This window comes from Triticum urartu, chromosome 6A (assembly GCF_056163025.1).
Source record: "Triticum urartu cultivar PI428250 chromosome 6A, HENAU_Tu73, whole genome shotgun sequence".
Lineage (NCBI taxonomy): Eukaryota > Viridiplantae > Streptophyta > Magnoliopsida > Poales > Poaceae > Triticum > Triticum urartu.
The window spans coordinates 75,912,057-75,983,674 of record NC_141878.1 but is presented as its reverse complement, the minus strand read 5'-3'; the positions used below and the strand labels follow the sequence as shown (position 1 = coordinate 75,983,674).

At 43.6% G+C, this 71,618-nt stretch overlaps 3 protein-coding genes and 1 pseudogene across 7 annotated transcripts; 2 read left to right on the top strand and 2 right to left on the bottom strand.

The window, feature by feature from the left end:
- Positions 1-7,881: 7,881 nt before the first annotated feature.
- LOC125516556 (BURP domain-containing protein 4-like) lies at positions 7,882-10,248 on the bottom strand. 3 transcript variants are annotated; one of them, XM_087528555.1, is made up of 9 exons: positions 9,708-10,248; positions 9,575-9,628; positions 9,436-9,498; positions 9,306-9,359; positions 9,175-9,223; positions 9,051-9,103; positions 8,911-8,973; positions 8,783-8,845; positions 8,485-8,624 (listed from the first exon to the last, which is right to left on the bottom strand). In XM_087528555.1, exons 2-8 carry the CDS (start codon positions 9,620-9,622, stop codon positions 8,798-8,800), a joined length of 378 nt encoding a protein of 125 aa, XP_087384681.1. In that variant the 5' UTR covers positions 9,623-9,628; positions 9,708-10,248; the 3' UTR covers positions 8,485-8,624; positions 8,783-8,797. The 3 variants fall into 3 exon arrangements, with proteins under 3 accessions (XP_087384680.1, XP_087384682.1, XP_087384681.1); XM_087528554.1 differs by lacking the exons at positions 9,436-9,498; positions 9,575-9,628; positions 9,708-10,248 and having other exon boundaries at positions 7,882-8,624; positions 8,783-8,973; positions 9,051-9,223; positions 9,306-9,332; XM_087528556.1 differs by lacking the exons at positions 9,051-9,103; positions 9,175-9,223; positions 9,306-9,359; ... (1 more) ...; positions 9,575-9,628; positions 9,708-10,248 and having other exon boundaries at positions 7,882-8,624; positions 8,911-8,926.
- Positions 10,249-29,625: 19,377 nt separating this feature from the next.
- Positions 29,626-34,797, top strand: LOC147964039 (uncharacterized). The gene is made up of 6 exons (XM_087529802.1): positions 29,626-31,289; positions 32,410-32,683; positions 32,875-32,964; positions 33,286-33,385; positions 33,860-33,968; positions 34,593-34,797. The coding sequence occupies exons 1-6, from the start codon at positions 29,626-29,628 to the stop codon at positions 34,795-34,797; spliced, it is 2,442 nt and encodes an 813-aa protein (XP_087385928.1).
- Positions 34,798-37,786: 2,989 nt separating this feature from the next.
- Positions 37,787-38,410, top strand: LOC125512921 (BURP domain-containing protein 4 pseudogene; annotated as a pseudogene).
- A 2,087-nt stretch (positions 38,411-40,497) lies between these two features.
- Positions 40,498-52,496, bottom strand: LOC125516555 (protein TPR1). Of its 3 annotated transcripts, XM_087526670.1 has the most exons (15): positions 52,133-52,259; positions 46,502-46,657; positions 46,242-46,351; positions 46,049-46,118; positions 45,868-45,941; positions 45,672-45,767; positions 45,497-45,589; positions 45,109-45,236; positions 44,780-45,026; positions 44,535-44,702; positions 44,360-44,455; positions 44,080-44,232; positions 43,617-43,976; positions 42,808-43,520; positions 40,498-40,965 (listed from the first exon to the last, which is right to left on the bottom strand). In XM_087526670.1, the coding sequence occupies exons 2-15, from the start codon at positions 46,641-46,643 to the stop codon at positions 40,956-40,958; spliced, it is 2,460 nt and encodes an 819-aa protein (XP_087382796.1). In that variant the 5' UTR covers positions 46,644-46,657; positions 52,133-52,259; the 3' UTR covers positions 40,498-40,955. The 3 variants fall into 3 exon arrangements, with proteins under 3 accessions (XP_087382796.1, XP_087382795.1, XP_087382797.1); XM_087526669.1 differs by having other exon boundaries at positions 42,808-43,976; XM_087526671.1 differs by lacking the exon at positions 40,498-40,965 and adding an exon at positions 52,339-52,496 and having other exon boundaries at positions 40,983-43,976; positions 52,133-52,265.
- Positions 52,497-71,618: the final 19,122 nt, after the last annotated feature.

Here is a 71,618-nt window from a genome sequence, read left to right as displayed (position 1 = left end):
ATGAAACTTTGTAGAGAGCTTGGTTTGTTTGGAACCATCCTCTCTTTTGGGAGTTCGATGTCTCTTCTTTGTGTATATCAATGGATATCTCATTCCTTGTTGTATCCATTATGGATACCCTCCAAGTGATGATTTATTCATTTGGTATCTTTTCTTTCCTTGGTATTTCTTTGTCTTTCGGTATTGGTTCTTGAAAGTCTTGAGCATGCATATTAACTTCATGTAGTATCTTTGGCAAGCTTTCTTTCTTTGACCCAATATATAGGGGAAACTCCACCAAGTCTCAAATTGGATGAGATGTGCATGAAATTCATTTTCGTATCTATGTGCACATATTTATGTGGAGTTTGTCCTATGTATTGTTGGTTCTCTAACTCTTTGGTCCCAATGAGTTTGGGTACCATTTTGTTTGTGTTGTTGTTCTAGGAACAAGTGGGGATGCATTGGATGCTCGGCTCACTCACAAGGAAGGTGTTGTCACCATGTGCTTATTGGAGTCAAGCTAGGATGATCAATGAACTACTTTGTACCTTCAATTGGTATCTAGTACATCCTTCCAATGTTATCTCGGTAACAAGTATCTTAATATACTTCATGCACACATTTCTTGCATCAACCTTGTGTAGGTTGCATCTTAGCATGATTTTCATTCCATCTTGTGATACTTGTTTCCTTTTTCAAAGCATCTCAATGATGATCTCATGTTGCTAGTTGTGATGTCTTTGATAGTTGTGTAGTAGGAATTCATTTGTATACAATAAGACTATATCTAGCCATGTGCTATGCTTTCAAGCAAATATCTTATTGGTATATTTATGATTTCCTTGTGGATATCCTGTTCCTCGTGTTGCAACTATTTCGGGTGTACATCCTTCTTTGTAGATATATATCATCATGATTTCGTCTACCTAGAATCTTATACACTTGAGAAAAGTTGCATATATAGTTGATATCCTTTCTTTCACAACCACCTTGTCTTTCATATGTCATTTCTTTGGTGGCTCCGTGAAAGCTTTTGCCTTGAGTGCGTGTCTTATCTCGTTGCATCTTGATGCACTCTTGGGTGGTGAAGATTATTTTCTTCATGCTTATCTTTACGAGGCTTTTGCCATCTTAATTGGTATCCCTCGTCTTGATGAGGCTTTCATCTTCTATCTTCACCGCGGGTTGTCACAAGCATAGGTTCTCTATGTTGGGGAACGTTGCAGAAAACAAAAATTTTCCTACGGTTTCACCAAGATCCATCTAGGAGTTCATCTAGCAACAAGTGATTAGATGCATCTACGTACCTTGTAGATCGCGAGCGGAAGCGTTCAAAGAACGGGGATGATGTAGTTGAACACGACGTGATTCAAATCACCGATGATCTTAGCACCGAACGGACGATGCCTCCGCGTTCAACACACGTACGGAACGGATGACGTCTCCTCCTTTCTTGATCCAGCAAGGGGGGAAGAGAGGTTGATGAAGATCCAGCAGCACGACGGCGTGGTGGTGGATGCAGGGCGTCACAGTAGCAGGGCTTCGCCTATACTACGCGAGAGAGAGACGTAACGGGGAGAGAGGAAGCACCAAAGGCTGAGGTATGAAATCCCTCCTCTCCCCCACTATATATAGGAGGGCCAAGGGGGGTGGTGCGCAGCCTAGGAGATCTGATCTCCTAGGTGCGGCGGCCAGGGGAGGGTTTCCCTCCCCCCCAAGGCACCTCGGGGTGCCTTCCACCACTTGGACTCCTCCTTGGTGGAAACCCTAGGCGCATGGGCCTAGTAGGGCTGGTGCCCTTGGCCCATGTAGGCCAAGGCGCACCCCCTACAGCCCATGTGGCCCCCCGGGACAGGTGGCCCCACCCGGTGGGCCCACGGGACCCCTCCGGTGGTCCCGGTACAATACCGATAACCCCGAAACTTGTCCCGATGCCCGAAACAGCACTTCCTATATATAATTCTTTACCTCCGGACCATTTCGGAACTCCTCGTGACGTCCGGGATCTCATCCGGGACTCCGAACAACATTCGGATTACTGCATATACATATCTTCATAACCCTAGCGTCACCGAACCTTAAGTGTGTAGACCCTACGGGTTCGGGAGACAAGCAGACATGACCGAGACGACTCTCCGGTCAATAACCAACAGCGGGATCTGGATACCCATGATGGCTCCCACATGCTCCACGATGATCTCATCGGGTGAACCACGATGTCGAGGATTAATCAACCCCGTATACAATTCCCTTTGTCAATCGGTATGTTACTTGCCCGAGACTCGATCGTCGGTATCCCAATACCTTGTTCAATCTCGTTACCGGCAAGTCACTTTACTCGTACCGTAATGCATGATCCCGTGATAAACCACTTGGTCACCTTGAGCTCATAATGATGATGCATTACCGAGTGGGCCCAGTGATACCTCTCCGTTATCCGGAGTGACAAATCCTAGTCTCGATCCGTGTCAACCCAACAGACACTTTCGGAGATACCTGTAATGCACCTTTATAGTCACCCAGTTACGTTGTGACGTTTGATACACCCAAAGCACTCCTACGGTATCCGGGAGTTACACGATCTCATGGTCAAAGGAAAAGATACTTGACATTGGAAAAGCTCTAGCAAACGAACTACACGATCTTTGTGCTATGTTTAGGATTGGGTCTTGTCCATCACATCATTCTCCTAATGATGTGATCCCGTTATCAATGACATCCAATGTCCATAGCCAGGAAATCATGACTATCTGTTGATCAACGAGCTAGTCAACTAGAGGCTTACTAGGGACATATTATGGTCTATGTATTCACACGTGTATTACGATTTCTGGATAATACAGTTATAGCATGAATAAAGACAATTATCATGAACAAAGAAATATAATAATAATGCTTTTATTATTGCCTCTAGGGCATATTTCCAACACTCTATATGCTTATTAGTAAGCTTGTGAACCCATTTACTTGTTGTGTGTGGGAATGATAGGCCTTGCACCGTGTTGCCTCATTTTTTCAAGACTTTATTGATGTTTAATGCTCATCCATACATTAGTCTTCTCAAGTGCATTGCCTTGACTCACACACATCTTTTTGGTTGAGCCCATTCTTAAGTTGCCTCTTTTACTTGTTGCTCAACCATGTGTTTGTTGCAAGTGCTAGGCTTAGTTTCCTTTTGCTCTCTTGCACTTGTTGTTAGTTTCTATTGATTTTGGGGGAGCTATGATCCTATTTTGTGCACTTTGTATCCAAATACAAACATTCTTATGTGTGCACAAATCATGGGGAGCTTCTCTAGTTTCTCTAGAAGATCACTCCTATGCTCATATCATAATATCTTTTATTCTTGTGACTCTTAGGATATATAGTCTAGTTGGTTCAATTGATATCCGTTGATTGCTTGCTTCAATCGGTATCTTTTGATTGCTTGATTGCTTGTGTCTCTCTTTGTTATGTCCTTGTGGCATATCATTCCTTTAGCAATCTTTGGGCCTCAATATCTCCAAGTATTTACCGTTGGATATGTGTATTGCATTCCTCTCTCTTGTTGAGAAATACACAACTTATGGAGGAACTCAATCTATATTGGCCTTCTAAGCTTTTCGCCCATTTTGGCAATCGATGCCAATGGGGGAGAAGTTTCAGAGAGTTTTGTGGAGAAGTCTTTAGAGTTTTCTCCTTGCTTTGGTTTGTTCCTAAGCTTTTGCATCTCATACATATGCATTATTGGTTGTTGCATTGCTTGGTGATGCATAATTCCTTGTATAAACTCTCGTGAAAGTGATTGTCATCAATTACCAAAATGGGGGAGATTGAAAGAACATGCGGTGCCCCCATGTTTGGTTTTGGTAATTGATGACAATCTCTATGGACTAATGCTTTCCTTGAGTTATATTTGAAGGTTTTGTCCATAGGCTTTTCTTAGAGTACATGTGTTGGTTTCAAGGAGAGTTTGTGTCGACCAAGGTGCTATTCAAGGAATTATCCAAAGATTGGTCATTTGAGAGTTGAGCTTATTGCAAGCATGTCTTGAAGAAGAAGATTGTGTGATCATTCATGTTTACCTTCAAGACATCATCCAAACGAAGAGAGTTGGAAAGATTCAAGGTTCATCAAGACTAAGTCAAGAGTGAATCAAGTTGATCAACTCACAAAGAGTAGAAGATGTACCGAGAGGGATCAAGTGATCCCATGGTATGGTAAGCATTGTTCATTGCACTTTGTGTACTAACCCATGGTCTATGTGAGCCTATGTGGGGTTAGGTACGTGTCCATGGGCTTGCGTCAAGAGGATGATATCATACAACCCATGGGAAGGATAACATCAAGTGGTGATCGTCATCAAGATTGCCGTGTGCAATTTCAAGTGGAGAATCACGAAGAGATCAAGTGCTTGAAGCTTGCCATCCATTGTGGTGTCAATGGACTTGTGAAGATGTGCCGAAGAGTGGCTCACCCATAGTGGAGTATGGGGGAGCAATCATCTAGTCTTCATCGACCCAACGCAATCAAGAAAGGTGGTCCATCTTGAGGAGGACAAGATCGTCATCATCTAACTCAAGTGGATCATGTGCAAGGCAAAGGTTTGCCCTTGATAGGTTTTCTATTTTACCGGTCTCATGGTGGTAGTTGGGAGACCGGGTTATAGGATCGATAGCCGTACTATCAAGGGGGGCTCTCAAGTGAGTAGCTTGATCGTATCGTTCGTCGAGAGCTCAAACCATTGCATCCTTGCATCATGTTTCTTGGTTCTTGTTTAGTTCTCTTTGTGAGTCTTAGAGCTTATGGTCATCTTGATGACAAACTTGGTTTCATCGAAAACGGAGTTCGCATGCGTCTTCTATGATGTTTTCGGTGTTGGAGGTTTTACCGGTCTTTTCCGAGTAAGGGTTCTCACCATTTTCTTATGGGCCTTTTCTCATTTGCTTCTTATTGATATTTCTTTGAAGATTGTGTTAGACCTTCTCGCTAGCTTTCCAACAAACTTGGTTTCATCGAATTCGGAGTCCGTTTGCAAAAGTTGTGGCAGTTTTGGTGTTCTGAAAAGGCTGCAGCGGTACTACCATGAATTGGAGCGGATGTAATTTTTTACTACCGCTCCAGAGAAGTACTACCGCGGCTCCTACAACGGTAGTACCGCTCCGGACCAAAAACTCGTCTCAAGTCTTGCGGTGGTAGGCCCGGATGTATTTTTTTAGTACCGCTCGCAAGCAGTAGTACCGCTACCATTTGCGGTAGTACCGTGAGGTCGAGCGGTAGTACCGTGAGGACGAGCGGTAGTACCGCTCCGGCGGTTCTTCTGGCCTTTTGCCTCCTCGCTGTTGTTTTTCAAAGGGGTACTTCCGCCCTAGCGGTAGTACCGCTCCTTGGAGCGGTAGTACCGCTCTGTGCGGGCTATGAGCATAACGGTTGGATTTTCCCCCTCCTATAAAAGGGGGTCTTCTTCCCCATTGAACCTTATATTTTGAGCTCGTGTTCTTCCCCCATTGTTGACCTTCTTCGAGCTTGCTAACTCTCAATCCCTCCATGGATTCTTGCTAGTTTTTGAGGGAAAAGAGAGAGGAGATCTAGATCCACAATTCCACCAATCACTTTCTCCTCTATGTGAGGGGAACCCCTTGGATCTAGATCTTGGAGTTCTTGGTGTTCTCTTTCTTGTTCTTCCTCTCATTTTCCTCCCTAACATTAGTTGCTTTGGTGGGATTTGGGAGAGAAGGACTTGGGCACTCCATGTGCCCTTGCCATTGCATTTGTGCATCGGTTTGAGTTCTCCACGTGATACGTGGAAGTTACAAGTTGAGAAGCTTATTACTCTTGGGTGCTTGGTACCCTTGAGCTTGTTCCTCTTGGGTGCTTGGGCGCCCTAGATGGTTGTTGGTGTTCGGAGCTCAATCATTGTGGTGCAAAGCTCCGGGCAAGCGTCGGGGTCTCCAATTAGGTTGTGGAGATCGCCCCGAGCAATTTGACGGGTACCGGTGACCGCCCCCAAGGGTTGCCAAAGTGTACGGGTTCGGTGACCGCCCCCAAGGGTTGCCATTTGTACGGGTTCGGTGACTGCCCTCAAGGGTCCCTTAGTGGAATCACGGCATCTTGCATTGTGCGAGGGCGTGAGGAGATTACGGTGGCCCTAGTGGCTTCTTGGGGAGCATTGTGCCTCCACACCGCTCCAAACGGAGATTAGCATCCGCAAGGGTGTGAACTTCGGGATACATCGTCGTCTCCGCGTGCCTCGGTTATCTCTTACCCGAGCCCTTTACTTATGCACTTTACTTTATGATAGCCATATTGTTCTTTGTCATATATCTTGCTATCACATAGTTTCTTATCTTGCTTAGCATAAGTTGTTGGTGCAGATAGGTGAGCCTAGTTGTTTTAGGTTTTATGCTTGGCAAATTAACCGCTAGGTTTATTCCGCATTTGTTCAAGCCTAAACCGTAATTATTTTAAAGCGCCTATTCACCCCCCCTCTAGGCGATATCCACGATCTTTCAGCCGTGCTCAAGAGATATAAGTGAAGCACATGAGTAATTGCCTTAACTTAAGAGATATAAGTGAAGGATAATGAGAATTCTATAAATTGTGATGAAGGTGTGTCTCGGTATGATCACGAAACAATGATTGTGGAAACAAGCATATAAAAAAACAAAAACACCCAAAGCTCCAAGGCAAACACATATCATGTGATGAATAAAAATATAGCTCCAAGTAATATTACCGATATATTGAAGATGAAAGAGATGATGCCTTCCGGGGCATCCCCAAACTTAGATGCTTGGATCTTCCTTGAATATTACCTTGGGGTGCCTTAGGCATCCCCAAGCTTACGCTCTAATCACTCCTTATTTTTCTTATATCGTCATCTCACCCAAAAGTTGAAAACTTCAGTCACATAAAACTCAACAAAACCTCATGAGATCCATTAGTATAATAAAATATATCCTTAACTTGGGTATTGTTAAAGCAAGATTAATAATTGTTCTTACATAATACCTATCGTATTCTATCATCTCCATGACTTATACCCCCCCCCCCTCCCGATACAATCCATAAAAATGTTAAAATAAGCACACTATGCAACAAAAAAACAATTTGTCTAAAACAGAACTATATGTAATGATGTAATGTGTAGTCATACTTATGTAATGCCAAAAATTATCTTTATATGTATAATTAATGCTTGTTAAAACTTATCGACCTTTCACTTGATTATTCATTGTGGTTTGCGCATCGCTTCTATGGGCAATGCACGTCAATCTGCGCTTCCCAATAGTATCTAAAGGTCTATTCGGTTGGTGAAATCACATGGAAAGTAACGGGACTGTTCTGCCCAGGCACCTGTTCTTGTGTTTGGTTGGGAAAGAGAATCTGAGGGCACCCATTCCGTAAAAGGGAATATAACCCTCAGATCGAGAACGCAGTTGTTCCTCCAAATCGGTAGAAAGACACATAATAGAAGCCCCTCACTCTCAGCCCCTTTCTACCCCGTCTCTCTCGACTACGCCTCTCCCTCTCTCTATTCTCCAACAGTGCCACACCATGGAGTATAGGTGGTTTCGAGGATGGTTAGGAGGACCGATCATGGGCTAGCACCTAGCAGTGACCCCTTCTCCTGAAGTCATTCCTGCAACAGCAACCGGGATGAAGCTGGTCCATCTCTCCTTTACCAGGGACGATCGACATGGCACAGATCTGCCTCTCATTGACCAGTGGTGGAGCGGCAGAAGCCAGGAATGGCTCGTCCGTGTGAACGCGGTGAAAAATAATGATGCTCAAGTGCAGCATCATAGGTAATGAAATTAGAGTTATTTGGGATGGAATAAAAGAAAATATTGGTCGGTAGAAATCGAAAGACTCTCAAAATTCGGTGGTGATTAAGTATTTTTTAACAAAAGTCTGGCCCATCGGCATGCTTTATTGATTAGATAACAAGATTACATAGTTTAGCAGCAACTTTAAATATATCTAATAGAACATGACATAATTGGTAGGCATGTAGTGGAAAATAGGTTCACCGCGCTCTCCGTCTAATAGCTCAAAGTACTGTGTGTCCCAATTAGATGTGTTCATGTGACACATGGCTATTGCTGTCACGCGCGGCATGTCATCTTTCAAACCCTTGAGTTGCACCCTCAAAGATTGCACGTCTTTGGGCCGATGGCAATAAAAAACCTCATACGGAAAATCCATAGGTTGGCATGGCACCACGTTACAGTTGAGTTGGGTGATCTGTTCCACAACGTACATGGAGCAGGAGGTCTCATGCCCATGAATCCTTGTAATGGCTGCTCGTGAACCGCTGACTCCCAATACTTTGGTGGCGAACCTTGCCATTGCTTCACGAGATGAGAAACACATGTGAGGTTCCTGCTTGTCAGCCGGTTTGCCACATGAACGAAGGGTGTCAGCTATTTGCTTTGCCTTCACCGATCCGTGAGGTATCTTGAAGTACGAAAGGATGGTTGTCAAGTACTTTGACTCCAACTGAGTAGAGGAAAAATGAACAGACTTTGGTGTACCATCTCGTGCAAACATTGTTCCTTTAGGCAGTGTAGTGCCGATGTATAGATTCTTCTTTAGGAATAACATGCTGGTTTGAACTTTTACATGCCTGTGTTTTTCTAGTGCTTCGGGAATGGAGGAAGCTGCATTGTTATTAATTAAAACAACAGTTTAACAAAAAATATTGGCATAGTGATGTTATTTATGGAAATTAAATGCATATATTTGTTCATGGATATAAAGAAACTAAGTCATCATATTAAAAACAATCTCAACTTGATATGGTAGCACAAGCACTTACGAGAGTGTGCATGATCTAGATCCCAATGTACTGCATCCGCACTTGTATCAAAATTGGTTTTTTCTACAGGAAATAGCAAACTATGAGTTGCTTTAGAACTAACAAATTCTCCACTTGATAGTACTTACCGAATGGTGCATGTTCTGGTTTCTAATCCACCTTATAAGGACTTGCCCCAAAACCTTATTCTTCTGCAGGAAATAAAAACTATGAGTTTATATTTAGAATTAACACATTCTCAACATGGTAAGGTAGCACAAGTACTTACTTGAAGGGGGTCCCAATGTGCTGCATACGCACTTTCATCAAAATTGTCTTTTTCTAGAGGAAATAACAACCTAGGAATTAATTCACAATTAACAAATTTGCCTAGTTATAGCACAAGTACTTACGAGAAGGAGGATCCCAATGCACCGCATAAGCACTTTCACCAAAACTGTCCTTTTGTAGAGGAAAAAACGATGTAGGAGTTAATTAACAATTAACAAATTTCTCTAGTTGGCAAGGTAGCACAAGTACTTACGAGAAGGAGGATCCCAATGCACCGCATAAGCACTTTCACCAAAATCGTTTTCTTCTACAGTAATTAAAAATTAGGCAATGACTCACAATTAACGAATTTGTCAACTTGGCAAGGTAGCACAAGTATTTACCAGAATGTGCATGATCTGGATCCCAATGAACGGCATAAGCACTCGCACCAAAAGCATTTTCTTCTGCAGGAAATAACAAACTATGAGTTTATTCAGAATTAATACATTCTTAACATGGTAAAATAACACAAGTACTTACTTGAAGGAGGATCCCAATGTACCGCATACGCACTTTAAAAAAAACCATCCTTTTCTAGAGGAAATAACAAACTATATGAGATGATTCAGACTTGACACACCCTCAAGTTGGTAAAGATGGCACTAGTACTTACGAGAAGATGAAGGTTCACCCTTGTCGCTGGACTCGGCAAAGGCCAGGAGGAGCAAGAAAAAGGTTATTGCTATAAGCTTGATCGCCATGTCTAGATCACTATGAACTAAATTTCATTGGGCGAGGAAGACGAAAGGGTCTAGGTCCTCTATTTATACCGCTCGACCATTCCTTAATAGTGGAACATAAAGCAGTGGTACGTTAGAAGCACCCAATTTCCTATTGCCATAATATCTGCCCAAAGATAATTCGTGAGGAAACATTGTACTCCTCCTATTCCTTAGTACTGATTAACGGCCATAATATCCAAAATACTGTCATAATATGTAGTACTAAAAAAGGCAGGCGTCGACTCGTTGGCTGGGTAGCTGAGGTTGCTGCCAGCCCACCCGAATTCGAGTCCCGGCTCGGACACGCGATGCTCGCGGAGTTTCTCCTATAAAAAAATGTCAACGAATGTTAGCCGTTGGGTTGGTCTCATTTTTAAGGACGGGCGTCGACTTGTTGGCTGGGCAGCTGAGCTTGCTGCCAGCCCACCCGAATTCGAGTTTCGGCTCCGACGTGCGATGCTCGTGGAGTTTCTTCTATAAAAAAAATACCAACAAGGGTTAGTTGGTCTCATTTTTTTCTATCTCTCCCTAAACCACCGGCATTAAGTAACTGCCATAATAAGCGGTGGTTTGTACCTAGCGCGCTAGCTTTGCATGCAACGTCCGGGAATTAATTTTCCTTGGACACTCGAACAGAATGGCAACTGAATGACGAGATGAATGGGCATTAAAACTTCTCTCTATCTCTATCTCTATCTCTACTACCACTATATATCTATATCTACTTCTATGTGTCTATCTCTATCTCTATCTCTATCTTCATCCTTACTTTTCAATCTCTCTATATCTATATCTATATTTATTTTAAAAAGGATGTTGTGTCTCCTCTCCCGTCTTACATTCATTTGACTCCAGCATTTTCATTCGTAGTCTGTTGAGCACTCATCCGCACTCCCCTCTTTGCCAAGCATATGGGCCAAGCCCAATCCCCCTTCGGCCTACAACACAACTATAGCTGACCAAATGGGCCATCCTTCATGGGCCAACAGAGAAGCATGTGTGGGCCGTGCCTGGGCAAGACCCGCATGCCGGGATGACACGGCCCCTTTATTTTTTCTCGTTTTTTAACAGCCCAAAAGGCCAAAATAGAGCCAAAACGAATCACAGCAACCAAAAAGGCCGAATAGCATGCTGCCCAAGATGACACACATTTATCCAATGTGTCGGGGAGCACCTATTTTGGCGATGTAAGCGCCGGCTCTCTAACCGTACCCGCGGGGGAAGTGTGGCGGGCCGACCCATTCCACTTTTTTCTGGTTTAAACCATAAAAATTGTTGCACAGGAGAGATTCGAGCACAAGACCTCCACCTTGATTTCAAGGTGCACTAACCAATTGGACAGACACCAAGTTGTGATATTGTTCTTTAATGTTTTTTGTATTTTATATACGTTCTCCACCCGGGTTAATTTCTTTTTTCGTTGTGTATTTTTTCTGCTGCAATTTTTTGTTTTAGTTTTCTCTCTCCTTTTCTATTTCTTTGATTTCATATTTTTTTCTTTTTATTTATATTTTATTTTTTCAAAATTATTTTTCCAAATTTGACGTTTTAATTGCTGAACTTTTTTCAAATTCGATGAACTTTTTATTTCAAATCGATGAACTTTTTCTGGATCCGATGATTGTTTCTAAATCGATGAATTTTTTTTCAAAATTTTGAATTCTTTTCAAATTTGGTGAACTATTTTTCAGTTTGATGACCATTTTTTTCAATATCGATGAAAAAAGTTCATCTTTTGAAAAAAATTATCGACTTTGAAAATTTTAACGAATCTTGAAAAGAAGTTTGGCCTAGTTTGGCAACACAGTTTTTCTAAAACTAGAGTAAATATCACAACATGTGTGGGCAACTTGTTGTGACAAAAAGTTTGGCCTAGTTGTGACAAAAAGTTTGACCCTAAGAGGGTGTTTGTTTCCAGGGACTTATTGGTTTAGGGACTTAAAAAAGTCCCTATAAGTCCCATCTAAACCAAACAGGCGGGACTTAAAGTTGACATTTGGGACTTATGAAATAAGACTCTCAAGGAGGGACTTATAGGGACTTATAGTTGTAATATGGTCTTATAGGGACCTATAAGTCCCAGGAACCAAACAGATAAGGACTTTTTAGGGACTTGAGACTTATAAGTTGAGACTAAAAAAAAGTCCTAAGACTTATGAACCAAACAGGGCCTGTATTTCAATGTGTGTGCAATGAATACTCTGGTTTTTAAAAACCACGGTTTTTCACAGTTTTAGCAAAACTACAAACGTGTTTGCCAAATGCAGTTTTTCTCAGTTTTCTGGTTTTGACTACTCATTGCATGGGTAATCCTAGCTGAACCGAACTGAGCTACACTCAAGTAGTTGTACAACGACATGGTCAGTTTGTGTTAATTAACAGCCGCCACTTGCATGTAGCCTTGTCATGCACGTGGACGTCCTCTCTCCTAGACACTAGGATCTGAAGTAGATCTATTTTTGCTTCTAGCCGCATGCATGGGCCGCATGGAATCGATCGGCTACCAAGCTTAGCCTCTGCTTCAAGTCTCAATTGATGTACTCCACGATCTAAACCTATGCGCATGCGGTTGTGCTCCCTGTCGATGCTAAATCATGGCATTCGTATGTGTACATGCGCCATCCAGTAGGATCTAACATCTAGCACGAGCTAATCTACAAGTTGCCTTTTGTTGCGCTAGCACAATAGTCAACGACTGAAGAGATCAACAGCCAGAAAGAAACAATTTGGAAAAAAGAGGCTGGGGCCTCTTTTTCAAATACAGCAAAAAGACTATGGTTTTAGATATTCTATGGTTTATAAAACTGTAGTATTTGTTGAAGCCAAACATAGCAAAGTATTTAAAACCGAGGTTTCTAGAAAAACCATGGTATTCTTCGAAAACTCCAAAAATACTGAGCAGCCAAACACAGTCTTATCGATTTTGAAAAAAAAGTTCATCAAAACCTGGAAGGTGGGAAGATTGAGATTGGACTTTCAGCACCCGGGTGTTTAGGCACCCCTTTATCATGACCGTCCATGCAGTACCCAGCTCCTTGGGATATATGTGAGTCTCTACAGTCTACACCACGGTTTGGATGACCAGGCTAGGTGAACAGTAAGCATGGTAGTCTGAAATTGTTTGAAACGCATCTGGTCCTAGATCGCTACTGTACTGTTCATCGTAGGTAGAATCCACCGCCTCTGTCGGGACGCGTCGATTCCAACCATGGCCATGCCTCTCCGACCGAAGTGGTAGAGGAACCTGCGGCTGTTCATGGTCTTGAAATTCTGGCATCAATCATCCCTGATCTGGAAACTGAAGCAAGCCCCTGGTTAGTGTACATATACTCCATTGATTCTAGCAGAGAAGCACCTCTATTCATACCACTCCTTGATCATATCCCGTGCACCCTCCCCCAACCACCTTTTTTTTAGGGCTAATGGCAGGTGCTCTGCCTTTTTTATTATAGATCAGGAATTTACAAGAGAGAAGTCTGAAGCCCTAGGGCAGACAAAAAGAGAAAAAAGAACAGAATTACATAGCTAGAGGCCTCGAAAAAACCATGTCCAGGTATGTTAAGTCAGACCTGACTAAGCAAGCCACCATATCAGCAGTTGAAGAAAGGTTTTGAAAGATTCTTCGGTTTCGCTCGTTCCAGATGTTCCAGGCGAAGTAAAGCACAGCTGCTGCCTTATTTTGCTGCCCGTAGGCAAAGCTTCTCCACCAGGATCCCAACCACCTTTTCAGATCTGAAGTGGGTTTTAAAAAAAAAGATCTGAAGTGGTAGGTGATGCCGTGTTCGATCTCTTCCCGCATGGCGTTCGAGTTGGTGATGCACGGAACGGCGGCCGTGGAGATGTGAACACCGGGTACTATCAGGCAACGGGAGGTTAGAAATGCAGGTGAGCATCTGTAACTCGTTCTTCAGATAAATCTTGTTTCATGTTTCTGAAAAAACAGCGCATGACAAATCTTGTTTCATGTCGCTGAAAAAATAGCTCACGATACTGAATATGATTCAAGCTGTCGCAGCGTAGACACTACATATTAGACACGCCCCCACTGGCGTCAACGATTTAGGGAGAATATTCCGACACAAACTCACTGTAGTTTTCTTGGTCCAGGAACCGGATTCATAATGGAGTTGTGGCTAGAGCAACCCCGAGCAAACTAAGCTCGATTGAAAGATGTCTCCTAATCTCTGAAGGGAAGCACGCATCTGACACTTTGGCTCCCATAGAAGGCATGTCGTTTGATTCATGCCAAGAAGCGTATGAACAATATAACCTATTCCCTTGGGAGAATGGTTTCGGAATTCGTCATGGAAAATCCAGACGGGGAGATGGGCGGCGTTACCAGCTGATGCACGAAATTGTTTGCAACTGCCGGGTCAGCTACATAGCGTTATGCTTGAAGGTTCAGTAGAATTACATACCTCTTGTTGCCCCATTTCGTGATGAGAAAATTCAGATGGTCCGAGTTAATATGAGCCATCAATTTTTCCCAATCCAATGGGTCTAATATGTATTACCTCTTGGGAGGTAAGAATCTATTATTTCCTTTATTACAAGGTCAATATAGACTTTGCATACACACATGTAAACCGGATAGCATATTTGTCAAATTACTAATAATCTTTACTGGGTTTCTCAACCTTTTTCAATGATCGTTTATTGAGCTGATACAAATAATATATTATAATGTAAACTGAAAATAATTTTCTGTATACGATGGTTCCAGAGAATGACAATTAACTAAACCTTTCAAGAAATAAGAGTTCTCCATGGAAGAGTATATTTTCTTCAAAAAAGAAAAAGACAAGTCTGCAGTATGTGATCAATAGTGAGAATTTATACAGATATGGGCGAAAGAATGATTGATCCATTCAAAAGATTTCCTTTTAGCAAGTAACTTGCCATAGTTGAGAAATTTTACAAGACCGTCACACGATGCAAGGAGGACAGCGAATGTACTAGTGGTGTTCAAGGCTTACAAATAACTTAAAATAATTAATTGTAGTTAGATGGGATTGTTCATTGTTTTGTATTCGGCTCTTTTTTTCTTCTTCACCAGCTTCTTAATAGCATTAGCGTACGCGACGTGGCGGAGTATGTCCATCTGCATGCGGCGCCATGCATAAGCCATCACATGCGTTCACCCCTCCACCCAGCTATAACAGACATATTTAGTCTGAATGCGTGGCATACACAGCGATATGATTATATGAACTTTACCTTATGCAATTTTTGGCACCTCGTGGCTTGACCGGACTTGGCTGTATCAAGAATCCTTAGTCTGGAATCTCTCCGCTGGAGTGACAAAGAAAACCATTTATCAGAGCTCTGCGGTGTCTCATATTGTTGTCGAGATGACCCATATAAGCCCGTGCAAGGATGCATGTTCTCGTGTATCTATATGTTGGAATCTATGTTATTTACTGTAATAAGGAGAAGGATGACTGTCATATGTACCTCGCTCAACATGCATCATGTATCTTTTTTTAGAGTCACGCACTTTCATGTGTGACACACATACCTGGCCCACATGTTCATGGCTCAGATATGTTGAGCATCATGTATCTTTTTTAGAATCACACATTTTCATGTGTGACACACGTACCCGGTCCACATGTTAATGGCTCAGATAAAGCGTGCTATCCGGCGAGCGCGGCCAAATGGACGTGGTACATGTTTCCTGACGGACGTGGTTCAGATGATATTCAATCATCTATGAATCTATATATTACGGTTGGGGCTTATAAGTCATGAATCACATAGACATTTGACCCGTACATGAATCTTTAATGTGCATGCTACATATAAAAACTGCCGCCGAACTGAAATGCCTAGGACCCGTGAAGCCGTGATGATCTAACCAGACTTAGAGCCACGTTCCCGTATATGATCTACTCCCTCCCTCTCGAATTACTTGTCGCATAGATGAATAAAAATGATGTATCTAAAACTAAATTACGTCTAAATACATCTATTTCTGCTACTGTCCTACCCGTGACCTACTAGCATGCCTACACTGACTGCCACAGCCTAGCACTGGCCCTATTTGCCTCTGCAAATTGTCCATGTTATTACCATGACACAGCAAGTGAACTACTGCTAACAATTCCACGTCACGAATCTTGGAATCATTGAATGCATTGGATAAGGGGGTGTCGGGGCACCTAGGTTCTATCCATGGTTTTGGGTACCGCCCGAGAAAACCGGTTACCGGGCGGTTACCGCGTTTCCCAGTACCCCACGAGAAATCAACTTGCGAGGCGAAAAATTCTGAAATTTACAATTTGAATGAATTTTGAATGGATTTTTGACGAATTTTGTTTGGATTAAAAAAATCAAAAAAAATTGTCCGAAATTTGCTCGGAATTTCTCGGTAACCATGGTAACCAAGTTTCTCGGTGACCCACGAGAAAAAAGTGCCCCTTGGTAGCCAATGTTAGAGTTATAATATAAGTCATGTACCCCTTTGTATTTATCCCGTTGTATAAGGGGTTTCCTGCATATGTTCCACACCTGTACATGTATATATATATATCGGCCTATGTGTAACACCCCGGATGTAACTTTCCCAATTTGTACTCCAACTCTTGCCGTTTCCGGCGTTAAGTTATATTTATTTCTCGGGTTCGGGTTTTTGTCTCCGTGTGTTGTTGTCGTTGTCATGCATCTCATATCATGTCATCATGTGCATTGCATTTGCATACGTGTTCGTCTCGTGCATTCGAGTTTTTTCCCCGTTGTCCGTTTTGCATTCCGGCGCTTCGTTCTCCTCCGATGGTCATTTCTAGCTTTCTTTCGTGTGTGGGGATTAAACATTTCCGGATTGGACCGAGACTTGCCATGCGGCCTTGGTTTACTACCGGTAGACCGCCTGTCAAGTTTCGTATCATTTGGACTTCGTTTGATACTCCAACGGTTAACCGAGGGACCGAAAAGGTCTCGTGTGTGTTGCAGCCCAACACCCCTCAAATTTGGCCCAAAACCCACCAAACTCTGCTCCATGTCCTAGAGCGTTCGATCACGATCGCGTGGCCGAAAAGCGCACCTCATTTGGACTCTCCTAGCTCCACTTATGCCTATATATACACCCCCCGTTTTTCGGATCTTCCCCTACCTCCGAACCCTAAAAAAATCATCCCCGCCAGATCCGCCGCCGACGGACGTGTCCGGCCGCACCGGACAACGTCCGACTTACCCCGCCGTCGCCACGTGTCCGCCTCCCGTTGGCCCGCACCTCAGGCCCACTTCGCCGCCACCGCCAGCCCGTGGAGCCCGGGGCGGGCCCTCCCGGCCCGCGTCATCGCCCCGCCGCCTCACGCCCGCAGCCGCCGCCGCCCGTCCCCGGCTGCTCGCCGCCGCCTGCGTCGCCGGCGCCCCGCCGCCGCACCAGCCACCGCCTCCCCGAGCGTCCCTCGCCGCGCCGCCTCGCGAGCCGAGCCGGAGCTCGCGCCGCCCGGGCCGGCCACCGCCGCCAACGCCGCCCCGTCCTCCTCCGGCCCCGGCGAGCCTCCACGCCGGCCGGCCCAGCCCGGCCTCTCCTCCATCTCCGGCCACCTCCCTCGACGCCGGCGTCCTCGACTTCCGTGCCCTGGCGTGAACAGTGTCGCGCCGATCCAGATCTGACCCGGGATGAACAGTAAACCCTAGGTGAAATTCTTCCAAGTCCCAGGATTTTTAGTCCAAGTTGCTATGTTCGAGGCCCCGTAACTTTGCATCCGTAGCTCCGTTTTGGGCATATAATATATCAAAATGTTCGCCTCGACGAGTACATCATTTCATTACATTGCATCATTTTCATTTGAGCTCATCTTGATGCCCTAAACACTGTTAGAAGGAGGCTTCATGAGTTAATTGTCAGATCTGCTAGTTCATCTTAGACTTTTGTCATTTTTGCCATGATTCTTGTGTGCATGCTATGCCTGTGAGTCCTCATATGTTTTGTTAAGCATTTTGTCTTCTTTCCAGAGGTGCAACCCATGCATTTTTAGGATGTGTGTGGTGACTTGTGCAAGCTTGCAAAGTGAGGCACCCGGGAAATCTGTTTTCAGGGACTTAGTTGTTTTCAGTAAGTCTGGGATATTTTAGTTCATGATGCCATATGTTCAGCTTGTTTCCTAGTGATTCGTGCCTATTTTGAGGATGATCAGTAAGGGACTTTTGTTATTCATGTTATGATCTATCCATCCATGTCTTTGTTTGCAATTATGGAGTACCATAGCTTGAGTCAATCGAGCTCTACTTTTGCTTCAGGGTGAATCTGGGCAGATCATCAACTCGTTTGCGATTTTGCCGGCGTTGTTGTAGTTGATCCGTGCATGCTATGCCATTGTTATTGCCATGTCTAGCTTGTATTTTGTGCCTTCTTAATGGATGTATGCTTGCCTTGCTGTGACTTGCACCATGGTGAGTGCATCAAGCTCGTTTACATGCCTTCGTGAGTTATATTTCAGCATGTCTCAGTTTTCACTAAGTCTGAAAACTGATTGTGTTTTAGCTATGTTCGTGTGCCCGTTAATATATTTTGTGATCCCTTATGGCCCCAGGTCACTTTGGGACTTTTGTTAAGCTTGTTGAGTAGCTCCATACCATGTTCTTACTTGTCATGTTCAGGTAATTTATCATGTTGTTTTGCTGCTCCGAAGAGGGCTTCGTGATCTGAAATTTCAGACTAGTGTTAATTTCACTAAGTCTGGAATCTGTTTTGCATTTGCGTTTTTGCCATGCTTGTTTGAACCTCTTAATGGATGAATTGGCCGTGGCTCAGTGCTAGTCTTTTGATAAGCATCTTGTGTGCATCCCTGCCATGTATTTTGTTGTCATGTTTGGTGGCTGTAGCATGTTCATTTCGTTGCGTTTAGATGCCTACTTGCTGTAAATCGCAGACCGGTGTCATATCTTAAAACGCTTGCCATTTCCAAACCGTAACTCCGATTCCAGTGATCTTTATATCGTTTTCAAGCAATTTCATCCCCTCCATCCAGTGGCACACTTGGAATTCCAAGATGAGGCCAGGTTCATGCTTTTCCTGTTATATCTTGCATTTTGCATCCCGCATCGCATCCCGCATAGCATATCATCATTTCATCATATTGCTTGGTCTTGCACGTGGTTGATTGTATCCTTGTTGCTTGTTTGTCTTGTTTGGTAGAGCCGGGAGACGAGTTCGCTACCGAGGAGCCCGTTGAGTTTTCTTGTGAGGATCCAGTCAACTCTGACAACTGTGCAGGCAAGATGATCATACCCTCGAAATCACTACTATCTTTGCTATGCTAGTTTGCTCGCTCTTGCTATGCCAATGCTACGATGCCTACCATTTGCTTGTCAGCCTCCCAATTGCCATGTCAACCTCTAACCCACCATGTCCTAGCAAACCGTTGATTGGCTATGTTACCGCTTTGCTCAGCCCTTCTTATACGTTGCTAGTTGCAGGTGAAGTTTGGAGGCCGTTCCTTGTTGGAACGTCATTTATTTTTCTTGTTGGGGATATCATTATATTGCTATGTTATCTTAATGCATCTATACACTTGGTGAAGGGTGGAAGGCTCGGCCTCTCGCCTAGTATTTTGTTCCACTCTTGCCGCCCTAGTTTCCGTCATATCGGTGTCATGTTCCCGGATTTTGTGTTCCTTACGCGGTTGGGTTATAATGGGAACCCCTTGATAGTTCGCCTTGATTAAAGCTTTTCCAGCAATGCCCAACCTTGGTTTTACCATTTGCCACCTAGCCTTTTCTTTCTCTTGGGTTCTGCAGACTCAAGGGTCATCTTATTTTAACCCCCCCGGGCCAGTGCTCCTCTGAGTGTTGGTCCAAACTGTCAGCCGCCGGTGGCTACCAGGGGCAACTCTGGGCTGGCCTACCGGAAGTTTAGACAATCTGAGTGTGCCCTGAGAAAGAGATATGTGCAGCTCCTATCGGGATTTGTCGGCACATTCGGGCGGTGTTGCTGGTCTTGTTTTAACCTGTCGAAGTGTCTTGAGTTACCGAGATACCGAGTCTGATCGGAACGTCTTGGGAGGAGGTCTATGTTGGGGAACGTAGCAGAAAACAAAAAATTTCCTACGGTTACACCAAGATCCATCTAGGAGTTCATCTAGCAACGAGTGATTAGATGCATCTACGTACCTTGTAGATGGCGAGCGGAAGCGTTCAAAGAACGGGGATGATGTAGTCGAACACGACGTGATTCAAATCACCGATGATCTTAGCACCGAACGGACGGTGCCTCCGCGTTCAACACACGTACGGAACGGATGACGTCTCCTCCTTTCTTGATCCAGCAAGGGGGGAAGAGAGGTTGATGAAGATCCAGTAGCACGACGGCGTGGTGGTGGATGCAGGGCGTCACAGTAGCAGGGCTTCGCCTATACTACGAGAGAGAGACGTAACGGGGAGAGAGGGAAGCACCAAAGGCTGAGGTATGAAGTCCTCCCTCTCCCCCACTATATATAGGAGGGCCAAGGGGGGGTGGTGCGCAGCCTAGGAGATCTGATCTCCTAGGTGCGGCGGCCAGGGGAGGGTTTCCCTCCCCCCCAAGGCACCTCGGGGTGCCTTCCACCACTTGGACTCCTCCTTGGTGGAAACCCTAGGCGCATGGGCCTAGTAGGGCTGGTGCCCTTGGCCCATGTAGGCCAAGGCGCACCCCCTACAGCCCATGTGGCCCCCCGGGACAGGTGGCCCCACCCGGTGGGCCCACGGGACCCCTCCGGTGGTCCCGGTACAATACCGATAACCCCGAAACTTGTCCCGATGGCCGAAACAGCACTTCCTATATATAATTCTTTACCTCCGGACCATTCCGGAACTCCTCGTGACGTCCGGGATCTCATCCGGGACTCCGAACAACATTCGGGTTACTGCATACACATATCTTCATAACCCTAGCGTCACCGAACCTTAAGTGTGTAGACCCTACGGGTTCGGGAGACAAGCAGACATGACCGAGACGACTCTCCGGTCAATAACCAACAGCGGGATCTGGATACCCATGATGGCTCCCACATGCTCCACGATGATCTCATCGGATGAACCACGATGTTGAGGATTAATCAACCCCGTAAACAATTCCCTTTGTCAATCGGTATGTTACTTGCCCGAGACTCGATCGTTGGTATCCCAATACCTTGTTCAATCTCGTTACCGGCAAGTCACTTTACTCGTACCGCAATACATGATCCCGTGATCAACCACTTGGTCACCTTGAGCTCATAATGATGATGTATTACCGAGTGGGCCCAGTGATACCTCTCCGTTATCCGGAGTGACAAATCCCAGTCTCGATCCGTGTCAACCCAACAGACACTTTCGGAGATACCTGTAATGCACCTTTATAGTCACCCAGTTACGTTGTGACGTTTGATAAACCCAAAGCACTCCTACGGTATCCGGGAGTTACACGATCTCATGGTCAAAGGAAAAGATACTTGACATTGGAAAAGCTCTAGCAAACGAACTACACGATCTTTGTACTATGCTTAGGATTGGGTCTTGTCCATCACATCATTCTCCTAATGATGTGATCCCGTTATCAATGACATCCAATGTCCATAGCCAGGAAATCATGACTATCTGTTGATCAACGAGCTAGTCAACTAGAGGCTTACTAGGGACATATTATGGTCTATGTATTCACACGTGTATTACGATTTCCGGATAATACAGTTATAGCATGAATAAAGACAATTATCATGAACAAAGAAATATAATAATAATACTTTTATTATTTCCTCTAGGGCATATTTCCAACAGTCTCCCACTTGCACTAGAGTCAATAATCTAGTTACATTGTGATGAATCGAACACCCATGGAATTCTGGTGTTGATCATGTTTTGCCCTAGGGAGAGGTTTAGTCAACGGATCTGCTATATTCAGGTCCGTATGTACTTTACAAATCTCTATGTCTCCATTTTGAACATTTTCACGAATGGAGTTGAAGCGACGCTTGATGTGCCTTGTCTTCTTGTGAAACCTGGGCTCCTTGGCAAGTGCAATAGCCCCAGTGTTGTCACAAAAGAGTTTGATTGGCCCCGACGCATTGGGTATGACTCCTAGGTCGGTGATGAACTCCTTCACCCATATTGCTTCATGTGCTGCCTCCGAGGCTGCCATGTACTCCGCTTCGCATGTAGATCCCGCCACGACGCTCTGCTTGCAGCTGCACCAGCTCACTGCTCCACCATTCAACATATACACGTATCCGGTTTGTGACTTAGAGTCATCCAGATCTGTGTCGAAGCTAGCGTCGACGTAACCCTTTACGACGAGCTCTTCGTCACCTCCATAAACGAGAAACATTTCCTTAGTCCTTTTCAGGTACTTCAGGATATTCTTGACCGCTGTCCAGTGTTCCTTGCCGGGATTACTTTGGTACCTTCCTACCAAACTTACGGCAAGGTTTACATCAGGTCTGGTACACAGCATGGCATACATAATAGAACCTATGGCTGAGGCATAGGGGATGACACTCATCTCTTCTATCTCTTCTGCCGTGGTCGGACATTGAGCTGAGCTCAATTTCATACCTTGCAAAACAGGCAAGAACCCTTTCTTGGACTGATCCATTTTGAACTTCTTCAAAATCTTATCAAGGTATGTGCTTTGTGAAAGACCTATGAGGCATCTTGATCTATCTCTGTAGATCTTGATGCCTAATATATAAGCAGCTTCTCCAAGGTCCTTCATTGAAAAACTTTTATTCAAGTAGGCCTTGATGCTGTCCAAGAGTTCTATATCATTTCCCATCAAAAGTATGTCATCTACATATAGTATGAGAAATGCTACAGAGCTCCCACTCACTTTCTTGTAAACGCAGGCTTCTCCATAAGTCTGCGTAAACCCAAACGCTTTGATCATCTCATCAAAGCGAATGTTCCAACTCCGAGATGCTTGCACTAGCCCATAAATTGAGCGTTGGAGCTTGCACACCTTGTCAGCATTCTTAGGATCGACAAAACCTTCCGGCTGCATCATATACAATTCTTCCTTAAGGAAACCATTAAGGAATGCCGTTTTGACGTCCATTTGCCATATTTCATAATCGTAGAATGCGGCAACTGCTAACATGATTCGGACGGACTTCAGCTTCGCTACCGGTGAGAAAGTCTCATCGTAGTCAACCCCTTGAACTTGTCGATAACCCTTAGCGACAAGTCGAGCTTTATAGATGGTCACATTACCATCCGCGTCTATCTTCTTCTTAAAGATCCATTTATTTTCTATGGCTCGCCGTTCAATGGGCAAGTCAGTCAAAGTCCATACTTCGTTTTCATACATGGATCCTATCTCGGATTTCATGGCTTCTAGCCATTTGTCGGAATCCGGGCCCGCCATCGCTTCTTCATAGTTCGAAGGTTCACTGTTGTCTAACAACATGATTTCCAAGACAGGGTTGCCGTACCACTCTGGTGCGGAACGTGTCCTTGTGGACCTTCGAATTTCAGTAGGAGCTTGATCAGAAGTATCTTGATCATCATTAATAACTTCCTCTCTAGTCGGTGCAGGTGCCTCAGGAACATTTTTTTTGAGTTGCGCCATTTATCGGTTCAAGAGGCAATACTTCATCAAGTTCTACTTTCCTCCCACTTACTTCTTTCGAGAGAAACTCTTTCTCTAGAAAGGATCCATTCCTGGCAACAAAGATCTTGCCTTCGGATCTGAGGTAGAAGGTATACCCATAAGTTTCTTTAGGGTATCCTATGAAGACGCATTTTTCCGACTTGGGTTCGAGCTTTTCAGGTTGAAGTTTCTTGACATAAGCATCGCATCCCCAAACTTTTAGAAACGACAGCTTAGGTTACTTCCCAAACCATAATTCATACGGTGTCGTCTCAACGGATTTCGATGGTGCCCTATTTAAAGTGAATGCGGCAGTCTCTAAAGCATAGCCCCAAAAAGATAGCGGTAAATCGGCAAGAGACATCATAGATCACACTATATCTAATAAAGTGTGATTACGACGTTCGGACACACCATTACGCTGAGGTGTTCCAGGCGGCGTGAGTTGTGAAACTATTCCACATTTTCTTAAGTGTGTGCCAAATTCGTGACTCAAGTATTCTCCTCCACGATCTGATCGTAGAAACTTGATTTTCCTGTCACGTTAATTCTCAACGTCACTCTGAAATTCCTTGAACTTTTCAAAGGTTTCAGACTTGTGTTTCATTAAGTAGACATACCCATATCTACTTAAGTCATCAGTGAGGGTGAGAACATAACGATAGCCACCGCGAGCCTCAACACTCATTGGACCGCACACATCAGTATGTATGATTTCCAACAAGTTGGTTGCTCGCTCCATTGTTCCTGAGAACGGAGTCTTGGTCATTTTACCCATGAGGCATGGTTCTCACGTGTCAAATGATTCATAATCAAGAGACTCTAAAAGTCCATCTGCATGGAGCTTCTTCATGCGTTTGACACCTATGTGACCAAGGCGGCAGTGCCACAAGTATGTGGGACTATCATTATCAACTTTACATCTTTTGGTATTCACACTATGAATATGTGTAGTAATACGCTCGAGATTCATTAAGAATAAACCATTGACTATCGGAGCATGACCATAAAACATATCTCTCATATAAATAGAACAACCATTATTCTCGGATTTAAATGAGTAGCCATCTCGTATTAAACGAGATCCTGATACAATGTTCATGCTCAAACATGGCACTAAATAACAATTATTGAGGTTTATCACTAATCCCGTAGGTAAATGTAGAGGTAGCGTGCCGACGGCGATCACATCGACCTTGGAACCATTCCCGACGCGCATCGTCACCTCGTCCTTCTCCAGTTTTCGTTTATTCCGCAGCTCCTGCGGTGAGTTACAAATATGAGCAACAGCACCGGTATCAAATACCCAGGAGTTACTACGAGTACTGGTAAGGTACACATCAATCACATGTATATCAAATATACCTTTGGTGTTGCCGGCCTTCTTATCCGCTAAGTATTTGGGGCAGTTCCGCTTCCAGTGACCCTTCCCTTTGCAATAAAAGCACTCTGTCTCAGGCTTGGGTCCATTCTTTGACTTCTTCCCGACAGCTTGCTTGCCGGGGGCAGCAACTTCCTTGCCGTCCTTCTTGAAGTTCTTTTTACCCTTGCCCTTTTTGAACTTAGTGGTTTTATTCATCATCAACACTTGATGTTCCTTCTTGACTTCTACCTCTGCTGATTTCAGCATTGCAAATACTTCAGGAATGGTCTTTACCATCCCCTGCATATTGAAGTTCATCACAAAGCTCTTGTAGCTTGGTGGAAGCGACTGGAGGATTCTGTCAATGACCGCGTCATCCGGGAGATTAACTCCCAGCTGAGTCAAGCAGTTATGTAACCCAGACATAGTGAGTATGTGCTCACTGACATAACTATTTTCCTCCATCTTACAGCTAAAGAACTTATCGGAGACTTCATATCTCTCGATCCGGGCATGAGCTTGAAAAACCATTTTTAGCTCTTCGAACATCTCATATGCTCCATGTCTCTCAAAACGCTTTTGGAGCCCCGGTTCTAAGCTGTAAAGCATGCCGCACTGAACGAGGGAGTAGTCATCAGTACGTGTCTGCCAAGCGTTCATAGCGTTTTGGTTTTGTGGGACGGGTGGATCACCTAGCGGTGCTTGTAGGACATAATGTTTCTTGGCAGCTATGAGGATGATCCTCAGGTTCCGGACCCAGTCCGTATAGTTGCTGCCATCGTCTTTCAGCTTGGTTTTCTCTAGGAACGCGTTGAAATTGAATAGAACGTTGGCCATTTGATCTACAAGACATATTGTAAAGGTTTTAGACTAAGTTCATGATAATTAAGTTCATCTAATCAAATTATTAATGAACTCCCACTCAGATTAGACATCCCTCTAGTCATCTAAGTGTTACACGATCCGAGTCGACTAGGCCATGTCCGATTAACACGTGAGACGGACTAGTCATCGCCGGTGAACATCTTCATGTTGATCGTATCTTCCATACGACTCGTGTTCGACCTTTCGGTCTCTGTGTTCCGAGGCCATGTCTTCACATGCTAGGCTCGTCAAGTTAACCCTAAGTGTTTTTGCATGTGTAAAACTTCTTACACCCGTTGTATGTGAACGTAAGGATCTATCACACCCGATTAACACGTGATGCTTCGAAACGACGAACTGTAGCAACGGTGCACAGTTAGGGGAGAACACTTCTTGAAATTGTTGTAAGGGATCATCTTATTTACTACCGTCGTACTAAGTAAACAAGATGCAAAACATGATAAACATCACATGCAATCAAATAATAATAGTGACATGATATGGCCAATATCACATAGCTCCTTTGATCTCCATCTTGGGGCTCTATGATCATCCTGTCACCGTCATACTCATCGACATGTAAGTTGTGATTCCTATTACAACAGTATGAACATCTCATACATCACATATGGATCATTCATCATTCATCACAACTTTGGCCATATCACATCACATAGCATACCCTGCAAAAACAAGTTAGACGTCCTCTAATTGTTGTTTGCATGTTTTACGTGGCTGCTATGGGTTTCTAGCAAGAACGTTTCTTACCTACGCAAAGACCACAACGTGATATGCCAATTGCTATTTACCCTTCATAAGGACCCTTTTCATCGAATCCGATCCGACTAAAGTAGGAGAGACAGACACCCGCTGGCCACCTTATGCAACTAGTGCATGTCAGTCGGTGGAACCTGTCTCACGTAAGAGTACGTGTAAGGTCGGTCCGGGCTGCTTCATCCCACGATGCCGCCGAATCAAGATAAGACTAGTAACGGCAAGCATATTGAACAAAATCAACGCCCACAACTACTTTGTGTTCTACTCGCGCAAGAGAACTACGCATAGACCTAGCTCATGATGCCACTGTAGGGGAACGTAGCAGAAAACAAAAATTTTCCTACGGTTACACCAAGATCCATCTAGGAGTTCATCTAGCAACGAGTGATTAGATGCATCTACGTACCTTGTAGATGGCGAGAGGAAGCGTTCAAAGAACGGGGATGATGTAGTCGAACACGACGTGATTCAAATCACCGATGATCTTAGCACCGAACGGACGGTGCCTCCGCGTTCAACACACGTACGGAACGGATGACGTCTCCTCCTTTCTTGATCCAGCAAGGGGGGAAGAGAGGTTGATGAAGATCCAGCAGCACGACGGCGTGGTGGTGGATGCAGGGCGTCACAGTAGCAGGGCTTCGCCTATACTACGAGAGAGAGACGTAACGGGGAGAGAGGGAAGCACCAAAGGCTGAGGTATGAAGTCCTCCCTCTCCCCCACTATATATAGGAGGGCCAAGGGGGGGTGGTGCGCAGCCTAGGAGATCTGATCTCCTAGGTGCGGCGGCCAGGGGAGGGTTTCCCTCCCCCCCAAGGCACCTCGGGGTGCCTTCCACCACTTGGACTCCTCCTTGGTGGAAACCCTAGGCGCATGGGCCTAGTAGGGCTGGTGCCCTTGGCCCATGTAGGCCAAGGCGCACCCCCTACAGCCCATGTGGCCCCCCGGGACAGGTGGCCCCACCCGGTGGGCCCACGGGACCCCTCCGGTGGTCCCGGTACAATACCGATAACCCCGAAACTTGTCCCGATGGCCGAAACAGCACTTCCTATATATAATTCTTTACCTCCGGACCATTCCGGAACTCCTCGTGACGTCCGGGATCTCATCCGGGACTCCTAACAACATTCGGGTTACTGCATACACATATCTTCATAACCCTAGCGTCACCGAACCTTAAGTGTGTAGACCCTACGGGTTCGGGAGACAAGCAGACATGACCGAGACGACTCTCCGGTCAATAACCAACAGCGGGATCTGGATACCCATGATGGCTCCCACATGCTCCACGATGATCTCATCGGATGAACCACGATGTTGAGGATTAATCAACCCCGTAAACAATTCCCTTTGTCAATCGGTATGTTACTTGCCCGAGACTCGATCGTTGGTATCCCAATACCTTGTTCAATCTCGTTACCGGCAAGTCACTTTACTCGTACCGCAATACATGATCCCGTGATCAACCACTTGGTCACCTTGAGCTCATAATGATGATGCATTACCGAGTGGGCCCAGTGATACCTCTCCGTTATCCGGAGTGACAAATCCCAGTCTCGATCCGTGTCAACCCAACAGACACTTTCGGAGATACCTGTAATGCACCTTTATAGTCACCCAGTTACGTTGTGACGTTTGATACACCCAAAGCACTCCTACGGTATCCGGGAGTTACACGATCTCATGGTCAAAGGAAAATATACTTGACATTGGAAAAGCTCTAGCAAACGAACTACACGATCTTTGTACTATGCTTAGGATTGGGTCTTGTCCATCACATCATTCTCCTAATGATGTGATCCCGTTATCAATGACATCCAATGTCCATAGCCAGGAAATCATGACTATCTGTTGATCAACGAGCTAGTCAACTAGAGGCTTACTAGGGACATATTATGGTATATGTATTCACACGTGTATTACGATTTCCGGATAATACAGTTATAGCATGAATAAAGACAATTATCATGAACAAAGAAATATAATAATAATACTTTTATTATTGCCTCTAGGGCATATTTCCAACAGTCTATTCCTTCATTGACCGTGAGAGCTTGTCATGGGCTAAGTTGGGACCCCCCTGCAGGGATTGAACTTTCGAAAGCCGTGCCCGCGGTTATGGGCAGATGGGAATTTGTTAATGTCCGGTTGTAGATAACTTAAACCTTAATTGTTTTAAAATGAATCAACCGTGTGTGTTGCCGTGATGGTCTCTTCTCGGCGGAGTCCGGGAAGTGGACACGGTGTTGGAGTTATGTTTGCGCAGGTTGTTCCTTCTAGCTTCTCGCTCTCCTTTGCGAATAAGTTAGCCACCATATATGCTAGTCGCTTGCTGCAGCTCCACATATATTTGCCTTATCCATTCCTATAAGCTTAAATAGTCTTGATCGCGAGGGTGTGAGATTGCTGAGTCCCTGTGGCTCACAGATACTATAATTCCAGATGCAGGTCCAGGTGATGTCGCTCCAGGTGACGAGTACGAGCTCAAGTGGGAGTTCGACGAGGACTCTCAGCGTTATTATGTTTCCTTTCCCGATGATCAGTAGTGGTGCCTAGTTGGGGTTTGATTCAGGGCCTTGTCGCATGTTGGGTTCTTTTCCATTTTGGCGCCGTAGTCGGGCCTTGAGTGTTTGTCTGATGGATGTTATTTATGTACTTTGATGTGACGTGGCGAGTGTAAGCCAACTATGTTCTTCCCCCTTTTATTATATATTACATGGGTTGTTGTAATGATTGCCTGACTTGCGACATTGCTTTCAATGCGGTTATGTCTCTAAGTCATGCCTCGACACGTGGGAGCTATAGCCGCATCGAGGGTGTTACACTATGGCCTCATGGGAATACAAGTTGCCTATTCCTAACATGGTATTAGAGCTAGGTTAATTTTTCGCACGCTGCAACTCGTGCGTTCGATCCCTCCTCTCCAGATCGATCTTCTCTCTCGATCTCTCACCTCTCCCGATCGGCGATCGAAGCAGCAGGCCGCAGGGGGCGATCTCTCTCCTCTCCCGATCGGTGATCAAGCTGCTGCTCCCGCTCGATCTCTGAATCACATCGCAGGACTCCATCGATCGCTCGAAGGCCGCCTCAGCATCGCTCGATCTCAGCATCGCTCGAAGGCCGCCTCTGCGTGATCGCTCCGCAGGCCCAGCAGGGGTTCGTCCCGCAGGAAGGATTCCCTCTCGCACTGCCACCTCCGCCTGATCGCTCGATCTCATCTCTCGCTCGCAGGCCCAACTTCGGATTCCTAAAAAAATGTCTGCTGCATCGGGCTATGTTGCTGTCCCTCGCTGTCCGGTGATCTTTGATGGTACTAACTACACCGAGTTTACTGGCTTCATGCGCATTCACATGCGTGGCATCCGTCTTTGGGGTGTTCTTTCTGGCGAGGTCTGCTGTCCGCCACGTCCAGTTCCTCCGGTGGCCCCTACTCCGCCAACTCCATCGGTTCTTCCTACGGATGCTAATCAGGCCGCTAAGGATGCGGCTAAGGTTGCTAATGAGGCTGCTGATCGTGCTTATGATGAGAGGGTTTTGGCTTATGAGGAGGCTCTTCAGACGTATCATGGTGCTCTGTCTGTTTACACCCAGTGGCTTGATGATGATGCTCGTGCTGCAGCTGTTCTCACTGCTAGTGTTCTGCCTCAGTTTGCTTCTGAATTTCTGGGTCTTTCTATTGTCTTTGAGATGTGGACCCGTCTTCGTGAGCGCTATCAGCCCTCTGGTGATGCCTTATACCTCTCTGTGATCCGTCAGGAGCATGCTCTTCAGCAGGGTGACTCTACTATTGATGACTTCTATGCACAGAGTTCTGCTATCTGGCGCCAGCTTGATTCTCTCCGTAGTGCTGGGTGTCGTACCTGCCCCTGTTGCCAGACTGTCCAGGCCAATTTGGAGTTTCATCGCGTCTATGAGTTCCTGTCTCGGCTCCGTAAGGAGTTTGAGCCCCGGCGTGCTCAGTTGTTTGCTCGTGGCCGTATTTCTCTCATGGAGGCGCTTTCTGAGATTCGTGCTGAGGAGACTCGCTTACGTGGTGCTGGTTTGCTGGAGGTTCCCTCTGTGCTCGCTACTCGTGCTCCTACGCCACCTGCTCCACCGACCCCTTCTCGCTCGAGTGCTCCGCCGCTCTTGCCCACTCCTTCTGGAGGCTCAGGTCGCCCCCGTCCACATTGCGCCTATTGCAACAATGATGGTCATCTTGAGTCTCAGTGCTACACGAAGAAGAAACACCTGCGCAAGGCTCGATCATCATCTTCAGGGACTTCGTCATCTACCTCGACAGCTTCAGCCATTGCTTTGACTGAGCAGGATATTCTGAGACTTAAGTGTCTGCTCGCGGCTTCAGGTTCTTCCTCGACGGGTACTGCCGGTTCTGTGACTGATGCTTCCCGCACTGAGCAATCACCCTCTACACAGTCAGGTACATCCCCATGGGTTCTGGACTTTGGAGCTTCTTTTCATATCTCTTCTCATTCTTCCACTTTGTCCTCTCTTCGATCACTGGATTCTCCTATTCATGTCTTCACTGCTGATGGTACTCCACTTTCTGTTGCTAGTAGAGGCAATCTTACTACTCCTTCTTATTCTGTTCCTGATGTTGCTCATGTTCCTCGACTTATCATGAATTTGTTTTCTGCTGGTCAACTTACGGATTCTGGTTGTCGCGTCATCCTTGACGTTGACTCTTGTTCTATCCAGGACCGTCACACGCACACTCTGGTTGGGGCTGGCCCTCGCCGCCGTGATTCTCAGGGTCTTTGGGAGTTGGACTGGGTTCATGTTCCTTCTGCTGCCACCACCATCGCCAGTTCTTCCGCTTCTGTCGCCTCCGTCACTGGTTCCTTCCAGCTGCGGCATCATCGACTTGGTCATCTGTGTGGTTCTCGGTTGTCTTATTTAGTTCGTCGAGGTCTTCTGGGGTCTGTCTCAGGAGATGTCTCTTTAGAGTGTCAGGGTTGTCGTCTTGGCAAGCAGATTCAGTTACCATATTCACATAGTGAGTCAGTGTCTAAGCGTCCTTTCGATTTAGTCCATTCTGATGTATGGGGTCCGGCCCCTTTCGCTTCGAAAGGTGGTCATAAATACTATATTATTTTCATAGATGATTTCTCTCGTTACACATGGCTTTATTTCATGACTTCTCGTTCTGAGGTGTTGTCTATTTATAAGCGTTTTGCTGCCATGGTTCATACTTAGTTCTCTTCACCCATTCATGTTTTTTGTGCTAACTCCGCTGGCGAGTATATCTCTAAGATGTTGCGTGGTGTTCTTGCTGAGCACAGGACTCTCTCTCAATTCTCTTGTCCTGGTGCTCATGCTCAGAATGGTGTGGCTGAGCGAAAGCATCGACATCTTCTTGAGACGGCTCGTGCATTGATGATTGCTGCCTCTCTCCCGCCTCATTTTTGGGCTGAGGCCATCTCCACATCCACCTATCTTATCAATATACAGCCTTCCGCTGCTCTACAGGGTGGTGTTCCTTTCGAGCGACTTTTTGATCGTTCTCCCGATTATTCGATGCTTCGCTCGTTTGGTTGTGTTTGCTATGTTCTTCTTGCCTCTCGCGAACGCACCAAACTGACCGCTCAGTCTGTTGAGTGTGTCTTCTTAGACTACAGTGATGAGCATAAGGGCTATCGTTGTTGGGATCCTATTGGTCGTCGGATGCGTGTCTCTCGAGATGTGACTTTTGAAGAGTCTCGTCCCTTCTACCCACGCCCATCTTCCTCGACTTTTTCAGTGCAGGATATCTCTTTCCTCACTTTTCCTCACTCACCTATCACCCCCGCCGAGACTGTACCTCCCCGTTCCACTTCCTCTCCTTCTCCACATCTAGTTGATTTGCAGCCACCATCCTCCCCGGTCTCCTCGCCTAGCATGTCACCGGGTTCTCCACCTTCATCTCCGATGACTTCCTCCCCGGTCTCCTCTCCCAGCCTGTCACCGGATTCTACACCTTCATCTCCGGTGACTTCTTCGTCGCCACCCCTTGATTCTACCTTGCCGATTCCTCCTTCTATTATTCCATCTTTTCCTCAGCATTACACTCGTCGTCCACGACCAGTCGATGCCTCTGTGGATGGGTCGTCATCTTCCTCTCAGCCTACTTATGGCTTGCGTTCTCGTCCTCGTCCGCCTGTTGATCGCTTTGGATTTCCCACCGCTGGTGCTGCTGTTCTTGAGCCGACTTCTTACCGTCGGGCTGTTGTTCATCCTGAATGGCAGTTTGCGATGGCAGAGGAGATTGTTGCTCTTGAACGCACTGGTACCTGGGATCTTGTTTCTCTTCCTCCCGGAGTCCGTCCGATCACTTGTAAGTGGGTCTACAAGGTTAAGACTCGCTCCGATGGTTCTCTTGAGCATCACAAAGCTCGTCTTGTGGCTCGTGGTTTTCAGCAGGAGCATGGTCGTGATTATGACGAGACTTTTGCTCCTGTGGCTCATATGACCACTGTTCGTACACTTCTTGCCGTTGCCTCTGCACGCCACTGGTCTATATCTCAGCTTGATGTTAAGAATGCCTTTCTTAATGGTGAGCTGCGTGAGGAGGTGTACATGCAGCCACCACCTGGGTATTCTGTTCCTGATGGCATGGTATGTCGTCTTCGTCGCTCTCTCTATGGCCTTAAGCAAGCCCCCCGCGCCTGGTTTGAGCGCTTTGCCTCTATGATCACTGCTGCTGGTCTTTTAGCAAGTGCTCATGATCCAGCATTGTTTATTCACCTTTCTCCTCGTGGTCGGACTCTTCTTCTTCTTTATGTTGATGACATGGTCATCACGGGGGATGACCCCGAGTATATTGCCTTTGTAAAGGCCCGTCTTAGTGAGCAGTTTCTTATGTCTGATCTTGGACCTCTTCGCTACTTTCTTGGGATTGAAGTCTCTTCTACCTCTGATGGCTTTTTTATATCCCAGGAAAAGTATATCCAGGATCTTCTTGCTCGTGCTGCTCTTACTGACGAGCGCGTTGTTGAGACTCCTATGGAGCTCAATGTTCACCTCCGTGCTACTGATGGTGATCCTCTCCCTGACCCGACGCGTTATCGTCATCTTGTTGGCAGTCTTGTCTATCTAGCTGTCACTCGTCCGAACATCTCTTATCCGGTTCATATTCTGAGTCAGTTTGTCTCTGCCCCCACCTCGGTTCACTATAGTCATCTCATTCGTGTTCTTCGATATCTTCGAGGCACGATCTCTCACCGTCTATTCTTTCCTCGCTCCAGTTCTTCACAGCTCCAGGCCTATTCAGATGCTACGTGGGCTAGTGATCCTTCCGATCGCCGTTCACTTTCTGCTTACTGTGTTTTTCTTGGTGGTTCTCTCATTGCCTGGAAGACGAAGAAACAGCTTGCAGTTTCCCATTCGAGTGCCGAGGCTGAGTTGCGAGCAATGGCTCTTTTGACGGCAGAGGTGACTTGGTTATGGTGGTTACTTCAGGATTTTGGTGTTTCTGTCACTACACCGACTCTGCTTTTATCTGATAGTACAGGTGCTATCAGCATTGCACGCGATCCTGTGAAGCATGAGCTCACCAAGCATATTGGTGTTGATGCTTTCTATGTGCGCGCTGGTGTGCAGGATCAGGTCATTGCTCTTCAGTATGTGCCTTCCGAGTTACAGTTCGCGGATTTCCTGACGAAGGCTCAGACTAGAGCACAACATGGCTTTTATCTCTCCAAACTCAGTGTTGTTCATCCACCATGAGTTTGAGGGGGGGTGTTAGAGTTATAATATGAGTCATGTACCCCTTTGTATTTATCCTGTTGTATAAGGGGTTTCCTGCATATGTTCCACACCTGTACATGTATATATATATCGGCCTATGGCCTCATGGGAATACAAGTTGCCTATTCCTAACAGCCAAAACCTTGGTTCTATCACACCTTTACTGGAAAATGGCTTTCGCCCCGCTTTATAAATAAAGCAAACCATCACTGCCAAAGGATACATCAAGGTTCACACCCACACACACACAGAGAGTATCAACACGACAAAAAGTACGGATTTCTGCTGAGGGCATAGCTCAACAAGACGACAACGCGGACAAGCTGCGGCAAGACGAGATCTAATCCGGCTCAGGTGGTGGCGAAGGAAGCGGCGGCGCCAAGCGAAGAGCCATCGCACGCAGATCAACAATGATGTTGTTGATGGCGTCATGACCTGGGGGCGGCTAAGCGGCCGCCAAAGCTGCAAGTAACCACACATTTTAAATATTGTGTTAGTCGCACGCCGAAGGAGGGCACATTGGATCACAAGCTTATTGCGGACCATCCACAACGTCCAGGTAAGGACCCCAATCGCCAGCCACCTAATGTGGCGGCTAGAAGGGGGCGATGCCTAAATCTCGGCGGAGAGGTCCGGGAAGTTGGTGTTACACCAACGACTGCCGACCGCCTCGCGGAGGCAGCTCCAGAGGAACTGGGCTAGGACGCAGGAGAAGAAGATATGGTTGGAGTCCTCGACCGTCCCACGGAGAGGGCACATCCCGTCTTCGGGGCCATTTCGTTTTAACACTTCCACGCCAGACGACATTCGTCCATGGATCCATTGCCACAAGAAGATCCTGACCTTCAGAGGAAGTCTGACCGCCCAGACCGCCACAAGTGGCTCAGGGGCTGGAGTGGGGGCGATGGCCCGGTATAGGGATTTGGTGGAGAAGATGTCCGAAGGCTCTAAGCTCCAGGAAAGGAGATTGTGGGGGGCGCGCAAGGTGTGGCTCGTGAAGAGCAACGATGTCCAAGAGTTCATGTCACGCAATCGTTTCGGGGGGGGGGGGGGGGGGCAAACGGTCGTCTGAACGCGAGGCGCCCTAAGTCAATAAGGGCCGTCTCCACGGACCTGAGGGTCTAAAGCAATGGCGAACAATTGCGGGAAGTGAGACGCAAAGGGAGATTCACCCGCCCATCTATCGAACCAAAATAATGTGGTTGATCCCGTTCCCACAGTGATGGAGAAGTCCCAATCCGGAGGACCGGGAGCAGCTGGATGATGAACTGCCAGAACTGGGAGCCTCCCGCCCTCTGACAAAAGGCTAGAGGTTGTCCGCGCAGGTATTTGTTCCAAATGATCTGTAGCCAAAGACCGCCCTCGCCATTGGCAATCCGCCATAGCCAACGCATCAGGAGGGCAATTAATGTTCATGCGTTTGGAGGACATAATACCGAGGCCGCCTTGGTTGCGAGGTTTGCAGATCTCAGGCCAGCGGACCATGTGATATTTCTGCTTGTCCCCCTCGCCTGCCCAGAAGAAGTGTGCCTGGATCGAACCAATCTCATGGTGCAGAGTCTCAGGCAGGATGTAGAAGCTCATGATGAACAGGAGGAGGCTGGATAGGGAGGAGTTGATGAGGATTGTCCGAGCCGCCTTAGAGAGCCATCTACCCTGCCAGGGCTCAATGCGATGCTGGAGCTTAAGCACCGAGGGTCGCAAATCCGCAACGGACAACCGAGAGTCACTGATGGGATCCCCAGACCCCAGGTAGGTAGTGGGAAATGAGCCTTTTTCGTTTCGTGAAGCAAATGAAGTGCCTCATGAATTATCACAAAATTCTTTTAGTCAAAAAACCTCCATGTTCTGGGAATCTACTATCCTTGGCTTTATTTCTCATGCTACTGTAAACTAGTAAATGTGCACGTGCAACGCACGTCTCAACTAAAATACATATAAAATATAATAACTCTATCACTATCACTATTTAACCATGGTACATAGATGTTCGTCTTGTATCAAAGACATCACTATCATTATTTGTTCTATATCACAGACATCACTATCATTTTCTTCTACAGAAGACAAGGGTTTTGGTGAAAGTGCTTATGCAGTACATTGGGATCCAGATCATGCACCTTCTAGTAAGTACTTATGCAATCTTTACCAGTTCAAGATGATGTCAATTGTGAATCCACTCATGGTTTATTATTTTCTGTAGAAGAAAATGGTTTTGGTGCAAGTGCGTATGCGGTACATTGGGATCCAGATCACACACCTTGAAGTAAGTACCTATGCTATCTGAACCAAGTCGCAAATTTGTTAATTGTGAATCAATTCATAGTTTGTTATTTTCTGCAGAAGAAAATGGTTTTGGTGCAAGTGCTTATGCGGTACATTGGGATCCAGATCACTCACCTTCAAGTAAGTACTAATCTAATGCAATCTTTACCAATTCAAGATGGTGTCAACTGTGAATCAACACATGGTTTATTATTTTTCTGTAGAAGAAAATGGTTTTGGTGCAAGTGCTTATGCGGTACACTGGGATCCAGATCACTCACCTTCAAGTAAGTACATATGCTATCTGAACCTAGTCGCAAAAGTGTTAGTTGTGAATGAACTCATAGATGGTTATTTTCTGCAGAAGAAAATGGTTTTGATGCAAGTTCTTATGCGGTACATTGGGATCCAGATCATGCTCCTTCTCGTAAGTACTATTGCTAGCTTAACCAAGTTGAGATTGGGTGAAGTCTGAATCACCTCATGTAGCTTGTTATTGCTTGCAGAACAAAACGGTTTTGGTGAGGGTGCTTATGCAGTGCACTGGGATCCAGATCATTCACCTTCAAGTAAATGAATCAACACATAGTTTGTTATTTGGGAATCAACACATAGTTTGTTATTTCCTGCAGAAGGAAATGGGTTTGGTGAAAGTGCTTATGCGGTTCATTGGGATCCAGATCGTGCCCCTTCAAGTAAGTACTTGTGCTACCTTATCAAATTTTGCGTATGGCAAGTCTGAATCATATATAACATATGTGTTATTTCCTATAGAAGACAAGGCTTTTGGTGAAAGTGCTTATGCAGTACATTGGGGTCCAGATCATGCCCCTTCAAGTAAGTACTTATGCAATCTTTACCATTTCAAGATTGTGTCAATTGTGAATCAACTCATCGTTTATTATTTTCTGTAGAAGAAAATGGTTTTGGTGCAAGTGCTTATGCGGTACATTGGGATCCAGATCACTCACCTTCAAGTAAGTGCATATGCTATCTGAAACAAGCCGCAAAAATGTTAGTTGTGAATCACCTCATAGTTTGTTATTTTCTGAAGAAGAAAATGGTTTTGATGCAAGTGCTTATGCGGTACATTGGGATCCAGATCACTCACCTTCAAGTAAGCACATGTGTTACCCTTACCAAACTTAATTAATGTGTTCGAACTGAATCATCACACAGTGTTTTATTTCCTAGAAAATGGTTTTGGTGATAGTACTTATGCGGTACATTGGGATCCAGACCATGAACATTCAAGTAAGTACTTGCGCTACCTAACCAATTTTGGCAAGGGTTCAGGCCGGATAAAAGCTCTTAATTTGTTGATATTTTTGCATGTTTTTGAGTATTATTTTTTAATTATAACTATGCAGCTTCTGCTGTTCCTGAAGCACAAGCCAAACGCCACCAGATAAAAGTTCAAACTGGCATGTTGTTCTTGAAGAAGAATCTGCGCGTTGGCACTGTACTGCCGCAAGGGACCATGTTTGCACGAGGTGGTTCACCAAAGTCTGTCAATTCTGTCAATACTCCATTGGAGTCAAAGTACTTGGCAACCATCCTTTCACATTACAAGATACCTCACAGCTAGATAAAGGCCAAGCAGGTTGCTGACACCCTTCATTCATGCGGCAAACCGGCTGACAAGGAGGAGCCTCACATGTGCTTCTCATCTCGCGAAGCAATGGCCAGATTCGCTACCAAATCTTTGGGAGTCAGCGGCGCACGAGCAGCCATTACAAGAATTCATGGGCATGAAACCCCCAACACCATGTATGTTGTGGCACAGATTGCCCAATTCAGCAATAATTCGGTCCCATGCCACCCTATGGATTTCCCCTATGAGGTTTTTTATTGCCATAGGCCAAGAGAGGTGCAGTCTTTGACGGTGCAACTCAAGGGCTTGAAAGATGGAACACCAGGTGTGACGGCAACAGCCATGTGCCACATGAACACATCTGATTGGGACCAGCAGTACTTTGAGCTGTTAGGCGGAGAGCGTGGTGAACCTATTTGCCACTACATGCCTACCAATTACATCATGTTCTATTAGATATATGTAAAGTTCCGGCTAAACGATATAATCATGTTATCTGATCAATAAAGTGTTCTGAGTGGCCGGCTTTTTGTTAAAAATTCCAAATTCTGGGTTAATTACGGGTGATGATGCACTAGAGCATTATTATTTTTGCATGTTCAATAGTTGTGCTGTATTACTTCTTGATGATGAAACTATCCTACTCTCAAAAGGGAAAAAATGTAACATGTTTGGAGAAAATTATTACCACGACAGTCGCAAACTATCTTGTTGTCAAGCAGCCTAGAATTTCTCTCTCTCTCCATATTGGCCCAAATTACCAGGATGCAAATGCAGTCGACGTGTTTTTAATCCTTGCCCTGATAGGCACTTCTGTGACTTCTGGCTCAGAATTGCAAATGGTCCACACCTCAACAAGCTCAGGGGTGATCATGTCCAGCCACCAACAAAGTAACCACCATCAGTCTAGAAGTGTCTTCCGTTACAAATCTGAACCCTGGCGGCAAGTGTTTCTTCCGTTATCAACCTGAACCCTAAGTTCTGATGGCTGTCTTAGTGACAGAATATTCCTTCGTGGTCCACTGGACAGAGTTATCTATGAACCGAGCATCCTCGATTAACACAATATCTTATTTCTCATACCGAGTAAGTTGTTCATATGTATGTACTCTACCTCACCGAGACTTCTGCAATATTATTCCTGTTTGTAAAATTCTCCTTTTCTGAAGGTATAATGGACGACGACGATCTGTATTGTATACGACTGAAATGGGTTAGATGTGCAAACACGAAAACAGAGATTCATGTTATCACAGGTCATTATATCAAGAATAATATTGTATTTTTATCACAGGTAATAACACTGTATTTTTATCACAGGTAATAATACTGTATCCAAGAAAAAACAGAGAAAAAAATATTACTGTATTCAAGAATCACAGGTTGCTCTATTTGATGACAATCCATCCTTCCTCGGTTTTTATCACATATAGCAAATAGGTATTTTTATCTCATAATATTTGTGAGTATCACAGAGAACTTCAAGTATTTATAGCAAAACAAGAGATGATATATGGGCAAAAACTGGACCAAATGAGATGTCCTTCGGTGAGATCTACTTTCAAACCTGTGATGTACAGAGACCATATGTCGCTAGACAACAAATTAAGTCAAAAAGCTCCCCGTATATATGTATATATGTGTTAATTACCTATCACTCGCGAAGAAAATCAAGTTGTAATCTGCTTTCAGAACCATTTCTTTTATTCAGAACTACATAAACATTCCACTTATAGAAAATGGTTACTGGAACAAGATACATGTAAAAAATGATTAGTGACATTCAGAAGTGCTCATTGGGCAGGATCATAAGTGGAAATCGAGGAAATTGCATAAACATGCCCGCAAAAAAAGTACAGCAACTTTGATACGTAAGCAATAAACATCTTCGTAAACATAAAAATTGCATAAACATGTGCTCTGAACTGGAAGCAATGCTTCACTTGGGCTTAGAATAAATTCATATATTGGCTATACATGAAACCCATTGGCTATTCATTGGCATGTTTACAGTTCGATTCTTGTCAATTTAATTGCTAGGTATGCATTTCCCAGAAAATGCACAGACTGGCAAGTCGCTTTCTTGTGAAGCGTCTCTTGCTCTCTTAGAATCGGAAGATTTGGCTGTGCGATCTCAGCCCACACTCAAAAGAGGTTGTAAAGGGCGCAGATGATGTACCATTGCCTGTGACCGCAATTGTCGGCCACAAGTTCCAGTTTGAGCGGCTTGGTAATCTCTGAATTAACCTCTCTCTGTAACATGTTGGCTGTATATGTTGATGCAGCTCGCTGTGCTTGAATGTAATGTAATTTCAGGCTACTTTCCTGTGGGCACGGCCTTGACGCCCGAGAAGCTCGTGTTCAGGCTGGACTGTTGCTCTGAGTGACTCTTATGGGAAGGCTGGACCCAAGTGACTGCTAAGTGCAGTTTTGATTTACTTTGCTTGGTGATTAACATGGTATTGTATTGTGATGTAATACTATGTTTCAATCCATCTAATTTTGGCAGAATTGTTATTCATAAAACATGGACTGCAAGTACATATCTAAAACACCATTCATTGATATGAAAAAAAAAGCATATTCGGACAGAGTTGTTATTCACAAAGCAATGATCTAAAATTCAACATCCACTTTTCACATAATCACTTGTTGATTCCTTACTAGTCACAACTTAACATAAATGCAAGTTAAGACAGCAGCCAAGGTAATGCCAACACTGCCGGAGGGATGCCACTGAAAATCTGATCATCTTATCTCCGCGACTTTGAGCTCTTGTTGCGCATCATCCTTCTTATCATGTTCTTCAACCTCCCCTTCCAGCTCTTCTATCCTCCCATCCCTAAATGCTAGCTTGGCCTCCAGTTGAATCTTATTCTTACATGACTACTGTGCAATCTTCTCCTCTTCGTACACTTGCACTTGCAATTCATCTATCAAATGGTGCTGACTGGCTCCCCTCCAACTCTTCTAACTTGAGCTTTGCCCCCTCCATGAAAATTTATTTGGAGCTGAAGAAGATTGCAGAGGTCATCATATATGAATTTATTTGGGACTGTGTATTAAACATGTGTGATGACTTAGAAGACTAAGGATCAAGGTGACCTTCTAATGATACGAGGAAGTTAGTAGAACATGGCAAAAGTGCATCACTGAAGTTTGTATTGAATATGAATAAACATTGCAAGTCGACATGAACAAAAAATTCCTTGACCGATAAACGATAATTGCTCCATCCCTAAACTACACTAGGTTTTTCTTTACTACTGCTAACTGGGAAAGCAATACAAAAACATTAAGATTTCAGTCAAGAGCCATACTAAATGCAGAACAAATGGAAAACTATCAGAATATGAATGGATTTGCACACACAGGTACATAGACCAGATGCTGGAATAAGTTTACTTTTGATTTCAGAAACTATTTCACTGATCTTGCTCTCATCGACACAGACAATAACTAACAAATTGCTACGGTAGGATAAAAGGGTTTAAAAACAAAGGGAGTATTTATACCATCAAAATGCATGGTTTTATAAATATATAAATGAGCTGACAGGTTGTTTCAGAACGAATCACCGCAAAAGAACAACATATTTAACATGACAGCCACAAACTACTACTTCCAGTGATTCATGTAGTGGTAAATAAAAGGCAGATATCTGGTTACGAGAATATGTACAGCTAAGTGACGGAACTGAATAAAAACAACATCCGGGACTGAAACTAACTACTAACAAAACTGAAACTGAAGCAGAGTAAATGGGGATCATGTTGTACATATCATTCTATAAAGATGTGGAGTTGTTTCAACTGAAACTTTTGCAACCCTTTTGTGTATACTGAATGTAGCAGCTACCTCATAATCAAGTCACTATCAGCCGGCAACATGCACCTGATTAGCAACTATGCCATGATAATTGGAGTGCCTAAACCCACATAATCAAGTCCCCTTTTTTTAGACGATATGGAGTTAGCAGCTAATTATACTTTGTGAGTATGTATGTTCGTGATTAGGTGTTAAGAGCTGTAGACAAAAGCATCGGGATAGAGTAGAGTTAATTCAGCATCACAATAGCATTTTTATTATCATTCATTTTATTTTTCAAAAACTCCAACCTGTAAGCTTAAATGCCCTCATATTCCAGTCTGACATGTTTCCATTTCATAGTTGCATTCCACGGTTCATGCATAAACTACCCAAAGATCCAAAGAGAAAGATGTGATTCACACACAAGCACAAACTACCCAAAGTATAAAACGAACTTTCACGGTTCATGCATAAGATGAATCATACCTGACCATGTAAAATCAACAACCACTTGTGTCAAGAAAAAATAAAATCCACTAAGTGACATTCTTAAAAAAAATAAGTATTAACAATCTCATGCATAAGTTTCAGAATAAAACAATCGCATACATAAGTTCAGCGAAAATGTCTCATAAGCTTGAGGTTCACAGCACAAAGGTAGGCAGTGAAAAATTACACCAAAATTTAAGAAATGGGAAGCTAAAATTTCAGGTTTGCGATAATATTTCAGGACAATGAAGTGGTCAACATGATAACAAGGCTATGCACTTTCAACTCTTATATACACGTTTTGTACTTTTGACATAGTACACCATGTAATATTACACCACTAACACCATCTTAATGCACAAGTGACAAGACATCTTAATGCAAGCATTATCTATGTCGCTAAACTAGTATACTGTAAAAATGGCCTAAAGAATCAATCATATACTAACACCATCCCGCAGCTATACCAAACAGTCAATGAGTAGTGCACCTTGCAAAACTATGTAACCCGAACAAAAGCAATATACAAATCATCCGAAGGCCAAAAGGCAAACCTTGCAGGATTATCCTTGAGCGCAGGGAACATGGGCGGCCAAATCATCTTAAGAGGATGGATATCACCCAATTGCACTTCTTCTTCTGCCATGATATACACTTTACGCAACTGCATGCACTTGACATCTAATTGAAGTGCGCATCGACCCATCTCCAAGAACATAAACTCAGCATAGTCCCCCACATGCTTTATCCGGAGAGGAGCGTAGGACTCATCCTCAACCCTGTAACCTGGAATCCACATATTAGCAACCATCTCACGCAAACAAATGGTGTCCACCAGCAGCCAGTTGTCCCCCTTGTGGAGCCAAATGTGAAGCTGAAGCTTCTTTGCATGGATGAGATACACACCAGAAGCATCCTGAGCCCGTGCCAACATGGTATCTCTATCTCCATACTCCACCCCTTGTGGGAGCTGAAACATAGATATGCTCGAGGCAGTCAAATCAAAGACAACAATGTCGCTCTGGGCGCTTGCTATGTAGATTTTATTGTTGGCGAGCACAGCTTTTGGTTCCCGTCGCGGATCAAGGAGCTGGTCTGTGTCCAAGGTAAGATACGTGCGCCACACACCATCACCATGTCGCCACATATGTACGTGCACCGTAGATTTTGTTCTCTGCATGTTAGACACCACCGACACATGCAACAAGGACAAGTCATTGACTTCTTCTACCGAGAAGAGATCATTCATCGTGCCGGAATAGCCATCCTGGATTTCAATGTGTGGGAATGGTGGGACAACAGTCAGGCCTCTCTCAGGACATAATGGACTGTGCGCCCCAACTGTAAATTTGCTACAGTTGACCTGGTCGTACAAGCTGATGAAGACTCTGCCATTCCGGGAGCAGAGAAAGTTGGCCGGCGCGCCGCGGTAGGCGTCCCAACTGTAGCCCAGCAGAGAGCGGACGACGGCAGCAAGCTCTTGGGGCTTATTTAGCAAACTGAAGAAGCGAATAGAAGCCATTTTATGATCTTCCCTGTCCTCGACGTAGAAGCCGAGGAGGCAGGGCGGGTGGCGCTTGCAGAAACGGCGGAGGAAGGCGGGTTCAGAGGCATGATGGTACCAGCGCTTGCAGACAAGGGCAGCACGGACAAGGGTGGTGGGGAAGCCGACGCGGATAATGATCTCCCTGAGGAGGTCATCGTCGTCGAGCACCTTTGATACCTTTCCAGCACATGCAGACATCACATAAGAATTATTCTTGGAGATCAACAAAGGTCTGTGATAAGAAGTACAAACAAACAATCAAGAATAAGATGGGCCGAACCTTGCTGGCTTGGTCAGTTTCTAGCATTGTATCAAGACGAAATTTCTGGGGATTTAGAACTTCCTTCAGATCCCAAGGTTTCCCTTTATCAGACTTTTCTTCTGAAATTCTTCGCTTTTTATCTATGCTTCCAGATGCTGGATCACCGCCATTCTATCATTATCATGATTAAGTTAGATGATGCTTAGATTGTTGTTTATAAGATTTACATAGAGGCATTAACACATATGAAACTAGTCAAAGTCTTTTTTTACTTCTAGATCGGCATGGATCAGCATACCAGTACAGGAGATGGCTTTGCACGATAGTTTCTGTCTAAGTGATCAGTTCGGCCAATGTTAGGAGAGATGCCCGAGACAACAGGAGCACCTGAGACCTATTAATTTAATAGAAAATTGCTGAAACTATACCCGCAACCTGTCCTGACAATAGAAGGCCGGAAAATATGTGCTTACCTTCACCGTAGAAGCTTCATATGGCGATCTGAACACTTCGGAAGGCAGGTTACCAAAAGACAGTAAAGATTTGAGCCCATCATTATTTGCAATTATCTTAAAGCCACTGTCTACTGTAGTAACAGCAAGAAGATTGCCTTCTTTATTGAATCTTAATCTTGGAAAGCTCTATTAAAATGTACAGAGGTTAGATTGCTACAAATGCAGAAAAAAGGTTGATAATATAATAGGGAACAGACACTAACTGGCAAGGCTCCGCCAGCTTCAATGCAGGCCAGCATGTTGGTGTTATCAACATCCCAAAACTTAATTTGATTATCTTCGCCAGCAGCTAAAATGTGATTCCGAGCTATATCAAACTGCACGACACCCTGTACTACACCAGATGTTTTTTTACGAAATCCAGAATATGACCTCTTGACAGATCCTTCACTTTGGTTCCACTCGACCAAATGTGAGTCTCCCTGTTTGCTTGTTCCGCATGAGAACAACCTTCAAATCGACATCAAGTAAATATTACATCGACAATACATTGAAACGCTTCTAGTGAGCAAAATACCACATCTATGTTTACCTAGTTCCATCGGCACTATAGAGCATTGTAGTACACCATTTTCCTGGAACATCAAAGTCCACCCTAGATCCCACATTGTCATAAAACCATGCCTTCATTTTCCCGTCAAGGGAAAATGAGAAAATAAACTGCAAGGAACACAATAAAACCATGTATCAAATCATGTATCAGTACACCAGATAAAGGCTGATGTGCTTGAAAAAACTATGCACTCATAAATTTCTCCCGGAACACAAAATACAGTCATCGCCCTCATGATGGCTCATACTGCCTCAATTCAAATTATAGTTGAGTAGACTTTTGAAGCATACAGACCAAGGAGCAACCGTCGATATTCATTGCATTCTGAGATGTTAATGCCTAAATACTGTATTCAGACAACACATACCTGAATATCGTCTATGTGATGAGGGCAAATAGAATACACAGGTGCCTCATGCCCTTCAAACGAATATATTTTCTGTCCATGCATATCCCAAACCTACAAAATAGAAAGTAAGTTACAGAGGACCATGCTAGGGGAAAATGAAATAGATGATAACCATTTAAGATGTGTTAGGTACCCTAATAAGCTTGTCATCTCCGCAAGTGACAACACATAGTTGCTTATTTGGCTGGGAGAAAGCTATGTCATTAACTTCTCCAGAATGAGCCTCAATCTGGCATGAAGAATAAATGGGTTAGTAACAAAAGTCAATTCATATAATGAAATATAACATCTATACACTTGAAGTTCGATGAACAATTAGAAGATCATACCTCTACCACTTCACGTGTTTTATTTCGATGCTCGTATACATACAGATGGATCAAATGTTTTGTAAATGCAACTCCTATAAAAGCAAAAGAAAGGAAGCTTAGCAACAATGGAGCACAATACGAAGAATTTACCAAGTGCAATACAGAGTTACCGGCTAAAGATTGAAATATTGACACTAACCAATCATGTATCCATCAGGGCTCCATGTAACTTGACTAACGGCCATGGAGGGATCTTTAGCCACGACACGCTTTTCTCATAGAAAATAATTAGTGAGCCACATATATAATATCAAACCATGTAGGTGCTTGCAAACAAGGTACAAGACTACAAGTAAAAGCAACAGGAGCAAATTACATATATAATTTGTTACCTGAAATTGTGCTGAACATGCTTGCATGTTCCAAATTTGGAAGGGCTCTGAGACCAGCCTCTCACGCGTACCGATCTCCCAGATTGTAAATTCACCATTAGCAGATCCAACTATGTGAGCAGTAAACATGACAAGAAAATCAATAAGGGTGTTAAAATCCAAACATTCACCCAAATTACATGAAACACATTTTGTACTTGCAAATTTATGACTGCATCTATATATATTTTTAGATATTAAATTAGCAACCTTGATCATACCTAGTAATAGTGTATGACAAGGATGAAAGTCCATGCTAGTTACATTAGATCCCTGTGATAGCGTGCAAGCTACTTTCGTAGGAATGATATCCAATGACCATGAGGGTTGAGGAACAGGTCCACTGGGACTCAGTTGCTCCATCAAATGCTCAGATTCTGCAATTTGATAGTGTGTTATAGCTGGGTGTTCCCGTCATGGAAACAGATAGAGAAATAATGCAATATAAGTACAGAACTGAGGTCATAAATCACATTGACACATATTAGGCTCCCTTTGGTTCATCGGATAGGAAAAATGCAGGAATAGAAAAAACACGGGAATAGAAAAGGAATCAAGGTCAAAAACAGAGGAATGAAAAACACAGGATTTTTTCCACGTTGGTCATTTGGTTTGCAGAAAAGGAAAAAAAATAAAGGAATCTAACTAAAATTAATAAATTGGCTTAACAACTTTTTTCCATAAACAAACTTGCCTAACAACATAATAAGAACATGTCGTATTTGCTTAATAAATTGACCCATCTAATTCATGTCAACCATATACGGAAGTGGATTGAACCAAAAGCACCAACAACTCACAGGTCCTTTGATATAAAATGGGAAAAAAATAACTTAGGCACCCACACAAACGGTCAAATACCCCCTAAAAAACGATCAAACACAAATCAGTATCCAACCATGCCACTTCTCTCGTATCCCACGCCGTGAACAGCCCAGTCGCAACGATGAGCGGCTGTGGTTGGCTGGGGTGATGAGTTTGTTTGTCTAATTAATTTGATGAAGCTCGATTTGCCTCGGGCATCCGCAAATTTTAAGAAAAAAAGAGATGCTAGTAGATGTTTGGAACGCTGTACGATTCTTGTGAAAGCAAAGGAATTTCTTCCCTATCATCCAAAATTCCTACAACGATTCCTATGAACCAAACTGCAGGAAAGGAAATATTCATGTGTGTGTAGTATTCCTGCACTTCTCCTTTGGTTACAGGAAAATCAAAGTTGTCTAAATGAGCCTCCTGTAAATTGCGGTGCAGAGAAGCCTTTGTATTTGTAACCAACTGTTTGTGTTTAGAATGACTTCTAGCAATTGAGGTTTTGTAGTTGGTAGATGGTGTATATAAATTCCAAAAAACACCCATGACATCAACAAAGCGAAGGCATAAAATTATTCTTGCATATATCCATACAATGATAATCAACAAAGAGTTGAGCAAAATTCATTCTGGCACTGCAGTGTAAAGCAAATTTTGTAACCATAGCTCTTGCTTACGACTCAACCTGGGATTGGGGTGGGTTCGTGTAGGGTCCAAATGGTTGGTTTTCGTGTAGTTCTCAAATGGCGCGGGTTCAAACGGGTTCAGCAAGAAGCGGATAACCGATCTGGTGCGGTGCGAGCCATGCGGCCTGATTTCAAATCACAGCGGCTCATAATGGTTCTGGTCCATGGGCCGAACCCACTAGTTCCTGACAAACAGAAGCGCTCCAACCCTTGGCTCCACTCCCCCGTTCCCCCACCCGAGTCTCTCTCCTCTAGGGTTCCTATGGCCACCACCCTGCGCCGCCGCCGCTGCCACCACCACGCGATGCCGCCACCATTCTCCACCGCCAACGCTGCTTCTCCTCTCCTCTTCTCTCATACTATCCACCCCCTACCTCCTCTTTGCTGCCGGCGACGGCATCTTCTTGGTCGCCATCGTCGTCTTGGTCGTCGGCTTTTTCTCCCACTCCGCTGGCCGCCGGCGCTGATGAGCCCACCGGCGACCTCCACCACCGTATTACAACGTTGCCCGTTACCCTACGATGTTGCTCCTCCATGAGACCACGATCGGTAAATCCCCTTCCCCTCCTCCTTTCTTCGCCGGATATGGAATGTTTAGACAAAGTCTCTACTGAATTGTAGCATATGGAATATTCAGACATAATGCATATGGAAATGTACGATATCTGAACTAAAGATGGTAACAGCACAAAAGATAAAAGAAATTGTAAGATTGTCCATTTGATAAATAAACCAATCTGGCTGTGTTGTACAGTTGCTACTCGTCTGACTGTGTTGTCGCTAGTTGGAAAAAGAAAGCTTGCAAACACTCACTAGCAATTAGTATGAAGAGAATGCAGGTGTTACTATTATTTGTCCTTTAATTTAATCTTCTTCTTTGGTACTGATGGGGACAATAATACCTTAGATCTCACCTGCTACCTATCTCTGACTTTTTTCACACCCCTGCCTGTATGTACTTCACAAGTTTCCGTGTGCTATAAATCTATATATAGCCTTGGGTTGATCCCTGCGCTCCATGATTCAGTTTCTACTAGATTAGGTAATCAGTTTAGTGTTATGTGTCTTTGTTCAGTGCTCCATGGTTGGTTGCACTCGGCGGTAGCAATGTAGTAGGCTCCAGGTCAATCAGTTCAGTACTTTAATTGTCTGTTCTTTAGCAAAGTTATGTATCTTTGAGTGGGTAGTAACCAGCACCAGATTTACACATTTAGTTTTATCCAGGACAAGGCAGGCAAGAATTGGATCGTCCAATTGTCTGCTGGTGAGCAATTGGTAAAATGTTTATGTGCTTTTCTGTGGAGATGTGTAGATATTCGAGTTCCATTTGAGGTCATCTTGTATCCTGCTGGTACTATGATGAAATGACTAGTATGATGTTGCTACCATTCTGAAATGCAATTCTTTGACTTTGTATGGTGACGCTATCTTGTATGGGTAGCTTGTGCTTCTGTTGTCCCTAGGAAAATAATGAAATTGCTACTGGCACTAAATTCTGATGCACTTGATCGATCATGTGCTATTAGTTTCATGAGTTTCTAACCATCTTTAGAGACTTCCTTCCTTACTGGAACATGTGGAATGCTCGTATGTGTAGAAATAAAATATAATTTTGTTTGCTATGTCAAGAAAATAATTGTTCTTCTATGCCGAACATATCTCTTCAGCAGATTTGTTGATTGTCAACAGATCTATGCTTACCAACATGTAGTACTACTGACTGTGTACATTGGTAATTTTAAGGTGCCTTTCATTGTGTCCATCGATCTCTGTTTTTGATTATTATTATTTTTGAAAGAGCAACTGTTAAATAAGGAAAAGGGAGATTGGTTCGGATCCTGGCGTGGTGGAGGAGAGACCCGTGACCTTGTTCAGCGATCAGCGCGGGGGCAGGAGCATACATTCTCTTGCAAAGGCTGTTTCAGTCTTTCTATTGTTATTTGCTTGTGAAGATGTCTTTGGAGGTCATTTATTCTTTTCAATATCTAAGTTGCTCCTAGCTGGAAATAGATTGAAGCAGCTCCAAGGGAAGCATACGAAGTCAGGCAACTCCTTAAACTATTATGAGGAGGAGGAGGCCAGGCGACACCGCGGCACATGCAGGAGAGGTGGAGGGTGTGGCATCGGTGCATGTGAAAGGGGAGGAGGAGACTCCAACGCAATGATGCAAGCCCATGTCCTGTCGTGTCCCAATCCATGGATGGCGTAGCTGTCTCAGATCCGATGTTAGTGCAGATGGAACCCCCGTCTCTTCTCGGTGCAAAGAAGCTAACTTACCAAGTCTTGGCAGTGTGTTGGACACTTCCTTTCCCCATGCCTCCCATGCCTACAAGGCTCAGAATTGTTCCCCTTCCGGAGAAACAAGCATAGAACACCATGATCTGGACATATAGCTTAGTCTAGTCACAGTTGACACCATCACAAGAGCAGCTACGTCCATCATCAAGGGCTCATCCTTTGAGGTAGAGATCCGTGCTCCCCAACTTCTTTTGGTTATATTCCTTCATGAACGGCTCGCTCAATTTCTGGTGGAGGGTGTCCAATGCACTCATGCCAGCTCCATGTCCATGACCTCCCACTCTCCCTGCTTGCTTGTTTGCTCGCTTTTTCCCCTCCCACCTATCACGCCGCAAGGAGATGCCTATCACAGTCTGAGGAGGGGTCTAGATCCCTCACATGCACTGCATCAATGCAAACACGAGTATGCATATATGCTCAGTTCTCGCACATGCACATAGTGCAACTCCACGCAGCTCGATCCCATCTATCATCCTCAGCCAACATTAATCAATCCTGCTATGCAACCGGCTCTTCTGTTATGTTTGCTTAGCCCGAACGATACCATGCTCTCCATTACTTTGTTAATGGTTCTTCAACCATCGCACTATTTGGTTGAAATTTGGGTAGGCATATGATAGGTTCTGTGGGCCATTTTATTTTCTCAAGAACCTCAAAGGTGTAGGAGCATTCAATTCCATTAGAAGAAGAGTGTGTGCTTGTTTCTCAAATCGTTGGGACATCCTACAAGTTATTAGTTGAGCATAATTTGAGATGCTTTCTGCCAGATGATTTGTGAACACTACAATTTGTTATGTGGCTTTGACCTTTTCTGTTTCGGAATGTAGAAGAAAAAATAAGTCAGTTTGGGATATAAAGCATTTGATCCACATCGCTCGAATGTACTAATATAAATTTAGAGTGCGCTCTACATTTGCCTGCCATTGTACACCTACATGTCTTGCCAATCCGCTTTATTCATTTATATTTATATTTATTTACCTTGCTTCCATCTTATCCTTGTTATGATTTTCCTTTTTACTTGGAACAGAGATGCCATGTGAAGAATAAGCATATCAAGTTTGTTGGGTCGTATCCATGTCAGTGATAACCTAGGGTGCCATCATATAGTTAAGTTGAGTTGTAGTGAGCTATACTTCGTTCACATCTGGTAGCGGAAACTACCTTATGTGGGAGCCCATCACAACAAGCCTTTACTTGTGTGTCTATTAGTTCAAGTTATGCACCTGGAGCAGGTTCTTCTATGTTATTGTTGATATTTGCGATAATTCTTGATGTTTATTTTCTACTCAGAGTAGTTTTTCTTTCTTTCTAATTGTTGAGTTACTGCTGGCCTTTTTATTTCACTACTAGACTACTGACTAGAAATTGAAATATGCCCAGTCAGGTACACGAGGGCGTCTATTTCTTAGAATTAATGAAGGGATATTAAGGTATCTAAGCTATATAGCTGTAACGGGTGTATTGCTTTATCTGAATATTCACTCTGTCTTTCGAGTGGAGCACAAACTAGTTATACTCTGCACTGGACTAAGATATGCTCCTGGTATCAGTGGAACATCATTGTTTCATTGTTGTTTGCCATCTGTATAAGTTGAGTAATGTACTTCTGTTGCAGGCCTAATTGCGGTTCCACTTGCTCTGCAGATGGATGCTTGTTATGGCATTTGCAGAACTGGAATATCCAGTTCATCATTGCTAATTCAGTTTCAATGAACCGAAACCCCGTGCAATTGCCGGAAAATTTTAGCACAGAAATGATGCATTTGTTGGATGGAAGGTTTGTAGTGCAAGAAAGATTTTGGCCCTTCTATTTCCATTGAGGAAACCAACATGAGTGCTTACAGAAAAGTAAAGAAACACAGAACGAACAGAACCTGTCTAGCCCAACTCTGTCCCCTAAGGTGAGATAAAAAAATGCTCAGTAAAACTGCAAGCATCCCACGGAGAGGCAAACTGTTGAATCAACATCAGGTAGGGATGCAGGGGGACGCGTCCGCACCTGTCTGCGCAGCCAAAATTGAACAGGGGCGGGGGCGGGAGGAGGGCGACTCTTACCTGGCCGATGACCCGACGCGGAGGGATCGGCGATGGGGTCGAGAGATGGCCACCTCCTCGCACGATTTTGGCGGCAGGATGGAGACGCGCGCGCGGCGTCCCCGCCTTCCGACCGGACACGGGCGCCGACGAGCTAGGGGAGAAGAGAGAAGAAAAAAAATCAGTAGGATATGGAGAAGGAGAGGAAGGCAAGGTGGTGGACTGACCTCGATTCGTGGGTGTCTGCCGGGGACGGGGCCGATTGAGGTCGCCGGCGGCGCCGCTCCGCTCCGGCAGCCGCCGCTGTCTTTTTTTGATCTGCTGTGGGGAGACTGCGGACTGAACGAGTGAAGAATTGCCTTTTTGGAGAGAGACAGAGAGAGAGAAAAGTGCACGGGTCCCTATGTAGTAGCGGCCTACCAGCATGTAATATTGGCCCATGCAAGTCCAGCCCATTTGTCAATTGGAGAAAAAAACACTGGCTTTCTATTCTTTTCTCTCTCTTTTCTGCGAGGAAAACTTTCTAATTCATTTGATATGGCTTTTCTATTTAAAAAGAGCCAACCTTTATAAATCCGGAATACGAAAGAATTCAAGTCTTACATGATGTCCTGGTGGTTGCCGAACGACCTCTCGAATTTTTTCAGCAGCATGTACTAGTGTGTAGTCATGTACATATTGTGGAACTTTAGATTGTCCATGCGCCACCTGACTTGAGCATATTTTTGCGGACACTCCCAACATAAAAGAGAAAAGAAAGCCATTAATTATAGTGGTAGCCTATCAATGTAGTACTCCGTCAGTCCAAAAAAGGTTGTCCCAAACTTGTTCCTCAAATGGATGTATCTAGCACTAACTTGGTGCTAGATACATCAATTTGAGGGACAAGTTTTTCCGGACAGAGGGAGTGTATCGTAATACTAGTATTAGAGGCATCAATTCACGGCAACAAATGTATAAGAGGGCTCAAGGGCTACATCTCGAAGCCTCATTCATCACTGGGACCCGCACCCTCTCTTCTTGTGTCACGACTCTTTAAATTCTCTAGTTAATATGATAATATCTACCTCTAAACTACGTGAGAAACACGGTGCCACAATGTTCTCTTCTTGTTTCTCTCTAATGGGAAACCGGTACAAGCTGCATAATTGGGAAACCATTAAGTATATGTTGGAACAATCCTTCACTAGCATTTACTGACCGGTAAAACGGTTCATCTTAATGACGGACTTTACCTCTATGAGGGCATTGTGAATAGAACTTCCTTATATGCACAATGTTCCAACTCCTGGGTAATGACTCTCCTCTTGTCTATGTAATGTTGTAGCACCGAAGAAAAATTTGACGAGCACCTCATATGGTCCTTCATACATCGGAGAGGACTTGTTGCTATCGCTAGCTTCAGTCTTTGTATGAGTTGAAGGATCAGATTGACTTTCCAAAAAAAATTCTTTGGGCAACCCATTTCTCATGATGCCCTTGTAGCAATAGCTAGTACCTTGTGGATCGGATGAGAACATGGTCCCTCCATTCTTTGAGGGAATTTAGGTTATCTTTTCACCTTTCAATCACTTTTTCCTCGTCGTACGAGTCTATACGAGATGAGCCAACTCTTGTTTAGCAAGGCAGCATGGCTCTAGCAGCATATACCACAAACAAGGAGTGTCCCCAAGGGATGTGTCTATAGTTTTCTCCTTCCCACGGGATTGTTGGTAGCTTTGTGAGATGCATTTTCTCCTTAGCATAAAAGCGCCTCTTCAAACCAGATAGCATGTGTCCATTATCCTAGTTAACTTGCATATTGCTCTCAGGGCGCACAATGGAGGCAAATCACATCTAGGTCCCCAATTTGTTGCAGATGTCGTGAAAAGCTCTAATGAAAATTTGGGTATCATTGGCAGTGGTGGTCCTTTTAGGAACACCAAAACGAGTCATCGCATTCTTGTGGGTGAAGCACACTATGGCCGTAGTCATCAAGTTGATGTTGGGTTCAGCGTAAATCCATTTAGTGAATGTATTCACCACCGTTAGAAGAAAATTATGCCCTCGGGTGGTGTCGAAAAGGCTACCAGATGATCAAGCCCCTAGGCCATGAAGGTCCGTCATAAGGGTATCTCTAGTGCTTTGGCGAGTTAGTATTTTCGGCTGTGATATTGGCACGCATTACATTTTCACAACTTCTCTCTCGTCAAGGAGGAATGTAGACCAACAGAACACTTAGTTAAAGGTCTTTTCGACCAGATTTAGAAGTAAGATTGTGCCCTTCATACGCCTACATGTAACTATTTGAGTAGATCTCAACCCTGGACTTGGGGGGTGCACCGCATAAGCACTCCTCAACCCCTTACGATAGAGGGTGTCATCCGTTAGGAATTTTTTGGCACATCGAGAAGTATATTTGGAAAGCATAGAGCCCTAGGACGGAACTCGATTATGAGTCCCAGTGACACCTTTGGCGTGTTAATCCTTAGTGACAACCCATGTCATTTATAGATCTCAATGGCCCCAACATCTTCATCTACATCACTAACTTGTTGTATTGATGGCTTTAGGGGCTTCTCAACAAAGACCACAAAACTCATGGAGATCAAGAGGAAGCTAGTTAGGCGAGTTCATCGTCCCGTGATTTTCCACGTGCATGCATTTTTCTTTTTTGAAGAAAATATGCATCAAACTTTTGCTTGACAGTGAAAATGGTCAAAGTATTTGTAGAAAATGCTAAACGAAATATACCCTAGAGGCAATAATAAAGTTGTTATTTATATTTCCTTATATCATGATAAATGTTTATTATTCATGCTAGAATTGTATTAACCAGAAACTTAGTACATGTGTGAATACATAGACAAACAGAGTGTCACTAGTATGCCTCTACTTGACTAGCTTGTTAATCAAAGATGGTTAAGTTTCCTAGCCATAGACATGAGTTGTCATTTGATAAACGGGATCACATCATTAGAGAATGATGTGATTGACTCGACCCATCCGTTAGCTTAGCACGATGATCGTTTAGTTTGTTGCTATTGCTTTCTTCATAACTTATACATGTTCCTATGACTATGAGATTATGCAACTCCCGAATATCGGAGGAACACTTAGTGTGCTATCAAATGTCACAACGTAATTGGTTGACTATAAAGATGCTCTACAGGTGTCCCCGATGGTGTTTGTTGAGTTGGCATAGATCGAGATTAGGATTTGTCACTCCGTGTATCGGAGAGGTATCTCTGGGGCCTCTCGGTAATGCACATCACTATAAGCCTTGCAAGCAATGTGACTAATGAGTTAATTATGGGATGTTGCATTACAGAATGAGTAAAGAGACTTGCCGGTAACGAGATTGAACTAGGTATTGAGATACATCGAATCTCGGGTCAGTAACATACCGATAACAAAGGGAACAACGTATGTTGTTATGCGGTTTGACCGATAAAGATCTTCATAGAATATGTAGGAAACCAATATGAGCATCCAGGTTCCTCTATTGATTATTGACCGAAAGTGAGTCTCGGTCATTTCTATATAGTTCTCGAACCGTAGGGTCTGCACGGTTAACGTTCGGTGACGATCGGTATTATGAGTTTATGTGTTTTCATGTACCGAAGGTAGTTCGGAGTCCCGGATATGATCACGGACATGACGAGGAGTCTTGAAATGGTTGAGACATAAGATTGATATATTGGAAGGCTATGTTTGGACATCGGAATGGTTCCGGGTGAGTTCGGGCATTTACCGGAGTACCGGGGAGTTACCGGAACCCCCCGGGGAGTCAACGGACCTTATTGGGCCTTAGTCGGAGAGAGGAGGAGGCGGCCAAGGTGGAGGGTGCGCCCCCCCAAGCCCAATCCGAATTGGGTGGGGGGGCCCCTCTTTCCTTCCCTCTCTCTCCCCCTTCCTTCCTCTCCTACTCCAACTAGGGAAGGGGAAATCCTACTCCCACCGGGAGTAGGACTCCCCCATTGGGCACGCCATGAGAGGGCCGGCCCTCCCTCCTCCACTCCTTTATATACGGGGGAGGGGCACCCCATAGACACACAAGTTGATTGTTTAGCCATGTGCGGTGCCCCCCTCCACAGATTTCCACCTCGGTCATATCGTTGTAGTTCTTAGGCGAAGCCCTGCATCGGTAACTTCATCATCACCGTCATCACGCTGTCATGCTAATGAAACTCTCCCTCGACCTCAGATGGATCTAGAGTTCGTGGGACGTCACCGAGCTGAACATGTGCAGATCGCGGAGGTGCCGTACTTTCGGTGCTAGGATCGGTCGGATCGTGAAGACGTACGACTACATCAACCGCATTGTCATAACGCTTCCGCTTACGGTCTACGAGGGTACGTGGACAACACTCTCCCCTCTCGTTGTTATGCATCACCTAGATGGATCTTGCGTGTGCGTAGGATTTTTTTTGAAATTACTGTGTTCCCCAACAGTGGTATCAGAACTAGGTCTATGCGTAGATGTTATATGCAGGAGTAGAACACAAAGGAGTTATGGGCGTGGGTATATACACATTGCTTGCCATCACGAGTTGATTCTTGATTCAGCGGTATTTTTGGATGATTCGGCTCAGACCGATATTACGCGTACGCTTACGCAAGACTGGATCTACCGGCGTGCTTCTCACACAGGTGGCTAGTGGGTGTCTGTTTCTCCAACTTTGGTTGAATCGGTTTCAATGAACATGGTTCTTTCTGAAGATGAAAAATCAATCACTATACTACGTTGTGGTTTGATGCGTAGGTAAGAATGGTTCTTGCTAGAAGCCCGTAGCAGCCACGTAAAACTTGCAACAACAAAGTAGAGGACGTCTAACTTGTTTTTGCAGGGCATGTTGTGATGTGATATGGTCAAGACATGATTATATAAATTGTTGTATGAGATGATCATGTTTTGTAACAGTGTTATCGGCAACTGACAGGAGCCATATGGTTGTTGCATATTGTATGAAATGCAATCGCCATGTAATTGCTTTACTTTATCACTAAGCGGTAGCGATAGTCGTAGAAGCAATAGTTGGCGAGATGAAAATGATGCTACGATGGAGATCAAGGTGTCAAGCCGGTGATGATGGTGACCATGACGGTGCTTTGGAGATGGAGATCAAAGGCACAAGATGATGATGGCCATATCATATCACCTATATTGATTGCATCTGATGTTTATCCTTTATGCATCTTATTTTGCTTAGTACGGCGGTAGCATTATAAGATGATCTCTCACTAAATTTCAAGGTACAAGTGTTCTCCCTGAGTATGCATCGTTGCTACAGTTCGTCGTGTCGAGACACCACGTGATGATCGGGTGTGATAAGCTCTACGTTCACATACAACGGGTGCAAGCCAGTTTTGCACAAGCAGAATACTCGGGTTAAACTTGATGATCCTAGCATATGCAGATATGGCCTCGAAACACTGAGACCGAAAGATCGAGCATGAATCATATAGTAGATATGATCAACATAGTGATGTTCACCATTGAAAACTAGTCCATCTCACGTGATGATCGGACATGGTTTAGTTGATATGGATCACATGATCACTTAGATGATTAGCGGGATGTCTATCTAAGTGGAAGTTCTTAAGTAATATGATTAATTAAACTTTAATTTATCATGAACTTAGTACCTGCTAGTATTTTGCATGTCTATGTTGTTGTAGATAAATGGCCCGTGTTGTTGTTCCATTGAATTTTAATGCGTTCCTAGGGAAAGCTAAGTTGAAAGATGATGATAGCAATTACATGGACTGGGTCCGTAACTTGAGGATTATCCTCATTGCTGCACAGAAGAATTACGTCCTGGAAGCACCGCTAGGTGCCAAACCCGCTGCATGAGCAACGCCAGATGTTATGAACACCTGGAAGAGCAAAGCTGATGACTACTCGATAGTTCAGTGTGCCATGCTTTACGGCTTAGAACCGGGACTTCAACGACGTTTTGAACATCATGGAGCATATGAGATGTTCCAGGAGTTGAAGTTAATATTTCAAGCAAATGCCCGGATTGAGAGATATGAAGTCTCCAATAAGTTCTACAGCTGCAAGATGGAGGAGAATAGTTCTGTCAGTGAACATATACTCAGAATGTCTGGGTACCACAACCACTTGACCCAGCTGGGAGTTAATCTTCCTGATGATAGTGTCATCGACAGAGTTCTTCAATCACTGCCACCAAGCTAACGATTGAAGAACTTTGTCAATGACACTATCATCAGGAAGATTAACTCCGAGCTGAGTCAAGTGGTTGTGGTACCCAGACATTCTGAGTATATGTTCACTAACATAACTATTCTCCTCCATCTTGCAGCTGTAGAACTTATTGGAGACTTCATATGCATTTTCTTGAAATATTAACTTCAACTCCTGGAACATCTCATATGCTCCATGACGTTCAAAACGTCGTTGAAGTCCCGGTTCTAAGCCGTAAAGCATGGCACACTGAACTATCGAGTAGTCATCAGCTTTGCTCTGCCAGGTGTTCACAACATCTCGCGTTGCTCCTGCAGCGGGTTTGTCACCTAGCGGTGCTTCCAGGATGCAATTCTTCTGTGCAACAATAAGGATAATCCTCAAGTTACGGACCCATTCCGTGTAGTTGCTACCATCATATTTTAACTTAGCTTTCTCTAGGAATGCATTAAAATTCAATGAAACAACAGCACGAGCCATCTATCTACAACAACATAGACATGCAAAATACTATCAGGTACTAAGTTCATGATAAATTAAAGTTCAGTTAATCAAATTACTTTAAGAACTCCCACTTAGATAGACATCTCTCTAATCATCTAAGTGATCACGTGATCCATATCAACTAAACCATATCGGATCATCACGTGAGATGGAGTAGTTTTCAATGGTGAACATCACTATGTTGATCATATCTACTATATGATTCACGCTCGACCTTTCAGTCTCAGTGTTCCGTGGCCATATCTGCATATGCTAGGCTCGTCAAGTTTAACCCGAGTATTCTGCTTGTGCAAAACTGGCTTGCACCCGTTGTATGTGAACGTAGAGCTTATCACACCCGATCATCACGTGGTGTCTCGACACGACGAACTGTAGCAACGATGCATACTCAGGGAGAACACTTGTACCTTGAAATTTAGTGAGAGATCATCTTATAATGCTACCGTCGTACTAAGCAAAATAAGATGCATAAAGGATAAACATCAGATGCAATCAATATAGGTGATATGATATGGTCATCATCATCTTGTGCCTTTGATCTCCATCTCCAAAGCACCGTTATGATCACCATCGTCACCCGCTTGACACCTTGATCTCCATCGAAGCATCGTTGTTGTCTCACCAACTATTGCTTCTACAACTATCGCTACCTCTTAGTGATAAAGTAAAGCAATTACATGGCGATTGCATTTCATACAATAAAGCGACAACCATATGGCTCCTGCCAGTTGCCGATAACTGTGTTACAAAACATGATCATCCCATACAATAAAATTTAGCATCATGTCTTGACCATATCACATCACAACATGCCATGCAAAAACAAGTTACACGTCCTCTACTTTGTTGTTGCAAGTTTTACGTGGCTGCTACGGGCTAAGCAAGAACCGTTCTTACCTACGCATCAAAAACCACAACGCGGTATAGTGATTGCTTTTTGATCTTCAGAAAGTACCCTGTTCATTGAATCCGATTCAACTAAAGTTGGAGAAACTGACACCCACTAGCCACCTGTGTGCGAAGAACGTCGGTAGAACCAGTCTCGTGTAAGCGTACGCGTAATGCCGGTCTGGGCCGCTTCATCCAACAATACCGCCGAATCAAGAATCAACTAGTGACGGCAAGCAATATGTATATACCCACGCCCACAACTCCTCTGTGTTCTACTCGTGCATATAACATCTATGCATAAACCTGGCTCTGATACCAGTGTTGGGGAATGCAGTAATTTCAAAAAAAATCCTACGCACACGCAAGATCATGGTGATGCATAGCAACAAGAGGGAAGAGTGTTGCCCACGTACCCTCGTAGACCGTAAGCGGAAGCGTTATGACAACGCGGTTGATGTAGTCGTACGTCTTCATGATCGATCGATCATAGCACTGAAGGTACGGCACCTCCCGCGATCTGCACACGTTCGGCTCGGTGACGTCCCACGAACTCACGATCCAGTAGAGCTTCGAGGGAGAGCTTTGTTAGCACGACGGCGTGATGACAATGATGATGATGCTACCGAAACAGGGCTTCTCCTAAGCACCGTTATGATATGACCGAGGTGGATTATGGTGGAGGGGGGCACCGCACACGGCTGGAAACAGTCAACTTGTGTGTTCTAGGGTGCCCCCTGCCCCCGTATATAAAGGAGCAAGGGGGAGGCCGGCCGTCCTAGAGGCGCGCCAAGGAGAGGGGAGTCCTCCTCCTAGTAGGAGTAGGACTCACCTTTTTCTAATCCAACTAGGAAGGGGAAAGGAAGGAGAGGAGAGAGGGAGCAAAGAGGGGGCGCTGCCCCCCTCCTTGTCCAATTTAGACTCCCAATGGGGGGCGGCCAGCCCTAGGCCCTCTCCTCTCTCTCGCACAAGGCCCATGTTGGCCCATTAGTTTTCTCGGGGGTTCCGATAAGCCCCCGGCACTCCGATAAATATCCGGTGACCCCCGGAACTCATCCAGTGTCCGAATATAGTCGTCCAATATATCAATATTTATGTCTCAACCATTTCGAGACTCCTCGTCATGTTCGTTATCACATCCGGGACTCCGCACTATCTTCGGTACATCAAAGGACATAAACTCATAATACCGATTGTCACCGAACGTTAAGCATGCGGACCCTACGGGTTCGAGAACTATGTAGACATGACCGAGACATGTCTCCGGTCAATGACCAATAGTGTAACCTGGATGCTCATATTGGTTCCTACATATTCTACGAAGATCTTTATTGGTCAAACCGCATAACAACATATGTTGTTCCCTTTGTCATCGGTATGTTACTTGCCCGAGATTCGATCGTCGGTATCTCAATACCTAGTTCAATCTCGTTACCGGCAAGTCTCTTTACTCGTTCCGTAATGCATCATACCACAACTAACTCATTAGTCACATTTCTTGCAAGGCTTATAGTGATGTGCATTGCCGAGAGGGCCCAGAGATACCTCTCCGACAATCGGAGTGACAAATCCTAATCTCGATCTATGCCAACTCAACAAACACCATCGGAGACACCTGTAGAGCACCTTTATAATCACCCAGTTATGTTGTGACGTTTGGTAGCACACAAAGTGTTCCTCCGGTATTCGGGAGTTGCATGATCTCATAGTCATAGGAACATGTATAAGTTATGGAGAAAGCAATAGCAACAAACTAAACGATCATCGTGCTAAGCTAACGGATGGGCCAAGTCAATCACATCATTCTCTAATGATGTGATCCCGTTAATCAAATGACAACTCATGTCTATGGTTAGGAAACATAACCATCATTGATTCAACGAGCTAGTCAAGTAGAGGCAAACTAGTGACACTTTGTTTGTCTATGTATTCACACATGTACTAAGTTTCCGGTTAATACAATTCTAGCATGAATAATAAACATTTATCATGATATAAGGAAATATAAATAACAACTTTATTATTGCCTCTAGGGCATATTTCCTTCAAGTAGGCCAAACCAAACTGATAATTCAAAGAGACTTGCAAAGATATCAAATCATGAATATAAGAATTAAGAGAAGAATCAAATATTGTTCATAGATAAACTTGATCATAAACCCACAATTCATCGGATCTCGACAAACACACCGCAAAAAGAATTACATCGAATAGATCTCCAAGAACATCGAGGAGAACTTTGTATTGAGATCCAAAAAGAGACAAGAAGCCATCTACCTATTAAATATGGACCCGAAGGTCTGTGGTAAACTACTTACACATCATCGAAGAGGCTATGGTGTTGATGTAGAAGCCCCCCGTGATCGAATCCTCCTCCGGCAGATCGCCGGAAAAGGTCCCCAGATGGGATCTCACGGGTACAGAAGGTTGCGGCGGTGGAAAAGTGGTTTCGTGGCTCCCCTTGATGTTTTTAGGGTATAAGAGTATATATAGGCGAAAGAAGTAGGTCGGTGGAGCTACAAGGGGCCCACGAGGGTGGGGGCACACCGCCCTACCTCGTGGCCGCCTTGTTGCTTCCTTGACCTCCACTCCAAGTCTCCTGAATTGTGTTTGTTCCAAAAAAGATCCTCACGAAGGTTTCATTCCGTTTGATATTCCTTTTCTGCGGAACACTGAAATAGGAAAAAAACAACAATTTGCACTAGGCCTTCGGTTAATAGGTTAGTCCCAAAAATAATATAAAAGTGCATAATAAAGCCCATCAAACATCCAAAACAGATAATATAATAGCATGGAACAATAAAAAATTATATATATGTTGGAGACGTATCAAGCATCCCCAAGCTTAATTCCTGCTTGTCCTCGAGTAGGTAAATGATAAAAATAGAATTTTTGATGTGGAATGCTACCTAAAATAATTTTCAATGTAATTCCCTTTATTGCTGCATGAATGTTTAGATCCAAAAGATTCTAGACAAAAGTTTAATATTGACATAAAAATAATAATACTTCAAGCATGCTAACCAAGCAATTATGTCTTATCAAAATAACATAGCCAAAAAAAGCTCATCCCTACAAAATCATATAGTATGGCCATGCTTCATTTTAGTCACACAAAATGCTCCCATCATGCACAACCCTGATGACAAGCCAAGCAATTGTTTCATACTTAGCCTTTTCAAACTCTTTCAACTTTCACGCAATATATGAGCGCGAGCCATGGACATAGCACTATGGGTGGAATATAATATGATGATGGAGGTTGTGTGAGAAGACAAAAAGGGAGAAAGTCTCACATTGACGCGGCTAATCAACGGGCTATGGAGATGCCCATCAATTGATGTCAATGCAAGGAGTAGGGATAGCCATGCAATGGATGCACTAGAGCTATAAATATATGAAAGCTCAACAAAAGAAACTAAGTGGGTATGCATCCAACTTTCTTGCTCACGAAGACCTAGGGAATTTTGAGGAAGCCCATCATTGGAATATACAAGCCAAGTTCTATAATGAAAAATTCCCACTAGTATATGAAAGTGACAACATAAGAGACTCTCTATCATGAAGATCATGGTGCTACTTTGAAGCACAAGTGTGGAAAAAGGATAGTAACATTACCCCTTCTCTCTTTTTCTCTCATTTTTTTCTTTTCTTTACTTTTTTTATTTGGGCCTTTTTTCTTTTTTATGGCCTCTTTTTTTTCGTCCGGATTCTCATCCTGACTTGTGAGGGAATCATAGTCTCCATCATCCTTTCCTCCCATGGGACAATGCTCTAATAATGAAAACCATCACACTTTTATTTACTTACAACTCAAGAATTACAACTCGATACTTAGAACAAAATATGACTCTATGTGAATGCCTCCGGCGGTGTACCAGGATGTCCAATGAATCTAGAGTGACATGTATGAAAGAATTATGAAGGTGGCTTTGCCACAAATACGATGTCAACTACATGATCATGCAAAGCAATATGACAATGATGGAGCGTGTCATAATAAACGGAATGGTGGAAAGTTGCATGGCAATATATCTCAGAATGGCTATGGAAATGCCATAATAGGTAGGTATGGTGGCTGTTTTGAGGAAGATATAAGGAGGCTTATGTGTGATAGAGCGTATGATATCACGGGGTTTGGATGCACCGACGAAGTTTGCACCAACTCTCGAGGTGAGAAAGGGCAATGCACGGTACTGAAGAGGCTAGCAATGATGGAAGGGTGAGAGTGTGTATAATCCATGGACTCAACATTAGTCATAAAGAACTCACATACTTATTGCAAAAATCTAAAAGTCATCAAAACCAAGCACTAAGCGCATGCTCCTAGGGGGATATATTGGTAGGAAAAGACCATCGCTCGTCCCCAACCACCACTCATAAGGAAAGCAATCAAAGAACACCTCATGCTTCAAATTTGTCACACAACGTTTACCATACGTGCATGCTACGGGACTTGCCAACTTCAACACAAGTATTTCTCGATTCCACAATTACTAAACTAGCATGACTCTAATATTACCACATATATATCTCAAAACAACTATCAAGTATCAAACTTCTCATAATATTTAATGCACTCTATATGAAAGTTTTTATTATACCCATCCTGGATGCCTATCATATTAGGACTAATTTTATAGCCAAAGCAAATTACCATGCTATTCTAAAAGACTCTCAAAATAATTTAAAGTGAAGCATGAGAGATCAATAATTTCTATAAAATAAAACCAACACCGTGCTCTAAAAAGATATAAGTAAAGCACTAGAGCAAAATTTCTCTAGCTCAAAAGATATAAGTGAAGCACATAGAGTATTCTAATAAATTCTGATTCATGTGTGTCTCTCCAAAAGGTGTGTACATCAAGGATGATTGTGGTAAACTAAAAAGCAAAGACTCAAATCATACAAGATGCTCCAAGCAAAACACATATCATGAGGTAAATAAAAATATAGCCTCAAGTAAAGTTACCGATAGATGAAGACGAAAGAGGGGATGCCTTCTAGGGCATCCCCAATTTTAGGTTTTGGTTGTCCTTGGATTTTACCTTGGGTTTCCTTGGGAATCCCCAAGTTTAGGCTCTTGCAACTCCTTGTTCCAAAATCCATCAAATCTTTACCCCAAAACTTGAAAACTTCACAACACAAAACTCAACAGAAAATCTCATGAGCTCCGTTAGTATAAGAAAACAAACCACCACTTTAATTTACTGCAATTAACTCATTATTTATTTATATTGGTGTTAAACCTACTGTATTACAACTTCTCTATGGTCCATACCCCCGATACTAGCCATAGATTCATCAAAATAAGTAAACAACACACAAAAAACAGAATCTGTCAAAAACAGAACGATCTGTAGTAATCTGGAAGTTTCGAATACTTATGTAACTCCAAAAATCCTGAGAAATTAGGACATCCTAAATAATTTGTATATTGATCTACTTTAGTTGGAATTGGTATTTTATCGCTCCCTGGTAAAAAATGAAAATTATTCTCGTGAGCGCATACTTTCTGTTTTTTCAGCAAGATCAAATAACAATCACCCAAGAAGATCCTAAAGGCTTTACTTGTCACAAACACAATCATAACAGAGGATAGATGATTTATTTATTACTAAACAAGAACAAAAATCAAGGAATAAAAATAAAATTGGGTTTCCTCCCAACAAGCGCTATCGTTTAACGCCCCTAGCTAGGCATAAAAACAAGAATAGATCTAGGTATTGCCATCTTTGGTAGGCAATTCTTCAATTGAACACTTATAACCCTTAGGAGGTTCTTTGTTTTTGCAAATGATCAAACTCCTAGGTATGAAATCAAGAAATTCATTTGTAGCAATAGGTTCCTTAATGATATCTAAAAAGTTGGGGTGAACACTTATTGATTTGAGACCTTCATTTTTCTTACTAGAAGATTCACCCTTATTTTTACGAACATAGATAAATTTGGCAAATTTGGTAGGAGGAGGATTTGAGGTGTTTTTAACGGCAGAAAAAGCGGACCCCAAATTGGTAATAATTTCTTCAAGTTTATCAATTCTAGTGGAATCTTGATCTATCTTTTCATTGACTATGGGTTCCTTTTCCTTAAGATTTTTCAGAGTAACTACTACCTTAGATCCATATTGAGTAATTTGGTTGTGGGTCTTTTTATCCAAATTTTCAATTAACTCTATAGTGGCAATTTTATTTTCAATAATATCAAGCCTTTGCATCACATGTTCCAAAGTTAAAATAGTTCCATTGACCAAAATAGGTGGTGGGCCTAACAAATCTATCATAGCATTATAAGAATCAAAAGTATGGCTTCCCAAGAAATTCCCTCCGGTGATGGTGTCAAGAACATATCTATACCAAGGAGTGATGCCTACGTCAAAATTGCGAGGAAGGACGGAAGTAGATTGCTTTTTGATAGATCTATTTTGAGCATTGCAAATTCTATACCAAGCATCTTTTAGGTTTTCTCCCTCCCTTTGTTTAAAATTAAGAACTTCATTATTGGGAGTGTTAACAATGATAGGAGAGCTAGCCATGAGGACAAATAAATGATCTAACACACGGACACACAAGAGGCAAGCGAAAAGAGGCGAACGGAAAAAGGGTGAACCGAAAAGAGGCGAATAAAACGGCAAGGGTGAAGTGGGGGAGAGGAAAACGAGAGGCGAATGGCAAATAATGTAATGCGAGTGATAAGAGTTTGTGATGGGTACTTGGTATGTCTTGACTTGAGTGTAGATCTCCCCGGCAACGGCGCCAGAAATCCATCTTGCTACCTCTTGAGCATGCGTTGGTTTTCCCTTGAAGAGGAAAGTGTGATGCAGCAAAGTAGCATAAGTATTTCCCTCAGTTTTTGAGAACCACGGTATCAATCCAGTAGGAGACAACATGCAAGTCGCCTTGTACCTGCACAAACAAACAAGAACATTGCAACCAACGCGATAAAGGGGTTGTCAATCCCTTCGTGGTCACTTACGAAAGTGAGATATGATAAAGATAATAAGATAAATATTTTTGGTATTTCTGTTGTATAGATTGGAGAATAAAGATTGCAAAATAAACGGCGACAGAAATGGCTAGTTGACGGGAAACTAATATGATGTAAAGTAGGCCCGGGGGCCATAGGTTTCACTAGTGGCTTCTCTCAAGATAACATAAATGACGGTGGGTGAACAAATTACTACTGAGCAATTGATAGAAAAGCGCATAGTTATGAGAATATCTAGGCATGATCATAAACATAGGCATCACATTTGTGTCAAGTAGACCGAAACGATTCTGCATCTACTACAATTAATCCACACATCGACTGCTATCTAGCATGCATCTAGAGTATTAATTTCATAACAATAGAGTAACGCATTAGGCAAGATGGCATGATGTAGAGGGATAAACTCAAGCAATATGATATAAACCCCATCTTTTTATCTTCGACGGCAACAATACAATACGTGCCTAGCTGCCCCTGCTGTCATTGGGAAAGGACACCGCAAGATTGAACCCAAAGCTAAGCACTTCTCCCATTGCAGGAAAGATCAATCTAGTAGGCCAAACCAAACTGATAATTCAAAGAGACTTGCAAAGATATCAAATCATGCATATAAGAATTCAGAGAAGAATCAAATATTTTTCATAGATAAACTTTATCATAAACCCACAATTCGTCGGATCTCGACAAACACACCGCAAAAAGAATTACATCGAATAGATCTCCAAGAACATCGAGGAGAACTTTGTATTGAGATCCAAAGAGAGAGAAGAAGCCATCTAGCTAATAACTATGAAACCGAAGGTCTGTGGTAAACTACTCATGCATCATCGGAGAGGATGGTGTTGATGTAGAAGCCCTCCATGATCGAATCCCCCTCCGGCAGATCGCGGGAAAAGGTCTCCAGATGGGATCTCACGGGTACAGAAGGTTGCAACGGTGGAAAAGTGGTTTCGTGACTACCCTTGATGTTTTTAGGGTCTAAGAGTATATATAGGAGAAAGAAGTAGGTCGATGGAGCTACGAGGGGCCCATGAGGGTGGGGACGCGCCGCCCTACCTCGTGGCCGCCTCGTTGCTTCCTTGACCTCCACTCCAAGTCTCCTGGATTGCATTTGTTCCAAAAAAGATCCTCGCGAAGGTTTCATTTTGTTTGGATTCTGTCTGATATTCCTTTTCTGCGAAACACTGAAATAGACAAAAAACAGCAATTTGCACTGGGCCTTCGGTTAATAGGTTAGTCCCCAAAATAATATAAAGTTCTTAATAAAGCCCATTAAACATCCAAAACAGATAATATAATAGCATGGAACAATCAAAAAATATAGATACGTTGGAGATGTATCAACGCTTACGGTAATGTTACTGTCTACAATGCTCGAAGGTTTTCGACAAGTTCAAGGATTTGACTACGATGAGACCTTCTCACCCGTAGTGATGCTTAAGTCCATCCGAATCATGTTAGCAATTTCCGCATTTTTATGATTGTGAAATTTGGCAAATGGATGTCAAAACTGCATTCCTTAATGGATATCTTAAAGAAGAATTGTATATGATGCAACCAGAAGGTTTTGTCGATCCAAAAGGTGCTAATAAAGCGTGCAAGCTCCAGTGATCCATTTATGGACTGGTGCAAGCCTCTCGGAGTTGGAATATACGCTTTGATAGTGTGATCAAAGCATATGGTTTTATTCAAACTTTTGGAGAAGCCTGTATTTACAAGAAAGTGAGTGGGAGCTCTGTAGAATTTCTGATATTATATGTAGATGACATATTGTTGATCGGAAATGATACTGAATTTTTGAATGGCATAAAAGGATACTTGAATAAGAATTTTTCAATGAAAGACCTCGTTGAAGCTACTTATATATTGGGCATCAAGATCTATAGAGATAGATCAAGACGCTTAACACAAAGCACATACCTTGATAAAGTTTTGAAGAAGTTCAAAATGGATCAAGCAAAGAAAGGGTTCTTGCTTGTGTTACAAGGTGTGAAGTTGAGTCAGACTCAATGCCTGACCACTGCAGAAGATAGAGAGAAAATGAAAGTCATTCCCTATGCTTCAGCCATTGGTTCTATCATGTATGCAGTGATGTGTACCAGATGATACGTCTCCAACGTATCTATAATTTTTGATTGTTCCATGCTATTATATTATCTATTTTGGATGTTTAATGGGCTTTACTAAGCACTTTTATATTATTATTGGGACTAACCTACTAACCCAAGGGCTAGTGCAAATTGCTGCCTTTTTTTGCCTATTTCAGTGTTTCACAGAAAAAGGAATATCAAACGGAATGAAACCTTCGGGAGAGTTATTTTTGGAACAAACATTACCCAGGGGACTTGGAGTGGACGTCAAGAAACAAATGAGGCGGCCACGAGGGAGGGGCGCGCCTACCCCCTGGGCGCGCCCTCCACCCTCATGGGCCCCTCGTAGCTCCACCGACCTACTTCTTCCTCCTATATATACCCATATACCTTGAAAACATCCAGGAGCACCATGAAACCCTATTTCCACCGCCGCAAACTTCTGTACCCAAGAGATCCCATCTTGGGGCCTTTTCCGGAGCTCCGCTGGAGGGGGCATCGATCACGGAGGGCTTCTACATCAACACCACAGCCCCTCCGATGAAGTGTGAGTAGTTCACCGCAGACCTACGGGTCCATAGTTAGTAGCTAGATGGCTTCTTCTCTCTTTTTGGATGTCAATACAATGTTCTCCCCCTCTCTTGTGGAGATCTATTCGATGTAATCTTCTTTTTGCGGTGTGTTTGTTGAGACCGATGAATAGTGGGTTTATGATCAAGTCTATCTATGAACAATATTTGAATCTTCTCTGAATTCTTTTATGTATGATTGGTTATCTTTGCAAGTCTCTTCGAATTAGCAGTTCGGTTTGGCCTACTAGATTGATCTTTCTTGCAATGGGAGAAGTGCTTCACTTTGGGTTCAATTTTGCGGTGTCCTTTCCCAGTGACAGTAGGGGCAGCAAGGCATGTATTGTATTGTTGCCATCGAGGATAACAAGATGGGGTTTTCATCATATTGCATGAGTTTATCCCTCTACATCATGTCATCTTGCTTAAGGCGTTACTCTGTTTTCATTAACTTAATACTCTAGATGCATGTTGGATAGCAGTCGATGAGTGGAGTAATAGTAGTAGATGCAGGCAGGAGTCGGTCTAGTTGTCTCGGACGTGATGCCTATATACATGATCATACCTAGATATTCTCATAACTATGCTCAATTCTGTCAATTGCTCAACAGTAATTTGTTCACCCACCGTAGAATACTTATGCTCTCGAGAGAAGCCACTAGTGAAACCTATTGCCCCCGGGTCTATCTTCATCATATTAATCTCCCAATACTTATTTATTTCCTTTGCTTTTACTTTGCTTTTATTTTACTTTGCATCTTTATCATAAAAATACCAAAAATATTATCTTATAATATCTATCAGATCTCACTCTCGTAAGTGGCTGTGTAGGGATTGACAACCCCTTATCGCGTTGGTTGCGAGGATTTATTTGTTTTGTGCAGGTGCGAGGGACTCGCACGTAGCCTCCTACTGGATTGATACCTTGGTTCTCAAAAAATGAGGGAAATACTTACGCTACTTTGCTGCATCATCCCTTCCTCTTCGAGGAAAACCAACGCAGTGCTCAAGAGGTAGCAAGAAGGATTTCTGGTGTCGTTGCCGGGGAGGTCTACGCAAAATTCAATATACCAAGTACCCATCACATACCCTTATCTCCCGCATTACATTATTTGCCATTTGCCTCTCGTTTTCCTCTCCCCCACTTCACCCTTGCCGTTTTATTCGCCCTCTCTCTCTATCCTCCTTCTCTTTCCCGTTTGCCTCTTTTTGCTCGCTTGCTTTTTATTTGCTTGTGTGTTAGTTTGCTTGCTTGCCACTATGGCCCTACCTAAATTTGGTGATCTTCACCTTAAAAGGTTAGAAGAGATCGAAAGCAATGTTAGGAGTTTTATGGTTTTGCAATTTGAACATAATAGTTTCTTCAGAAACGAGCTTAAGGAACAGAAAAGTTTTATGAGTTTTATGAATAAATAGCTTGATGATATGTCTAAAGAATTCAATGGTTTAAGATCCCGGATTGCTCGTCTTGAGAAATTGACTGCTGAAATTTCGGATAGGCAGGCTACCTTAGTTAATAGGATGGCCGCTAAACCGGATTGCTACGAAAATAAAGATGAAGATCTAAAAATTATTGATGTGTCCCCTGTTAAATCTTTGTTTCGAAATGTGAATCTTGATAATGATGGGACTGAATATGATCCACCTTTACCTAGAAGGCGTTCCAAGAATTCGGAAATTTTTGATCTTGATGCTAAAATTGATAAAAGTGGGATTGAAGAAATTAAAACCCTAGATGTTGCTAAACCCACTATTATGGATTTCAAGGAATTTAACTATTAAAATTGCTCTTTGATTGATTGTATTTCCTTGTTGCAATCCATGCTAAATTCTCCTCACGCTTATAGTCAAAATAAAGCGTTTACTAAACATATCGTTGATGCCTTGATGCAATCTTATGAAGAAAAACTTGAATTGGAAGTTTATATCCCTAGAAAACTCTATGATGAGTGGGAACCAACTATTAAAATTAAAATTAAAGATCATGAATGCTATGCTTTATGTGATTTGGGTGCTAGTGTTTCCACGATTCCAAAGACTTTGTGTGATTTGTTAGGTTTCCGTGATTTTGATGATTGCTCTCTAAACTTGCACCTTGCGGATTCCACTATTAAGAAACCTATGAGAAGAATTAATGATGTTCTTATTGATGCAAATAGGAATTATATGCCCGTAGATTTTATTGTTCTTGACATAGATTGCAATCCTTCATGTCCTATTATTCTTGGTAGACCTTTCCTTAGAACGATTGGTGCAATTATTGATATGAAGGAAGG

Bases quoted from the DNA above. Each gene is read 5' to 3' on its own strand.
- LOC125516555 (XM_087526671.1), bottom strand. From the start codon at position 46,643: ATGGAGCAACTGAGTCCCAGTGGACCTGTTCCTCAACCCTCATGGTCA. The intron at 45,237-45,496 runs GTATGTGTTGTC...TGTTCCTTGCAG, and splicing joins ATCACATAGACGATATTCAG to TTTATTTTCTCATTTTCCCT. The intron at 44,456-44,534 runs GTAAGCACATAT...TTAAATTAATAG, and splicing joins ATGAAGCTTCTACGGTGAAG to GTCTCAGGTGCTCCTGTTGT.
- LOC125516556 (XM_087528554.1), bottom strand. From the start codon at position 8,568: ATGTTATTCCTAAAGAAGAATCTATACATCGGCACTACACTGCCTAAA.
- LOC147964039 (XM_087529802.1), top strand. From the start codon at position 29,626: ATGTCTGCTGCATCGGGCTATGTTGCTGTCCCTCGCTGTCCGGTGATC. The intron at 32,684-32,874 runs GTAAGTGGGTCT...TCTATATCTCAG, and splicing joins CGGAGTCCGTCCGATCACTT to CTTGATGTTAAGAATGCCTT. The intron at 33,969-34,592 runs GTATGTGCCTTC...ATATTGTGTTAG, and splicing joins GATCAGGTCATTGCTCTTCA to TCGCACGCCGAAGGAGGGCA.